The following is a 68,935-nucleotide window of genomic DNA, read 5'->3' on the forward strand; positions in this document are numbered from 1 at the left end:
CACTAAGCCATCCCACCCTTCCCTGGGTGAGCCTAGCGAGTTACTCATTCCTGCTGTCCTTCCATTTGTTTGTTTATTTTCATTCTTAATAGAAAAACTAATTAGCAAGCATGGACACCCTGCTCGGAGCTGCTAAGTGCTGCGCTGTCGCCTCTGCGCCCTGCGCCAGACCCACTGCTGTGTCTGGGCATCCTTCCCGCGTCACAAAGAGGGTCAGTGTCGAGGCACGGGGCAGAAGTGCCGAGAAGCACAGGGCAATGAGAAAGAAGTGCAAGAGAGGAGCCCCGCTGACCCATTGCAATGAATAGCCCAGAAGAGCGTGCTGCGAGGCAGCGCTTCGGGAGCGAGGTGCTCCGGGGCGGGATGCAGGAGGCGGCCGAGCGGGTTCAGCCCCGCCGCGCGGGAAGGTCCCGGCCTTGCCGGCGTCCGCGGCGCGTGCTTGGCATTCCAGCCGCGGCCGAGCCTCCCCGCCCTCTATCTCAGGTATTTATCTAGCATCGGTCCCCGCGTAGCGAGGCGCCTCGGAGCGAGGGCGCAGGTCAGGCCTTATTCCTTCTGGACTGGTCGGGCAGGTCGGGGCTGAGTGGCGTCTCGGAGCGCGGCCCGCGTGGAGCTGGCGCGTCCTCGCTCGCTCGCGCGGTCCGGAGCTCGAGCAAGACATCCACGGTAGCAGCGCTGGGAACATTCCTCCAAGTAGCTGCACATGAGAATCAGTAGGTGCCCTTTGCTGCAGTCGCAGTGACCCATGCGAGGTGGTGACCACCGCGGAGGCCGCTCCGAACAGCTCTGGTACAAAGAGCTGCCCGTGCTGGTCCTTCCCTCCCCGAGGTTCCTCCTTGGCACCTCGCGGGTCCGCTGCAGCGCGGAGGGGACTCTGCAGCGGCCGCTCCCACGCTGCACGTCCTGCAGCTGCTCCAGGAAGCGCATTCCCGGTCGGAGCGCAGCAGTGACCGGAGCACAGGAGGTCCAGGGTTGTCCGCGACCCCTTGCCCAAGGCCAGGCCTTAGGACACCACGGCAGCTCTCCCTGGGACCATAGCGGGCGAGCGGAGTCGTTCCCCTGTGTTGGTGACTCCAGCGTGGCAGGTGAACCGAGGTATTTACATTGCTGTGGTTTGAATCTCAAATTGAAACCCTCCCCAAACGCTCTGCGGATTGGCAGCAAGTTCCATATGAAGAGAAGTATTTTGCTATTATTACTCACGTCTAATCTTTGCTGAAGGGTCTTTTGCCCTTCAATAATCTAAATACATTTTAACAAATTGATGCTAACATTACCCTGGCTTACACAGGATCCGCAGCCCTTGCTGAAAGACACTGCGCCTTTGTTCTCCCTTGCGAGATTATGTAGATCCAAGCCGCACAAATTCAGGCCTTTCTATAGGCAACGCAGGGAAAAAACCTCTCAAGCATGTTACTGCAAAATGGATTATACTGTTTAAACACATAAAGATCCCGTACACGGCTGGCCAAAACGTAACGGGAGTTTGTGCTGCTGAACGAACAAACCTGCGACGCTCGAATCGAAGCCGCGGGGCAGAGCGGGCAGCGCTCGCGGCCGCCCCGCGCGCCGGGCCGCTGCGGTGGCACCGAGGACAAACCCTCCTTGTGGCCGGCACCCAGCGGGGCCACCCCCGACCTCGGGGGCTCTCCGGGCTCCCCTTCCCTCTTTTTTTTTGCTTTCCCCCTTCCTGCATGTTTTCTGTGCTGTGAAACGCGCTCGTTCTGCACAGAGGTAGAATTCCCTCCTCCCCGAGCAGGGAACAACTGCGTTTTAATCAGTTGCTAGCATTTTTCTAACGTGGGGGTGAAAGGGTCTAGCTGCAAACTCAGAAGGAAAAAGCGCTGTGTTAGGGGTGGGGAAGGGAAATCACCTGAATTACTGCACTGAACAGTAACGTGTCAAATAAAGTTGCAAAGGTAGAAAAGTTACAGTATTCGTCACAAAGGAAGATAGATGAAATACCATTTTCCGAGCAGTTCTTTCGGCAAATAGTAGGGGAAAAAAAAACAGTAAATACTTGTAAAATTTTCAAAAGTGGAATCCAAATCTTTTTAAATTTATTTTCTGTGAAAGTTTAGGTACTTGAGCCTTGCTAGTGAGAAGGACCTTTTCATCTTAAATATTTGCAGGTTCCCAGGGAGCATTTCCCCATTCACCGTTCAGGCTGCTACATCAATATTGAGAACAGCTTCCCCAAATCCACAAGAGAGTCTGACCAACAAGCACATTGGAGGATGGGTTGTTGCTAAACTGCAAAGGAGGCAAATCCATTAACTGAAATTATTAATTGCAAATTGCTTACTAACCCCCCATCATTCCTAGTCCTGAAGGAATACAAGGCACTTTTGCAAAGGGTAATTTTTGTTATTATATTGATTGGACGATGCCTTTAAAGACACAATATAATAAGCAGGTTCTGCCCTTAAGTGAGACTACCTGTCCTCCAGTCCCAAGGAAACTGAACGTTAATATCTCAGCAGTGAAACTCCCCAGAAACAGGGAATTCCACAGGTACTTCCCTGCATTCACCGGCAACACATTATAAATGCAGTTAATATCACATGACAACACCTTAAAATTCAGTTCATAATCTAATGTATTGATTTGCATTGGAAACCAAGTGTAAGCACAGGAGCTTTGCATAGGCATGGGACCTCTCCTGATTAGTGTTCTCATGGGAATAATTGGAGGCTGCTGACTCGGACCCTCGGAAGAAAAGAGGGAGCAGGAGCACAAGATCCATTTGCCTATCGGAGCTCAGCAATCTGGAAAGCTCGGAGATAAAACAACAAGATTCTTTCCATCCCTCCATTTGAAAAGGCCTTCGAGCCCATTACAGCATTTCCTAGAGAGGCTCTTTGACATGGAGACTTGATTCAGGCTGGGCATCAAGATAAAGAGAATACCTGTATAATGCCCTCTGGGGAGAAAGGATAATTACAGACTGCCGGGTTGAAATATAGCTGATGGCCCTGACCTCCTTCCCTGGCCCATCAATAAATACCTGCCTGCTGAAGCACCAGGAAATTGAAGGAGCTGAACTCCGCAGCACCTCCTCGATGGAAAAGGGCTTTCAAAGCTCCGGTAGGAGCAGTTGCCTCTGGCTCCCACCCACATGCACATACTGCTTTATGTATGTATCTCCATCTCACAATTTACATCAGAGACATTCAAACTAAGGCTGGATGAGCTCACTGAGGGCCCTTCCCGAAGGCTGGCGCTGACCCCGTGCCTCCCACGGCCCCTTTCACCAGGGCTGCTCACGACCAGGAGCCGGCCGCAGCTCCTCGACGCCGCAGACCTGCGGGAGCCGCCGGAGCGACGGGCACCGGAGCGGCCCCGGCCACCGCTCGCTGCCACCGCAGGGACATCCAGGGAGCGGCGGGAACATCCAGGGATGCGGGTAGCGCACGATGGGATCTGCACGATGGGATCTGCACTGGCCGAGCGGAGCAGGCGACGTGGCCCCTTGGGCTCCGTGGACCTGCAGCAACCAGAACCATCAGAGCCAAGGAACAGACCCCGTGCATCTTCATTCCTACAGGGGTAGATGCCAGACTGCTCCATAACAGGTGGTCTCCTAAGAGGATTAGCTGCTACCTCTTCAAAACGTAATCTAAGCTTTAGCACGCTCTGGCTTCTTAAAAGAGATGTTGCAACAAAAGCCTCAATATCCAGGGATTCAATGTTGCTGAGGTGGAGGATTTACCTGTAATGCATCTAAGGAAAGAAGAAAACAGACTTGTAGGACAGGCAGCGATTTGCAAGTTCCCTCTGGACTTGTTTTTCCCCTTGCAGCAGCCCAGGCTTCGGCTGGAAATGAAACCGAACAAAAACACGATAAGCAACTTAACATCCAAGGAGCACCAGCTTTCCCGCTTAGAAATTATTCACAAGCAAGCAGCACATTTCGCACATGGGAATGAGTTTGCATTTCATCTTTTCCTTTTCGTAGGTAAAAGTCTCGTTTCCCTAAAAACTGCTGATGGGGGACGGGCAGCACGCGAGCGCCCAGGAGGCCGGGACGCCGCAGCCCGTGGAGCCGGCGTTACGGCCGGCTCATGGTGTACATTCCTACACCAAAGGGGCCCTTCTCAGCGATCCTAGCGGTGGATTCAGACAGCTCCATGAACAAACAGTTGCAAGGGCTGCCAAGCCCAGCAGATCCGAAACCTGCGTTTGCATCCAGAGGGATATTCGCAGGGTTTTATCCTGACACATACCTGTCTTGTTTGATTTCTTCTAGTGGGGTTCCCGCCAAAGTCATTTGATAGGAGGAAAAAGACAAATCTGGAAAAAGCAGGAAAATGTTCAAGGCTTTCTAGTTTCTGAGGTAGAAGTATTTGAGCCTTTGTACCTGGAACCTAAAAGCCAAGGGACCCGCCATGGTGCATATAGGACTGTCAACTGCAAACTAGACAAAAAGTCACAGAAAAAAATTACACTTTATTTTGAAATACCTTCTCTGGCATGAAAGACACTAAGGCTCCTTACTCCGTCCATGTGCCTTGACTCACAGGCTGATGTCAGGCTGATTAGTCCCGTGGTGCTTCTCCTCTTTTACTCTTCTGGACAGTGTAGGGGAAATAAATATTCAGAGAATTCAGGGTTTGGGATGCTCCTTTCCCCTTCGTCTTTGCAGGCTGCTGCTTCTGCAAAGCTCCGCACAGAAATGAGCCCTGACAGCCCATCTGCAGCATCACTGCAGGTCAGAGGACCTTGTCGTTCAGGGTCTGCCTTTCCAAGATGCATCATTAAGTCCTGTGCTTAGGTATCAAACCGACTCCTCCTGGCTATGTTTCTCATCCAGGGATTTTTCACCTGGGGAAATTTCTCATCCAGGCATCGCTTGGCAAGTTTTAGTTATGTATCACAATATCCCCCCCGGGCAGGGTTTATTATCTCTATTTTGTTGATGGAGATTCTTGAGCCCAAACTGAGGAGATGACCTACCGGAGTCATAAACCAAATCCCTGGCAGAGAAGGGAGCAGATTCCAGCAGTCCCGACCCACATCCTCCCTGCTCACAGCAGCAGCGCTCCGGGATGCGGAGGATCCAGGAGGACAATTATACAGAGGCAGAAGCTTTGCAGCCTTCTTTGAAAGCACTCGGGGAAGTTCTATGACAAACCCTTTGGTGTTCTTAGAAACCAGGACCGATTTTGCAATCTGAATCAGGTGTTTTCACACCACAGCAAACTAACTGAGTTGTGCAAGTTTCATCATCCCTGGCAGCTACACCCAAACTGAGTTTAAAAAACAAACTAGATCTGATTCAGCACAAAAAAAAAAAAAAAAAAAAAACCTCTGGTCAGAGCTCATAAAATTCTCCTGCTCAAAGGAGAGGAGAGTTGCATGGGATTTTGTGTGGCCCTTTACATTGAGCTGTTGCTTAATGCACATGGGAAATGTATATTATACTACAAGCAGTACCTCAATTGCAATACTGAGGGAGGTAGCAAGGTGCTAAGCGTCATAGAAATATATTTTGTGGCAGCATGCAGGAGAAATAAGGATATAGTTTTCCTTTTGATGTTCAACAGAAGGATTTTGAGGTCTTGGGGAAGAGGACCATGTCAGCTCTATTTCAAAATCGCAGGTTTCCTTTGCAAATTGGCTTCTTCTGACACTTTTGCTGTGCAGCCCTGCAGGATCTTTTTGCAGCCATCAATCCCGTTGCCCATCAGCAGCTCCCTAACCCAGAAACAGCATCCCCCAGGGCAAAGTGTTTCACTATGATTTTAATGGGGGAAAACAGCAGCCAAGCTCACCTCCATGCAAGTAGCACAAATCAAGACCGTTTGGATCTGTTGAATCAAAAATAATAGGATGAATCTGAACTAAACAAGACCCGGACTAAAACACCCTCTTCCTCAGGAATGAGGTACTTCAGCCAGGTAAAAAGCTCTCAGGAGAGCCTGACAGCTGAGGGCAAGAACAAAGATTTAGGGAACATAGTGCCCTCCATTCACCCATTTACCACAGTTTTAAGATCACATACAAAACTGGTAAGACCCCATTCCCAAAGGTTTGATAAATAATAATGATAGCAGATAGTAAAGAGAGTCTCAAGAAGAAAAAAAAAATACTTACACTTCCCAGCAGATTTCAGAGCAGCAAATAGGTATCTAAAATTCCCTCCTTCCTCTTCCTCAGTACATCTCCTTGCGAGAACTGACCTTAAAGCTTTACCTGCACCCAAAGGAAATCTGATCCCCTGCCTCCTGCCTAGACTAAACCAAACACAGCCAAGGCCAAGGCAAAGCAGCCTCTGTCCTACCCTTTAGAGCCTTCCTGGGCCTGGGGTGTTCAGCCCAGCTGAGCCCCATTGAATTCATCAGGCCGGGCCTGGCGGGAACAACAACCAGTTAGACCCCGCTCCTGGCTGGTCTCTGTGCTGTGTGTGCATGAACAGCCTGGGGTGCCTTCCTGCTGGCAGTGCTGCACGGGAGCGGAGCCTCCTCCAAAGTGTCTCTGCAGCCCCTGTCCTGTCATATCCGTATCCCACATATCGGACCTTGCCTGCAGCCCCTCCATTGAGACCAGGAGCGGAGAGCAGGCTATGGAGAGAAAGGTAATGTCCTTCCCTGGGGCTGAGCAAAGGTATCTCCTGTAGCTTAACCCCAGGAAACCTCAAAAAAGAAAAAAAACACCCAGGACAGTGATGCCGCTGTAATATTTCCATTCCCAGCCTTAAGTCTGCACTGCTTCCAAACTGTTGGAGTGGGGTCCAGGTTTGTGTCTTTGCTGGGGGACTTGGGGTTGCCTCTGCTCGGCATACAGAGGACCCGAGTGCTCCCAGGGAGAAGGAGAGAGGGGATTTGTGCTGTGCCTGTTCAACACCCTGGCGCCCAATAACGTGGTCACGAAGCCCTGTCTCTGCTCCAGCTGTTTATTCTTCTGCGCGGTAACTTAGACGAAACCTTGGCAGGATCTGTGCCGGGCACCGTGTAGCGTTCCCGGAGGGGTCAGTCGCCTGCATGCACGCGTCTGGTTTGGAGATGTCCCCCTGCTCCTGCCCGTGGCCCCAGGACTCCGGGGACGTGCGTGCTGGGCGCCAGGGCACTGCGCTGTCTGCCGGGCACCGCGCAAACCTGCAAGAGTCTCATGCTTCCTTCTTGTCTGCAGGCTGGCTCAGGTGCTCCGATCACCTGCTGCTTGCGGGAACAGGAAAGCAGCAGCTGAAGATCGAGGGGGACTTTTGGTTTGCTCAGATGACAAGAGACAATTTTGGGCCCCCCAAAGCCAAGGAAACAAAGCTGTCAGGCTTTAATGGTAGCTTGTCTCCCTCCTGCAGCATGTTTATGGGCAAACAAGCTGCAGATCAGACCAGGCAAACAGCAGGTGAGGCCAAATATCAATAATTAATAATTAATGGCAAATGTGGCTGTGTTTATTCTTGTTGTATCGAGGCAACCCTGTCTAATGCCTGAAGCACTGTTACAGGACTCAAGAGACGTGGGCTCCGTTTCCAGCGCTGCCGCTAAGGTCCGTGTGATGCTGGGCCAGCCACCCCTCCTGTTTCTCCTTTTGCAGTCTGCGTGCTTTGCTCTTGACGGTGCAAGCTCTCCATGACGGGGCTGCCGTGTTCCATGGGTGCCCAGTTCTCGATGCCATGGGGCCCCGAGGCAGAAGAGTGATAACTGACCATCATTTTCTGCTAGGGGTTCCTCCGTGCCGATGCCTGCATGGTTTGGTCGTGGCACATACAGATAGCCTGACTCTATGGGGCATTCATTTTCAGAGCAATAGGGTCTGCTTTACAGTTCTCCAGGGGGGGCTGGATGGCAGGAACATTCCTAAAATTAGCGGTATGTGTTTGAAGTGTGGTGGCTTTCCAGGCTTGCACAAATGTCCGAATATAGTCGATACGCAGAGCTCTTTGGAGACAAACTACAAACGGGGATCCCCAGCAGTTAACTAAAGATACGGCACAAGAAGCAACCCCTTCTCCCGAGGGGTGCCTGGCTACGTGGCGGCCCTTGCTCACGTCTGCTGTGCTGCCTCTGCGGCAATGCATGGGTATTTGTAAAACGTGCTCTGACTTCTTCTTTTAAGGGTGTGCCTCGGAGACAAATATTCGTTGTTTTAGGGTTCTGAAAGCAAGCCCTGAAATTGCTGCTGCCTGGAAATAGCTCTGGTTTCCTAGGTCCCGTGGATTTCTTACTTGTATCTGTTCTTTCCTTAATAACCAGCTACGGTTGTGGTAAACACCAGTAATTCAGTTCTCGACTCTAGCAGGGAATCGGTGTGTCTTGCCCTTCGGAGCCCTGACTTCATCCCAGTTTCATGCTGAGCAGGAACATAATATTCCTTAGCTCATTTCCATTCATCTTTCAGTCTTAAAACATCAACCATTTTTATATAACATGTGCTCCTTTTTACTGCCACACTAACAAGTTGTTGAGCTGTATTTATGACATGCCAACTGTAAGGCTCCATTAATAGGCCCACTCTATTTATCCCTCCCATTAATTTTCAGCTTTTCCGTTTCATTCGGGGCATGTGTATTTCCTTTATAAAACCTGCATCTCGCCCTGCTATTTGTTGCTGTATTCCTTGTATGACCCATTTGAATGTGCTTTATGGAACAGTCATTACCATGCAACCACAGAGCGCGCCAGGCCTGAAAGGAGCTGCAGCAATAGCACTTGCAGTCCGCTTTGCATTCTTTGGAAGCATGCTTTTTCTTTTCCTCTAGAGTTAAACTGGCTATTAATTTCAAAACAGAAAAGCCAAAGAGGTTGGGCACAAGTGGCAGCCATAGCTTTAACCCATAAATCCTTATTGTGTCTAAAAATGTTTCTTACTGAAGTGACGTATGGGAAAAACGTACTCGTTTCATCCTGGATGTGACGCCCTGGGTCTGGTGCGATGCCGCATTCACCGCTGCTGGCTTCTTGTGTTAACTGACTTTTTGTTCATTAAGTAAAAGGAAGTTTGTGCTGGATTAATTTGGTTTGATCTTCTCAAGCTTCCTTTAAACCAGGGATGATCAAAGTTTAGTGCTGTGGCTTGTTGTGGGGCTAATCCCAAAGCTGAAGCCAAGGGAAGGCTTTCCACTGGTTCTCATGGACTGCATTATTGGCAAAGATGGCTCTTGGCCACCCCAGCATTTCCCAAATTTTATGAAAGGCACGAAGGGCTCAGCCTTGTTGATCCTTCCAGGGGTATGTCGCCCTGTGCTTGTCTGGATGGGACCCCTAGCAGTGGGAAGGGTTATTTCTCATACTCTGTTCTTGAGGAAAATATGAAGCAAGCAGACCCCCCGAGCAGGCTTGTCCCCGTCGGCGGGGAGCAGTGCACGTGTGCTCTGTGTCCAGAACGCTGCCATGAGAATCAGCAAGCTGCTCCCCAGCTCCGGGGTCTCTCCGTGACAGTCCCCTCTTCTCTCTCCCCCTCGCCTTTCTCCTAGTGCCCATTCCCTCCAAGGCCAACGGCACCATTTCCACGCTGGCAATGAACAAGGACGGTCTGATCGGAGGGGTGACGAATCCCAACGAGGTCTTCTGCTCCGTGCCTGGCCGCCTCTCTCTCCTCAGCTCCACCTCCAAGTACAAGGTGACGGTCGGGGAGGTGCAGAGGCGCCTTTCTCCCCCCGAGTGTCTCAACGCCTCTCTGCTCGGCGGGGTCCTCCGGAGGTAATAGTGACCACCAGAAATTAGTTCTTTACAGTAACATTTGGGTTGCTTTTTCTTCTTTCTCTTAAAATTCAGAAACTTAAACTGTTTTATTTTCGTTCCTCCTTGTTTTCGTTTTTCAGAGCAAAGTCAAAAAACGGGGGCCGATGTTTAAGGGAAAGGCTAGAGAAAATCGGACTCAATCTACCTGCAGGAAGGCGCAAAGCCGCAAACGTCACCTTGCTGACATCCCTAGTGGAAGGTAGGAGCCTTTCTTTCCTCCCATGTACGGCGGGAGGGCCGATACTTGGCCCGTTCAATACCTTTCGTTTGTAGCTTTCCACAAACGAGAGCAATTAAAGCAAAGAATGCAGCAGCCTCGAACCGAGACTAGAAATCCCTCGGTGTCAGCGGCCGTGCTAAGGCAGAGCCAGCTGCCTTCCGAAACCTCGACGTTTCTGCTGGACTAGTCCTACTAGTCTTGGAACTGAACGAGCGCGAGCTCCAGAGGGGCCAGCTCCCTTATGGCAATAGGCACGTGTGCCTCCAGTTGGGATGTCTCCATTGGGACAAGGAAGACATAGAGGAGACACTACCCAGCTTGAAGGTGGTGCAGGTGGGCACAGAGTTTCTAAGAGCTGGTCTTTGGGCATTAAGTAAAGCCTAACAGAGCTAAGAGGCTAAGTAGAGCCATGGCAAACGTGCTATGAGCAGCCCAGCCGCCCCGTAAAGGATGAAGCGCTGCTGCTTAAAGCTGCTTGTTTAGTTGCTCCCCTCCCACTTTTTGCACTATGGAAATGATGATGTCGCCACTGCATCCTTGGAGAAAAGGCCACGGGTCGCAAACACATGAGATGACAGCTCTGCCTCCCTCCTAGCCCTGGAATCCATTGTATTCGTGCCCAGCAAACTGGAGGCAGCTGCCTGCAGCCCCTGAATAGAAAATCATCTCCATTGTTGCCAGCAAATTAAATGACCCGCTTCATTAGGCGGAGGTTGTTACTGAGGGCAGTTGGTTTGTGCTGAATGAAAGGCTGATTTCCATTAAAAGAAAAGAAAGAATGAAAGAAAGAAAGGAAGGAAGAAATGTACATTTTGATTTCATGTGGCTGCTGATGTTTTGGTTACTGCTTACACGCTCATAGTAAATAAGAGTGGTGCCATATGTGCTGGATGGATAGAATTTCCTCCTGCAAATAAGTATTACGGTACTTGGAGATGCTGCACACAGAGGAAGGTGCTACTGCTCGGTCATTATTCAGTCCTCTCTCTTGGTTGTTTGCTCTTAAGTTTAATTTTTCTCCCCTCTGCATTCCCAATGTCTGCCCATTTAAAGAAAGAAAATGGGCACTTTTGGGGTGCCAGTGCTATTTTTGTCTTACATTATTCCATAGCTGTTCCTATAGATGGGGGAGAAAGTCTGCAGAGAATGATGCACAGAAATGAAAGGCATCACCTGCACTGGCGCGAGTAGGACAGCTGGAGCTGGGCAGTCTCCATCAGACGGATGTCTCCAGGACTTAGCAAGGTTTTTGCCTGGTTTCTGGAGTTCTGCCACAGTCTGAGCTCACATCCATCACTCTGCTGCTGAGCATCAGTCATTTTTGCATCTCACAGCTGTCTGTTTAAATCATCTTTAAGGGACATCAAGCTTTTCCAGGGAAAAGGAAGTGAGTCCTGTTAGAAGTGAAGAGCAGAACAGGTTAGAAGTGAAGAGCAGAACAGTTCACTGTGGTGAACATCCTTTTCTTTGCTGCCGTAATTGTTTTTCTGCAGCCAATATATCTTGGTTGGTTTTTTAACCACACAAACTACCCCTGTTCTGATTCTCTAAGTTTGCCCCGTATTTCCCTTTTTAGAGGAGGAGACACAGTGAAAAGCATAATTTTTACGTGGGAATTAACTCTACTGATAACGTGACTTCCCGGGCTCGGCTCGCCGAGCTGGGGGATCTAGGTTAATGTTATCGGGATGGATGGCCTAATAGGGATGAGCAGCAGGGGGCAAGTCACATCAGCTCCGCCTGCCCAAGCAGGATTTCGGGTGCCGGGCAGGATCAATTGCCATCAGCTCGGATTATTTCCATGGGGATGCCTAAAGACGGATCAATTGCATCAGGCAGGGGGCATTTCCACGGGGTGATGGCTCTGGTGCCTGGGTGTCCACCCCGAGGCCTTCCCACTCCGTGTGCAAGGATATAACCACCTTCCTCCTGCACTCTTCTCATAACCCACGACTGCTAGGCGAAAAGGGAACAAGATCGATCGCTTAGCCCTCAGCCCCTGTCTAAAACTGAGACTAGCCTATGACTTCCTTAATTTGGAGAGCCAAGCGAGGAAGAGAGCGGGCAGAGAAAGCCTTGCTGGTGCCACTGCACCAAGCCCGAAGCCCGAGGGGGCAGCCGAGGAAGGGGAGCGTGTCCTGGCCGCCGCAGCCAGGGCTCACGCCGCGCGGCGCCGCAGTCGCTCCCTTTCCCACCCCGCGTTCCTGTCTCCTCGCAGGCGAAGCCGTTCACCTCGCTCGGGATTTCGGCTATGTGTGCGAGACGGAGTTCCCGGCCAAGGCGGCAGCCGAGTACGTGTGCCGGCAGCACGCGGACCCCGCCGAGCTGCATGCCAGGAAGAACATGCTGCTGGCCACCAAGTGAGTACGGGGCCCGGCGGGCAGCCCCTCGCACAACGGCAGCTTTGGCCCCAAAGCTTATTCCCGCGCTGGTAAAATCGGGCCTCAGATGTTGCATGTAGACAAACCCAAAAAGATGTGAAGAATTAGTAAGGAAGCAAAAAGCAGCTTGAATCTCCAGGCAAAGCTGCATCCCTGCAGCTTTCCAAGGCTGTCTAAAGTAACACGATGGTTTCTCTTTCAGGCAAATTTGTAAAGAGTTTGCGGATTTGATAGCCCAGGACCGCTCGCCCCTCGGAAACAGCCGCCCCTCACTCATCTTAGAGCCTGGCGTCCAGAGCTGTTTGACTCATTTCAGCTTGATAACCCACGGCTTTGGGGGCCCAGCCATCTGCGCCGCGCTCACAGCCTTCCAGAACTACCTGGTGGAGTCCCTGAAAGGGCTGGATAAAATGTTCATGAACAGCACGGGGAACGGGCACGCGGCCGGAGACTCCAAAGGCTCGGAAAAGGAAGCGAAGCATCGGAAATAACCAGCTGCATCCCTCCCGCTCCCTCGGGAGCGCCATGCCCAGCGCCGGGGGAAGGCTGCGCGGCCCCGGGGGAAGAAAGACAACCCGGGGCCCTGTTCTCTGAAGTGCTGCATTTGGACGTGGGAGGAAACTCGCAACGAGGGGCGGGGAAAAAGACTTGGGGAAAAAAAATATGTAAACAACTCTAAAGGATATAGTGAGATTCAGAGAGAGAGAAAAAAAAAAAAAAAAAAAAAAAGGTTCATGGCTTTGGGGCTTTGCCTTTTTGTTTTTTTTTTTTTTTAAACATGGATGCAGGAAGATAAGTTACGTGCAATTTTTATTTTGTTTTTGATTTTTTTTCTCCCCTTAATGAAATCCTGCTGTACTCCAGGAATTTGTTCCAACTGAAAAGCTGAGAAGAAAGGAAAGGCCTCGGCAACAGCAGAACCTGAGACCCGAGCAGCAGAGCAGGAGGGAGCCGGAGCACTGGCTGTACCTGGTAGCATCATGTGTTGGTGACAGGCAAACACCTTGGAAATGTCCCCGTTTCACCACGGGCAGCCCAGGCCTAGAGCCAGGCCAAGAAAACTCCTGCCGGAATGGCCTTGGACGTCATGCACTAGCAGGACTTGGTCTGCAACCTTCAACAAACTGAGCCTCGCTGTGGATTTTCCCCAGGGCTGCGGAGCCTGGAGCTGTATCCTGAGGGAAGGAGCAAACCTCGTGCCTGGATCGTTCCCAAGGCGTGAAGGCATCCAGGGGAATCCTCCCAACTTCGATGGCCACAGCAGGAGGGATGAAGCAAGTCAGGAGGGCCCTTGCTTAGGGCCATGATTAAAACTCCATGACCTATAAGTGACAGCACAGAAGTTTCTAAAAAATAATAATAATAAAGCACAAGGAGCAGAACTTGAACCAGGCCAAACTGAACTGTTCTAAATCTGTATATATTTATTTATGTGTAATTAAATCTAAAAGTTTTAAAATGTCCTGTGCAAGTTATTTATATTGAATTGAGTTGGGTCTTTTTTTTTTTTTTTTCCTTTTTTGAGAGATGAAATTCTTTGGATTTTCTGCCATTAGAAATGGGAATGAAGTTTTGGATACACCAAACTGTAGCATGGACAAGATAGGCTGTGATGATGATGACTATAGAAGTTCTGCAGGATTTTGTACTTGCTGTTGTTCCTCTTAATGCTGCAATAGATGTACAACACCCACTCCACAATGTCATTCTCATTATCTTAATAAACCTCTTTCTATTTGGAAAAAAAAAACCCAAATCACCTTCATTGTCTTTGTGAACTGGGATCCTTCTGTTTCGGTGGTTACATCGTGAAATAGTCTACAGATTTAAGATAAAGTGTCTTCCAGCTTCACAGGCGCCCTAAATGTCACACACTGATGTGCCCAGTCAAACTGGTAGCACCATGGAAGCTATAAGGGTGAGGAAAGACATAAACTGACTGCACGAGGAAAGACCAAAAGGACCAGAGCTGCTCTGCCCGAGAAGGACACTAGCAGTACAGGATAAAGAAACAGAAAGCAATAGTATAAAACACAAACAGGGAACGATTACATTAATTTCACCTGGCAGCCAGGCTCTGGTTTTCTCGGGCAGCAGATCTGCAGTGTGTGAATGTGAAGACCTAACTGGCAGGCTCTGCAGATCCGGTGTCTCCGTGGGCCTTCCAGAAAGAAGAGTTAGGCAACAAGGAGAAGCCGAGGAGCAGGATGGAAATAGAGACACATTAGAGGCTTGTTTACACTTCAAAGCTGAAAGCACAAAAGCTACTCCTAAATAAAATTATTCCAAAATAGGACTGCCCTGTTCTGCATTAGCATAATCCATGTTTAAAATGGATTATGATAAAGGAGAACAAGGTGCTTTTGTGCTAGAATACAGGTTTTCCTACATGGAGTTATTTAGGAATAATTATCCCGATATAATTCAATTTGTAGACACGTTCTGGTGCGTAGCATCAGAGAAGCACAAACTCCATGCCAATGCACGATGAAAGCACGCATGTCCACACTATAACATGCAGTGAAATGTCATTTCATCACACAATCATATTATGAAATCTGACTTGATTATGGTACTCCTGAGTATCAAAAAATTCTTAGACATAGCAATGATGAGCAAGACAATCAAAGCAACAGGATATACCTACAGTAATTACATACTGCGTTCACCAGCCAGAGAAATTACTTCCTTTCTCATTTTCCGTCTTGGATTGCTGCAAGTCTTTTGAATGTTTCATGAGGTAGAGTCTGGTGCCTAAAAGGCGAGGAGGACATTACATCAATTGCCTTTTAACTGGGACGAAGTTTGATGACTTGGATTCAGATGCTGATGTTGGGTATGTCACATAGGATCAAATTTTGTAAAGTATTAAGATTCTCATCTCCCAAAGAAACTAGAAAGCTTGCAAAACTCCACTTCTATGTGCCTGCATCAATACTTTAAAAGATCATAGATTTTAGAGGTTGCATCAAGTCATTTCTTGCTCGCAAGTAAGTTAGTGCTGGAGGTCCCTTTCCAAGGTCACTGTCAAACAAGACCATCCCCTGGTGGGTTCTCTGCCTTTCCATCCTAAGAGAGAGAAAGGCTTTTTGCACAATTCAGTGCCCAACCCTGGTATAAATTCCCACACTGATTGCAAATATCATCATGGGAAAATACATCAGATTGTGACAAAGAATAAAAATAGATTCAGACTCATGGTTCCTACTCTTGTTATAGAACACTTTGGAATTTCAACCCTAAAGGGGAATTGAATTTTTTTTGAATTAATTTTGAATGAATAACAAGTCCAGGGAAGCCACATGACAATTCTTGATAAGTAAAAAAAGAACATTGCTAAAAATTCTTAATTCCCTAACAGTCGGCTAATTCCAAGGGTAAACCGAGGTTCACGTTGAACTGGGACTCTATATTGTATCATTAACATAAAGAAGCAGAGGTTGTGTGTTGGCATCTTGCATTACTCTGGCAAGCTAAATAATTATGTTTAAACAGCCTATGTTAAAAATGACAGCATAATAATAACTCTCTGTGCTGAAACCTGACAATAAGCAGACTTCAGTAGCCTGTAGTTAACACATTCTTTCATGTATGAGATAGTCCCTTAAATTCCAGACTTTACATATAGAGCCCAGGGAACCACACAGTCAGTGAGCAAGGAAAATTTTTTCCTGTTGGTGCAATTGAGGCAAAACACTAAAAACCAAGCTCTTTGCAAATAAGACAGTAAAACAAATGCTATTTGCAAGAGAGAAAAGGCTTGCTTTGGAGATTATTGTGGCAAGCTAGGCAGACAGCACGGTTGTCACATGCAGCACACCACTATAACCTTAATTACATTAAACTTGGTCAGAAATACCCTGAAATTCATCACACAGAACCTGAACATGCTGAGCCAAAAGGTATTGTTTTGGTCTCCACTGTACTGCAAAGAAATCCCACTGCAGCCACCCAAGCATCAGTGCACTTTCAAGAGTAATATAAACAGCAGTAGTAACTCGGCTGCACAGGGGCTGATATATTAGATATATTAGATATATTAGATAGGCTAGATATAGGCTAATTATATTCCAGCATTTGACCCCCTAATCACAGTACTGAAGGCACCACAGTTACCTTTTACCTAGGCACTGCGGAGGGCTCCTTTATGTGTTGTTTTATATTGACACCTTCAAATGCTTATTCTGCTTAATTCTCCCCAAGAAATAAGATATTAAAACTATAGCAAAAGCATTTCCCATAAAGATGAGCCCAATTTTAGTGACAAGCTCCTCATTAAAGAAGGGTTGTTAAATGCAGACCACTCCAGTTTCTAGGGTTGTGGGATTAGTTTGGAGAAAGATCAAGGTATTGCTCCAAGTCAAGTCATTCCCAGCTGCAGCAGGTCGAGACGTGTCTGGATGCTAGGAGCCTCTCACCTTGTGATGGGCTGTCCCTGCAGAACTGCCTCGGGCTCATCTCCTGAATTCCTTCACTGCACCAAGTCTGAAACTGGTTAAAAATCCCCAAAGGCAGCATTTTCCTAGTTGACCTGCACTCGACAAACAGAAAGAGATTCGTCCATCACCTTTCCTTGCTCAGTTTCTGATGACGTGATTCTATTCATCACCTCAGACAGAGACATTTCAGTTAAAGCCATAATAGCATCTTAGTTTCGTTCTCAAGTATATGTTCTCACCTACATGAGGTGAAGCACATTTGTTCCATCGGCTACTCTAGACCTCCACAGGTACAACCCACCCCGTGTTACAGACACAGAGTGGACCCACCAAGCCTTTTATTAGAGGAATTTTAGATTATCGGACCATTTATAAGCCGTGCCCTACCAAGCATAAAGGAAACTCATCTGTAAAACTCTGCTGCAGGCACCTGCTGTGGAAAGACAGCTGTGTTCCCAAAGCGGGAAGAGGGAAGACCATTGAGGTAGCTCTCTGAGTAGCAGGAGCAAAGGGCCAGGGGACTCATTCCTGTTATAAATGTACATCATAGCACTTTTGAGATGAGTATGTGGCAGTTTTCAAACCTTCTCTGGGTAGGAAGAGAAAGAGTAGAAAATAGTTTGGTGGCTGGTGCTTGAACATTGGGATGAGAGGTAGAAATCCAGGCGTTCTGCACCTCTCTGCACCCAGCAGACTGCAGGCAACACTCCCTCCTGAGCAAGCGAGGCAAAACCAGGAGCTTCACTTCTCAGGCGCTCAGGGGCACTCGCAGGGTCCAAGTAGCTCTGAAAATCGCGCCAGGAAAAGGGGGCTCTTCATCCACAGCAGCCCTCAAGTGCTAAGCAGCGAGGAACAGGAGCCAGCGAGCCCCAGAAGGAGGCACACCCTACTCTCTCCTTTAAATAGCATTTGTTTGTGTTTCCCAAATGCCATTTTGAGCCCCTTGTGCTGTTTTGGCTGTTTCTCCTGGTTATTGCAAGGCGGATGGTGCCAGCAGCTCCTCACAGAAGGAGGAGCTGCTACCAGAAACCTCGGAGCCCTTATTCATCAGAAAGCTCAGCAGAAGCTGAGCTCCTCTAAAGACTGCATCATGGGGGGATGTTTCTTTTCCACCAGGCTTACATTTCAGCACGAAGCAAATAATTAACATTTTCACAAAGAGCCATTTTGCTGGAGTCAGTAATCCTGACAGTAGTTAAGTTTCATTGTGACTCTTTGTGAAAATAAGGGAAAATTCAAACTAGGAGGGCAACGCGTCAAAGGTTCCTGGGCTGGAGGTGTTACAGACACCGCTAAGGAGGAGACTAGTGGAAGGGCTAGTTTGCTTAGTCTGGACAAGAACAGCCTCTCACATCCCCTTTGTGATCTGCTCTTTGGAGTCTTAAATGGACCCTGGCACCACAGAGAATTGCTTCAGTCCAGACCTCCCACTCCTGACCCATTTTCATTTAATTTTCTCTCCCCAGCCTTGTCATGTCAGGAGTACATTACAGGAGTGTATTATACCTTCCAGAGTTTCCTGCTAATTTGGCCCTCATAGTAAGCACAGTAATTACCGTGCTAAATCAGGCTGCAGCCTTTAGTACAAATTACTCCTTTTTTCCCCCCCCCTCTCTGGAAGAAAGACCCAATTCTGCACAGTTCTCTGGAGCCCAACAAGGAGCAAGGGACATCCGTGTCTGTGCGGGATGTTGCTCCTCACAGCAGCAAACAGAAAGAAGAACAGATTTTCTGCAGATTTTGGAACCAATGCAGAAGCCAAACCCAAAAACCTATGGCTTTGCAGCTCCTAAATACATCAGCAGAGGTTAACCTCAAATCCTTACCCAGCCTATATAAACAGCTCCGTGCTGGAGGCAGGCTGACCTCTGGCAATGTTCACACAGCAGCCTTCCCCAGGTTTCATCAAAGCACAGGCAATAAACACGAAGGTAAATACAAATTCACAAGCTAAAGAATATCAGATGCACCAGCCCAAAGCCTTAAATTAGATGATTTGGTTTGGTTTCTCATGTATTTCGGGTGGATACTGGAAACAAATGGAATCTAGGACCCAGTTTCAATTGTTTTCTTTTTAAAGAAGCCCACTCGGGATTGTAATATTTTAAAGATTATTTATAAGGCAAAATAAAACAAGTTTGAATTTTCCTCTCAGCTAAAAAGAGTGATAAAGCAGAAGTTAGTGAGCTCAGGAGACCTTAGTCCAGTGGAGAAACAACCAGTATCGTTGCTGGGCAGTGTGTCAGTAGCAACTACGCGTTCCCCATAAGGCAGGACTCCCGTGCCCGTTGGATCCGTGCGGAGATGAAGCAGCCGGACACGTTCGTGTGCAGGATCAGTGCCCTCTGCCGAACGCCGAGGCCGCGCGGCCTCTGCCCAGCCTCGCCAGGCAGGGCCATCCCTTGCATTAAGGGCAACATTTAGCCGTGGAGACCAAGCAGCACTTAAGCCCCGAGGCTCTTTGGTGGGACTGTAATAGGGCACCGTCAACAGTCCCACAGAAACCCACACGAATTAGGATGGAGCCAGCTTTAGCTTTGTCTTTGGGAAATTAAACAGATAAGATGCATTATTTTCCATGTTTGTACATAAACACCAAAACTACCCCGTGACCTCAACGCAGCCACTCCTAAGCACCGTGTGCTGCACCCAAGTGATCTTCTCAGCTTGAAGGCAACCACAGCTCAGTCCTTTCCCATGTCCAAGGCTCAAGGGAAATTTAATTAAAAATGAAAGGTTTCCCCCTCCCCACCGCTGAACAAAAGCTACTGAAATTGGTAAAAAAAAAAAAAAAAAAAACCACCACCTGTATAAAGCAAAAATCTGCCTCACTACCATTATTATCCTATGCTAGCATATATATAGTTACTACATATATGGATACTAAACACCATTTAATCAACGGAGTGCTAGGACAGTAGCACTGTATTTGCAAAGGACAAGGTCTATTAACCGTGGAAATGTGCAAAACGTTGTACACCACCAATGAAGCAAGGAGTAAAACAACCAGGATTTGGGAAAATAAGCACCCCAACCTGCTTTCATTAAGTGCCAGACCCAGCCTGAAGAAGGTTAAGAAGAATTTCACCAAAACACACTCACCCAGGTCACCATCTCAGACAACAGGGATATTTGGTCGGCCCCATCTTGCGGCCTTCAGGCGGTTTGGATTATTGCCTTTCAGAATCAAGTTAGCCATAGATCACAAACGGACCCTGCTTTTGCTCGTATTCAGATGTTGGCCTATGCTTTACTTCTACTTCTGTATAGATTTGATTAGCAGGGTTTAATTTTCTTTAAAAAGAACTTGCTAATCTTTAATGCTTTCCTACTTTACATTGAGAACGTCCTGGTAATTCTGAAACAGATCCCTTTAAACATCCTTTCCCTCCTCACTATTCATAAACAGAAGGGTTTTCTCTACCCCTTCCACAGCTGGCTCGAGTTAGGCGACATGAACAAGCTTATTGGATAACTACCTAATTGCACGTTAACACAGAACCAAAACGCTTAAAATGTCACTTTACATTTTCAAGACAACTAACTTTTATTTAACATAGTCCTCGGCAGATCACAGGCGCACAGGGGTTCAAACTTGTCAAGGGCATGGAAAATGCGATGAGTATTAATTTCAACATTTTCATTTTTCTATTTTAATCCACTAAAGCAACTTCTTCCCCTTTAGCTTGATCAGTGCTCACATGAAAATTTCCTGCACTTTGTTACTCTTGATGGCAGACTGATAACACACTGAACCTCAGCATAGGGTTAAACCTTTGAAGACAAGAATTTTAAAAGGATTGAAGGATAAATCTGTTTTTATGAGCAGGATAAACGTATTCTCTTTACATACAGGCAATGTGTACTGTGCTACACAGGCAGTAAATTTCTAGGAAAGCACAGGCATTGCTGAATGAGCCGGGGTGCTCTCCTCATGAGCAGCCCTATGCAACAGCCGAGTACAGCAGGAGAGGGAGGTGTTTTCGTCTTTCATTAATTGTCTTTCATTAGTTTCATTACTGAAATTAATTTCATTAATTTTCTTCCATCTTTCATTTCAATAATCTTTCATTAATTTTGGAAAACAAAAGCCTTTTCCTCCAGAACCAATCCCTTAACAGGGCAAACCACCAACGTGCAGTTTACACAGCAGCTAATTCATATTTCAACTTTTGTTAAAGTCTTTTTTTATCTTGAGCTGCTGCCCATGTTCAACTGTCACTGCGATCCCATGTCCACAAAGCTCTACTACCCAGGGAGGTTTCTAGCCACCCTTGTCATTTTTAAGGCTGCAGGACACCCCACTACGTTACACGTTGTCACTGTGTGCAGTTACACCAGGCAGCTGACCACAGACACTGACAACCTTCTGTGTTATTATGCTTCTAATAGGCATAAAGTTACACAAGGAAATGTAGCTTTTCTTGCACAAAAAGATAAGTCAACACCAAGGAAAGAGCTTCTCCCTGTATAAAGGCATTTCTAAGGTTTACCAACACAAGCCCAGTGCTTGTGCAAGCGGCATAAGCCACTTCTTGTAGTTTAGGCCAGGCCTCCGAGGGCTGCACCTATGTGAGATGCTTCTTTCAGCAAAGCTCCTAATGTCGACATGGCCTAAGGCTCACGGGCTCTGTTCCCTTGTAAACCGATCTTACAGCAACCCCTGAGCTCGAGGAGATGAGCTGGTGCAACGATCTGTTACACACGCGCAGCGCTCAGGAAAAGACCATCTTTAAACAGGAAACCTGAAAGGAGAAAAAGTGCCTTGTTAACTCTTTAGGCCCTGAGGCTTTGGTAGTAAAACATATGGTCAGCATTACCAGCCAGAGCAAAGCAGCATAGCTCACTGTGGATGAAACAATAACCACAAATACTTTACCTTTGTTAAAGCATGCTCTTTTAAAGTAGATACGTGAAGATCCAAAAGTAGTATTAGACAGAACTATTCTTTGCAGGAATTATGCTTACAGAGAAGAGAAGGTAGATGTTTTTGGAAAGGAATGCTTTTAAAAGGTATTCTTGGATTCTAGGTAAAACACAGCTTCCAAATGCTTCAAGGCTAAAACTAAAGCAGTTACTGTAAATAAGAGGTTCCTCTTCCCCCCAAGGACCCGAAATAGGAAATCTCAAGCACTTATCAAACAGATCATATACTACACTTAGGAAATCACAATTTAAGTTTCTGTGAATCTCAACGTCAGTACTATGGATCTTTAAAACAATGCACAAAGTTGCACTGAGAATATTATTTCTCTCTGTAAAAAGTGTAAATAGTAGAAAAAGTCCCCCAAAGACAAACTACTTAGAAAGAACATCCTGATGTTTTGGACCAGTTCTTTTGTTCTGCTTCACAATAAGCGTCCGTATTTATTCATTTCTAGACGTTGCTGCTCTGTTGGTTTCTCATGCAACCCCTTCCATCTTTCAGTCAATGGCAGATTCGGAGCCTGGCTCTTGCCCTCGGGCAGAACATATGTTCCACTCCAACCTGAATCCAACACGGGTGTTTGCAATAGAATATCCATTTTATGTTTATTAATCACCTGCATGCAAATTGCTGTCAATAAAAACTCCAGACAGCTCCTCTGCCAAACTAACATGATCTAATAGCAGCACATCCCAGTTCTGGGGTCTGTGGAACAAAGAGTATCTCCAATAAGACGACATTTCTGCTTTGATATGCAGTGACAAAAATATCACATCAACTTAGTCACTCTGCAATGACTTTGAAAAGAGAGACAAGAAACCTGCAAAAACATTCAAGATCAGTGGTAAAATAAATTAGAGATGCTGCATATCAAACTAAACAAAAAAATACATTAATGCAACATGAAAGGGTGAGATTTCAATTACAGAAGAACTAGGAGATTCTTAAGATTTTACTTATGTTAAATGAGGCCTGCCAAGAAGAAATACTTGGGATTTCCTCTCTTATAGTTGAAGAGTTGAAAGAGTTTTTCAAAGATGATCCATTTTAGTAAAATGTTATATGTCACTGGTTTTAAATAAAAGCCATTGCAGCCATGACTACAATAAAAACAGCTGATAATTAAATTCACTCTGGAAAGAATTAAAAACTACAAAGCCTGATGGAGCTTGAGTTCAAAATTAGATTTAAGGGCAGTCTTAAGGAGCAGGATCGGTTAAAGCACTGGAGACAAGTTTCTTTGGTGACACTGAGCAAGTCTCAATCTCTTAATCCAGTTCACACACCCTGTAAAATAAGAATACAGGGAAAGATCAAAAAAGCCTCGACAAGCCAGGACAGCTTGTCTCAGTTACTCACCTTTCCCAATCATGAGACCTTAGATATTGAAACATGCAGCACAAATTGTCTACATAAAATCATACACAACCATCTTCATTTTCAGATTGGAAACTAGGTTTCTATAAAGCAAATGGTGGATATATTTGGAAGTATTCAACAGATGCTGGTACTTTTACTATGAAATATTTCTGTCCTGTTTGTTGTACTTTAATACAGAATTGTGAAAGTGGGTAACATCGCATCATCTAGAAAACACAGTATCAGTTTCCCCATATATAAGGGAGCTTTAGGCAGAAAGATTTTAATGAGGAAAATAAACTTTACACAATGTCGCAGCATAGTAGAGAAAGAATATGCAACCTGAATGTGCAGCCATCAACAATGCATCAAGTTTCATGCTCATTGTGAATGATTTACTTAAATACTTTGGGGAGGGATCAGTGGAATAAAAAGATAAGACTGGCTATATAAATGTCAATCTTTATTCGATATCCCAGTACATGACTTGTGTGCCTCGAATGAATAGAAAAATCTGAAAGTGAACAGGGAAAGAAAAGAAAAAAAACAGATCATGGAAGAAAGACCTTAGGGGTTAGGATACCACTTTTGGAAGGGGTATATTGTCCACTTCATGGATGCCATCTTTGTCAATGAACCGGACATTGAAAGAAGGCAGATTCAGGATGAAGCGTTTCTGAAGCTGTTCAACAAAAGACAATAGAGATGAGATACATTTAGATACATTTAATGCTTAAATAAAAGCACAATTTAAGGGATGTGCTAGTGCACATCAAGAAAATTCTGCCTTATAACTTTTCATCCTGGCTGTTCCTAGTATCTCAGGTCACAAAAGCTAGTGCTTTTTACTGCTTAGGAATCTAACAGTACAAGAAGGTGGGGTTTTTTTTGTGTTATAAGATTGTCCTTGTTAGACCAGCCTGACTAGGCTAGAGGTGCAAAATACACCAATCCTGCTAACATGGAAGGCATTTAAGGATCAGGAAGGTGAGAGTGGCTACAGTTTCGATCACAAAGTGTGTATTTCAAAAAGATGTCAAATAGAATTTCTCATTAATACTATTCCCAAGATTTTCCTAGTTGTTTCCTATCATTTTTGATTCAGTTCTGTCTCTTGAAGACAGACAAGATTTTTTTTTTCCCCTCTACAATGAAAGGCTTGCAGTCTGAGAGGATATATTTATGCTAAAGTGGATCAGCTTCCTAAGATCAAATTTTTATCTCAGATATTCCTCATAAGCTGGAAGAGAAATGTGCTTAAAAGTATGGACTGGTTATTTTCATGTAATCCAAACAAAAGAAGGATACTTGCATTATGTTCAGAAACAACATAAAAGGAAAAGTCAAAGGCTGTCTGTATCAATATTATGCTAAGCTTGGAAGAAGCAGAAGTAAAGAAAAGCAATTAAGCTTAAAGTTTACATTCTGGAGGACATGAACCATACTAAGACAACGCAAGTGCCCACAAATCCTTTTCCTCAGTAGCTACTCCACATCTGGTCAATGTGTATTTATTACCCCTTCTGGCAAAAGCAAGGAAAAATGCAACAGGAGGAACAGGAAAAATACCAGCAAATGAATGCAAACAAACATTCCTTTCTCAAGATCACACAGGCTTAAGTTTGGCAACTCACCTCCTCTAGACATTTCTTTAGGAGCTCTATAGCTTCCTCACGTGTCATACCTGAAAAAGAAAACATCCCCAGGTTGCTTTAATTAGAGGCCATCTCTCCCAACAGAAACTTTATTAAATTTAAACAACTCCTCAGCTGAGCACCAAAACCTCTCCTTCTCAGCTCACAGAAAACACTTTCCAGATGTACTGAGGATGCCCTGCGCTGAAGCGCTCCCGCTGCAACAAGCCATTGAGAATCGATTTGTTACACTGAATGGGAAGCATGACGGAATTTCGCCTCCCATAGCCAGGGCCTGGGCTCCGGAGAAGTCCAGCCGTCTCTCTCTCTCCTCGAGTTTATTACAGTTTTAAATCAGCTCCATCTGTCCACAGCCGGCTGCAAGTCAGTGAGAGGAGGCGGAGATTGGTTTTAGTGCTACATTCCCTGCTGGGTATTAGCTTTAATAATGGGAAAGGCACGTGTGTGATGCCCCTGCTATTCTCACACATTAGGATAAAACCCGGCACTCTAAAGAGATGGCAAGCCATGACAACATATTGCAATTCATTAATTTTCTCCTTTCACAAAGGATAAGGAAAACAGAGCAGCATCATTTTCAAAGGACATGAGAAATTGGGGGGGGAGGGAGGGAAACACACAAAAAAGCACGAAGGTCTGTGGATCACATGCAAGTTGTTTCTAGAGGTTTTGTTTTTGGCTTTTTTTTTTTTTTTTTGGTTCTACACCTGCACTCATTGTTTAGGCAGAACTCCCATTAGAATAAAACTGCCAGCTTAGGGCTGGATTTGTTGCAGGAGAAAAAGTATTACTAACTGAATAGCTATGCTACCAGCTCCACACACAAGGAGTGAGCTAGTTTCATGGCTAAATGCAAAGATGACAGATGAACCATATCCCCATCTTTGTACATTTTCTCATCTGTGTATATGGATGTTATTCTTTGACAATATAAGAACTGAATTATGCTTCAAAAGATAAGACTTTAGACAGGTTTTGGCACATAGACAAATTATGATGAACAGTTACCATGTGCATAAAACTAAAACAAATCAACGAATCTCAGTCACATTTCAGAGGACCAAGATAATCTTGCTAGGAAAGAACATACTTTCACTTTGTTTTTTTCTCTAATATAACAAAAATCAAGTCAGTCCAAGATACAAATCTGAGACTACACTGAAGATTGATACTTTGGAAAAATGTATGTTGCACAACCAAAAGACAAGCAAAGAAGAACATAAAGGTATCAAACTGCTCTTTATTAAACACAAACTAGCAGCTAATAGCCCAAGGAAGCCTAGCCATGTTTTAGAATAAATGAAACTTTAGTCTGTTGTGCTTTAAATGAGAAAACACTTTAAAAGGTTGTCTAGTTTCACATTACCAATTACAGCAAAAACAGAAGGCAATTTTTAAAGTTACATTTTTAGCCTAGCAAAAAGTTCAAGTCTGTAATACTGCAGTAATTGTACTGGACTGGCTGGCTCAAACATCAAACTCCAATTTTTAACCCTTTAATTTACCAATCAGGAGGAGAAATCCTTTCCTCTCCACAGGCTTTGCTTACCTGGCTTGTAATAGCGGTCCAGGATGGTGAGGGTAAGGAATGCACCGTATCCATGTGCTGCAAAAGGAGCTTTCGCCAGAGCCGCAAGATAATCCATGTAATAAAGGGTAGGACCTTCATGGTCATCGTAGCCGGCCAAGAGCAGGTTGACATGGTAAGGGGTCTGCAAAGAGAACCACGTTCGTTAGGACAGCCACACCCAAACCCTTCAATCTTAATTCCCTGTTATGCACACAATATCAACAGAGCTGATTTATATATTTATGAGCATAATAAAAACATTTTACAGAAAACTTTAACTTTGCTGTTGCCTCAGTTGCATTGCAGGCAACTATAGACCATTTTAACAAATAAAAACACTTACATACAGTGTGAACAATTGTAACATTATGCTGTCTTTTTAATTGGCAGCTAGACTCATTGCACGAACCACCTTTAGTTTTTAATATTGGGCTAACATGATCATATGAGTAAGGAAAAGTTAGGAAATCTGTTTATTTCCATTCAAAACAGACAACTACTTAGATACGGCAATATTTTTCAAAAATTTTCACTGCAACTTAATACAGGACTAACTCCTCTATGCTGGGACTTGGGATCTTCTTTACACTTCAATCCTTTCAGTCTTGTTTACTCAACATGACCCAAACTGTCACGCACTGACCTACCAACCCCAGAGTCGATGAGGATGCAAATGTTAGCTTAGTATTACCTATACTTAATAAATGCACAGCCCTCCATTTAAGATGCAGCTTTGGATTTTAAGTAAACCCAGACCAAGGGTTTAAAGCTCTTTTAAAGAGTGCTATGATCTCAAAGATCTACCAAAGAAGTTGGCAGGCTAACACTTCAGGAGAAATTCAAAACAGCATCTTTTTGCTAATTTAACCTCAGTGTTGTAGGCAATATTTCTCATCCAAAGCAGCTTTACACTTCATGCTGTTTGATTTAAAATAACTCCAGTGATTAAGAGATGTGTGAAGTTCTGCAGAATTTACAGCTGAGGAGAAGAGCTGTGATAAATACACTAAAACACCCAGATCAGCAACGGGAGGCTGGGCGGTGACAAGCAGCGGTGTGACATCTGGCGGAAGCCAAAGTCACAGCAAGGGGGAGAGGTGGGCGTGAGGAAGCATCCTGCCAGGCGTGGACAGGCAGAGAGAACTGACAACCTTTGGATTGGGGCCAGACCCTGTCACCTATAATTAAACATAGCATCACAACAAGAAGCTGCACGATAGCGGCTTTGGGGGAAGAAGCAGTTATTTTGGTTCCCTCCAAGCACCCCAATAATGTGCTGCAACTTAATGCAGTATGTGCACCGAGCCCGGCGCTTGCACAACTGGCAGGGGAGCCGGCTGGGGGGCTGAAGAAGGTAGCTGTGCAAGTGCAGCATCACCACCTCACACAGAAGCCAGCTGGCACCAAAGCAGTTTCCAGGTTAGCCTCAATTGCAACAAAAGTGGAAACCAATACAGACTTTTTTTAAACACTGGACAGAAATGCAAGATAGAAAAAAAAAAAACTTTTAAAAACACACACTGCCTACTTACTCATCGAAAAAGAGCATGGTAATGCAACGAGTTCAAAGTTACAAGCCCAAGGTCACTACACTTTATGCTTTGCACCACAAGAAACTGAGGGATACACTTACAAGCTCATCAAGTCACTCCTAAAATAACATAGCACCATTTAATTCACTTCTTATAGTACAGCTGCTCCTTCCTGACCTTGCATGTTTAACATAACCATTTAACTATTGAAACTGTCCTGGGAGCCATGTAAGTTGTAAGGCCCCCTTTCTGTACTCTAGAACATGATTGTATTTTTCCAAGACTAATTTTTTAGGTAGTCCTATCAGAGAAACACGGATGCCATGATACACTCAACCCAGAAGCCAGACAGTGGTTAATAGTAAAGAACAAGCTCTCTTCTGGGCTGAGCTGTGACAGCTGTTTAGTGCCCCAAATCATCTTATTTCAGAGCTTTTTAGTGTCCCAAATCATCTTATTTCAGTACCAGTCTCTCCCAGATTTTCCTAAGCCCTCCATAACAGAATAAGAGTTTTACATGGTAAAATGTCAATATACCAACAAGCTAAGCATCTTTTCCCCATCAAATTCTCTACTTCTAAACTATTTCCTCCTCCTAGCAGAGATTATCACCTTGCTGTTCTATTATCAGGCACATAATTAACAGGCTCCTGGAATACGATATGCAATTTAAATAAAGTTAGTTCATGGCATCAAATTCAAAATGCTGCACACAAATCATGAAGTTATCTTTAAAGGAGCAGGAGGGGAAACAAAAAGGAAAAAGAAAAAAAGAAAGAGTTCTCCCTGCAGTACAGGGATCGCTCTAGTGTGACAGTAGTGTCAAAGTGCACCATTTGCTCTAGGCATTGCCATCTGCAACAGCACAACATTTTGTCTCCGGTAAATAAACACATCTGCCTTTGCCAGTGTCCTCCCCACTGTGCTGCCCATCTGGAGCAGGTGAGCTGGAAGACAAGCATGGGCTCAGGAAGCAGGGGAGGTGCCAGAGAAGATCCGGGCTCGAGGGACATGGCACATAGAGGAAAACGACAGTGCCCCATCATGTCACATCCTGCCAGCCAGGTTTGCAAAAGAGCTTGTTATTGATTATGACCCTCGTTAGTGGGATTTTCAGTCTTACATAATGACTGCCTGACTGTGCACAAGTGGGCAGAGCCAAGTCAGCTTCACCTATGGCACACGGGGGGGTTACAGGAGAAGGTGTCGCTGCCAGGCAGCTGAGGGCCACCCAGGCACCGCATGGGCACCCAGCACGACTGCTCCTGCAGCACCAAAGAGCTCTACTCTCCTCTCCCTTTGCACTGCATCTGCTTTGTTTGAAATAAGACAGAAATATAAGTAACACTTAGAGCATCAAAGAAGCCACCTGAAGAAATAGTCAGACCTCAGTATAGCTGATCAAGTAAAATAAACAAAACAAAATTGACAAGTCATTTTTAAAGGGTTTTTTTACAGACAAAACTGCAGAGAGCTTTAGGCTAACTGCCCTTATTTGTTAAAAACAAACAAACAAAAAGAAAATCATACTATTAAAGAACTGGAAAATTGGAAAGGCAGATGCTTCAAAATGTCAAATTCTTTCAGATGCTACTCACTCGACTCCGTAGATAATCAGCTAGGTTTCTGCGTGTAAAGTTTGCAGCAGCAGTAGGAGATAATTCATAACCTGGTGAAGAAACGCATATACATTTGGTCAGAGTGCAAGTCTACAGGCATGTTTCACTTCAACGTGCCATTCCTGTTTTGAAACAACAATATATTAATGACAGCATGGTATTTAGTCTAATTCACATTTATTTCAGAAATTACAGTTATAATAACGCACATGAAAATGGCACTCAAAAATCAGGTAGCTCATGTCTATACAGACCATTAAAATGGACAGTAACAGTAAAATACTACACCTGTAGCCTGAATTTTCCATGCAAGTGTGAGGAAACACTGGCACCAGTTGTTATGCAATGGATATATTACCTATTATCATATTGTTCATTCATATTACACAAGGTTATCCTGCCTTCCTTAACACCTTTCCTTCACAACCTAAAATGCAGAAATTCTTAAAACTAGATACGCTTTAAAAAAACAAAGCGGTTTCTGCTAACATACAATTGTAAATTACACTAATTCTGCATCTCCAAACACTCATTTACACTTCTCATTCTTCACTCACCATTCCTCATTTTGTAGAGTTGAACGTTCTTTTGGATGTATTCTGCAAACTGTACAGTGTCTCCAGCCTCCCCAACACACAGGAGTAAGATCTTTTCACTCATTTTAAACATCTTGTCATGGTCTGCGTAAAGGAAAAAAAGAAGATCAAAAGTTACAATTATGAAAAGAACAAATTATTTCACCAATACCATTAACACATTACAACTTCTTGTGGAAATATTAAAATAATTGAAGAGACCTGTTGCATCATGGAATTACACCCAAAACATCTTCCAGAGCTTCTCTTTTCAAAGAAAAGCAAAGACGAAATATGTTGAGGGCTTTTCTCAAGAAAAGAGGAATTCCAGGAATACATGATTTTGTCTATACTGACATGACAACAAACATTTCAGAGACAACCATTCTAAGAGATGAATCTTAACCAGTTACAGCCAACTATTGCTCAGGTGAGACACATAAACAAGAATTCAAACAGGTTTGGTGAAAAGGAAGACTGCTCCTCAAAACTGAAGTCAGGTCTAGATGACAAATGCTAAATCTCCACATGTGAACCTCACTTCCATCTACTAAATGCTGCTGAATAACCTTCCTTGCAAGCTCTATGGCATTTCACAATCCTTTGATGGGATTTAAAGAGTTAAAACATCTGAAAAGTGTATAAAAAAATCAACATCTGGACAGTTCTCCATTTCTGTTGAGCCTGATCCGTTTTTGCATCCTACTTATAGCTGGGAGTAAACATCAGTAATACCTATATTCTCTTCAAACACCCAAAGGTTTTCCTTGATTATTCTTCAAAATAAAGACAAATAAACTATATTTTCCTGAAAGATATTCAACAAATCGTTTTACAGCAGTCCTATTATTTTGCAGAATATTTTGCCCAAAGAGGTCACATACGCATTGTGGATATGCTGAAGGGTTTCACAGTCATTTTTCTAACAAGACTCCCATTGATTGGGGCAGACTTGAAAAAAAAATGCATTACTCAGGGAGTAGCACTGCTGTAACATTAACGGTTTTGTGGAAAGTTAGCAAGAGTGCAGTGTATTTTAAGAAGAGAAGAGCAGCTAGACACACTGTGTTAAAATCTGAAAGGTCATTTTACCTTACATAATGCTGTATCATATATACAAAGCTTCTAGTCCACAGCATTGCCACGGAATGTAGAAAAAAACTGATTTTTGATTAATCTGAAAGCAGGAGAAGCCCCTTTTCCCTCACGAAAATAGATCTCAGGGCCCCGGTGGGGGCGAACCGCGAAGGGGCGACCGCGCCGCAGGCTCCCGCTGCGGCCCCCCGCCCGCCGCGCCCCTCACCGTGCTTCATCTGCAGGATGCTGGTGGCCGCCACCGAGTCGGCGGCCACCAGGACGTAGTCGGGGCCCTGGATGCCGATGAGATACTCCATGGCGGGCCGCGCCGCCGGGCCTGCCCGTGCGTGACACAGCGAACCGCCGCCGCGCGCGCATGCGCGGGGCGCGCCGCGATGACGCCGCCAGGCGCTGCTCTCGCGAGAGCTGCTGAGGCGGGAGTGACCGTTACCGTTACCGTTACCGTTACCGTTACCGTTACCGTTACCGTTACCGTTACCGTTACCGTTACCGTTACCGTTACCGTTACCGTTACCGTGAGGCGGCTCGGCCCCGCTTCCCGCCTTTTTATAGCGCTCTGGGCCCGGCCGGCTCCCGGCGGTGCCGTGGGGGTGACGGAGCCCTCGGGCTCGGGGTGTTCGGCACCGTTCCTGGTTGCAGCATGCTTGGCTTGCTGCTCGGGAGCACAGTCCCGAGGAAAAGCCTTAAGGGAGATGCATAAGGAACTGGAACGGGGGTCACCGCAAAGGCCCTTCCCGCCCCAGGCGCCTTGCGAAGCAGCGGCGAGGCGGCCCGGCGGGCCCCGCTGCGGCGGGCGACCGGGTCTGCTTTGTGTGCGAGCTCTGCAGGCGTCCCCGAGGAAAGAAAAATAAAATCCCTGCTTGCAAGGCGACGTTTCCTTAGGCACAAATTCCGCCGCCTCTGATCGGTGCAAAGGGAACTGAACTGTGAAGGGAGGCAGCAAAACCCTTCCAGGAACAGCGCGGGGGGATTATCCACTGTCTCCTCCATCGGGAAGGGCCGGCGGAGCCATGCGGAGCAGAGCCCGCGGCCGCTGCACCTACGGGATCCCGAGACCCCCCCAGGCACCATCCCGAGCCGGGATCCCCAAGGGGCAGGCTGGAAAGTTTGGTTCACTGCACCAATAAGTGTTAATAAGGGTATTTATTTCTTCCTGACTTTTAGTTTCCTGTCCGTGGCAGCCCCTGGAGCATCCCAAGCCCCGTGGCAGTGGCCAGGAAGCGCCGCCCCAGGACACCAAACCTTGGATGCTCCAGCACATGGCAAATGCCCAGCTGCACCTATCCCGAGAAAGTCACCATGTAACTATGAGAACTAGGCATAACCTTTGTGCGGTTTCAAAAATACCCAGCGTGCCAAAAAGCAGCAGCAAATTGTCTTCAGGAAACAGTATAAACGAGTGTAAGCAGCAAATTCACCATTTTGACTGTTTTCCAATTGCCCCTAGCTACACTTGTTAAATTGAGTGCTGCGTGCGCAAATCAAAACAGGATGTTTCCTTTTACCTAACAATGTCCCAGCTCCGTGCCAGTTCCTGAGTATAATTTGCTGTGTGGATCCAATCTGAAGTTTTAAACACGTTTTTCCCCGCAGAGCTCTTGTGCTTGTTACACATGTACATACAGCCAGACGAAGCAGTCGTATTTTGAGACCTCTTTTAAGGTTAACAAAAAATCAACAACTACCATCCTCGTTGGTTTTTATTGGGCTCTAGGGTACAATTAAATGTTGAGCTTGTTATTGAATTTTCTTGACAGATGGAATTCCCTTGTTTAGGAAGCACATACATACAACACACGTTACCTCTCTTCCTTACGTGAAGGTATTTCTGACATTATTAAGTTGGTAGAACAAGTGGGTTTTAGTAGGAAGGTGGATTCCTCCTTAATGAAGGCTGATTCTGTAAGGATCAGTGAAATTGAGAAGTTAAAAAAAAAAAAAAGAAAAAGCAACAAGATTGCCCATATGATAGGAAGCAGTGGAAGCAGCTTCCACTTAGTACCTGATTTGCTGGGCCTCGCTGGACAGCAAATTGGTGTAAAGATATATGTAATAAAGAAGACTCTGCAAGGACAGACTAGTTAAGGGGAAAATGGGAAGGTTGGTAAGCAAACAGAAAAGCTGGCAGGCCGGAATAGCTGTCATGTTGCTGGCTGCAGCGCTGCCAGGTCCCGTTGCGGACGCTGGAGCTGCCCTGACTGACACCAGCTGGGAGTCCAGCCTGGGCAGTAATTGCTCATCTCCACCAGTGTCACGGGCTGACCAGTACGCTCTAATTTCAGATGATATTTGCAGCGGAAAACATCACAGGCTTTTTACTAGGTGCTGATTGCTCCGGCAGAGATGCATGAGCAGGAAACCCAGACAGGTCATTACCTCAACAGCTGCAAAGCGGCAGTGTCCGTGAAGACCGCGAACCTCTCAGGAGCTCTTTTTCCTCCCTGTTATTCTTTCACCCCTTCGCACACCGCCTGGGAGACGCCGCAGTTGTTATTCCTACCTTTACACAACACGGTGGCTTTTACTCGAGCGGTACCAACCTGCCGGGCCACCCCGTATGCGATTGCTCGCACACGACGTATGGTTAGGATTTTAATTCTTTTTGGTTAGGATTTTAATTCTTTTTAATTCTTTTTAATTCTTTTTAATTCTTTTTAATTTAAAGGGCCTTTTGCCCTTTGCTGTGATCCCTCTCAACGTGCTCTTAACAGGGCCGTGTTAGACTTAGTCCAATGCGTGGGCGAGGTGTTGGTGCTGCTGGGAGCTGGGTGCTCTCCACAGAAGGAAGGAGCCCCCGTGTTCCAGCCGCCGCGGGTGCAGGAAAGGCAGTGATTTAGCGGAGCCCAGCGGGCAGGTTGGAATGGACGGGAACAGAAGCGTCCCGAGCCGCGAAGCCACGCTCCGTCCGGCTCGCACACTCTAGCGTGAACGTGGCGAGGCTCACGGCGAGCTTGGCTCCTAATCCCTCACCCTGGCTCCACGGATCTCTGCAAACTGACCTTCTGTGGACGTTTTTATGCTATATCCAAACATTCCCCTTTCTGCCGGGCAGGAAGGAGCCTAGCGGTGTTCATCCCGAGGCCCACGGTGGGCAGTCGTGGAGGGAACTTCCCATCCTTGGCCCTGGCCAGCAAAACCATTCCTCGGGAATCGCGCTGAACCCGCTGGGAAACGCAGCACTGGCCGGGACGGCCCCCAGCGTCACCCGCCGCCAGGCAGCGGGTCTGGGGGTGCCCGTCCCGAGCCCCATGCCCGTGCAGGAGCCTTCCCCTCTGCCTGCCGCGGCAGGAATGGGGCATCGATCGCCGGTCGCAGGTGCAAATGGACTGCAACCTGCCGCCGGCCGCGTCAAGAGAGCTGATTAGCGCCCGGGCCCCTCTCTAGCGGGATTGATCTCGCAGGTGAGAATGGGTCGGGGACCAGCTGGGGCCCCGCTCCCCTCCGGGATGCTCCCTCGGGGGCAGTTGTGCTGCTCTCATCCTCATCTCGCTGCTGGGACAGCCCGAAGGCTTTTGCCGTGCCCGGGGACAGCAAACGTTCCCGCCTGATTTCCCATTTCTGGAGCCTCCGCAGGGACCCTGCTTGTCCCGGCTCTCCCCGCCGTGTTCCTGCGGCTCCTCGCTCGGCTCCTCTCCGTTTGAAGTGCAGGTTACACCGTCCCGGAGAGGCCGAGAGGCAACGGGCGCTGCCGGCCGCTCTTGCGGGAGCTCCGTCGCCACAGCCGGCGCGATGATTCCCAAACGATTCCCAGCATTGAGCACTGTCACCAGCACAGGACCGCTCTGCGGGCTCCGCGGAGGACCCCTTTCGTAACCATTTGCTATGGAAACATTAAACCATAGGGAGAAATCTGCTTCCAGATATGGATTTTTTTCCAGAGATGAAGGAATCAAAATCAAACCAAGATTCCTCCAGGATTGTGGGAGCCTTTGGTGGCTTTTAGGCCTCAGCATGGAGCGGGAGCTGCCCACCCCCATCCTGCGTTTCCTCCAGCTCCCTCTTTCTGCTCGAATTCCTGCTGGTCACCGAGTTATTACTTTCCTTACTATTTCCTGTGCTTTAAAAGTGGGCAAAGCACGATCAAATCATCGTCATGCTTATTTGGTTAATTACCCATTGAGTTACTTATTCAGCTCATTAGAAAGGCGCTGGCTGCTGTCAGGCGGAGGGGATGGAGGGAGGCAGGCGGCGGGACGCGGGGCCACGCAGACCCTTCCCGCCAGCGCCAATTCGTGTCCCTGCGCCCCTGCCACGTCCCCTCCGCACCCCGTCTGTTTTGCATTAAAAACCAGCAGCCCCAGAACACCAAAGAAGCGCTGGGGACCCCCATTGCTCCTTAGAATCCCTCTAGATTGAAGCCAAAGATCCGCAGAAACCCAAACCACCTATTTTAGGATTCCTTTCTTTCGGCTGAGGAAAATGTGCTGCCCCACAGGTCATAAGCTGCCTGTAATTATGACCCTGAATAGATAGAAATGTTGCTTCTTGAGACAAATTCTATCTGACAGTTTTTACAGTACGTTCGTTCAGAGCAAAATGCCCCGTCCTCTGTCACCCGGATTGAAATTATTAAGACAGACAGACATTTCACTGACAACTCTAGCCTCAGGGGGGAAAATATTCCTTCTGTTTCCCTCTGAAGGTCAGAGCTTCTATAATGCAAAGCACTTAGAGCACGCGCGCACACGCTCACACACATGCAGAATAAAACCTGGTCTTCGGTGCAGCTTTAGATAGGTTTTATAGCAAACAGGAATGGGTTTCACATGCATCTGGAAGAGTTTGGGCCAGAAAACAAAGATAAACCTTATGCTATTTTAAGTTCTTATCATCTCTCAAATAATTGTTTTCTCCTCTGAGACAGAACATGCAAATCCCGTTGTGTTTGCTCACATGTTAACATTTCCACCCCTGTTTTCTATACCCAAGTGCGGCACAGAATTCCCTGGGAATTCTTGGGACCAGCTGCAGTCCATGAGAAAGTCACACTTTCTTGGTATCCCTTTATTCCTCCCAAGGCCTCCCGAGCTGTCCCGCGTGCCGTGGGGCCCCGCTGGTGGGAGGGACGTGTCCCCCTGCCCCAGGAGCGTCGCTCCAGGGCCTGGCTGCTGCACGGAGCCGGGCTGAGCTGTCCCTGCCGCGTCCTGCGCGCGGATCACGGGCTCGCTTAATCTAGGGCTGAAAATTGGACCAGAGCCAAGGTGAGCAGAGGTGACAGACCCGACGGCGCTTTATTAACCTTCTCCCGTGGCCAAAGGTAAAGCAGCGGCTCCGTCTTCCCGGATTGCAGCAGCCGGGCGCACGCGGTGCCGGCCGGCGTGGCCTCGCGTCCTCGGCGCGGAGCTTCCCCATTCCCTGACACTGCCTTTGCTCCCGCTGCAGCGGGAAGAGGCCCCTGCTCCGCAGCAAACCGCTCTCGCCACGCCAAGGGGCTCCGACACCCCGTGCCCATCCCGCCTCCCTGCTCCGACCGTCACCTCCGCAGGCTCCGGAGGACAGCGGAGCAGCCGCGCGGGAGCTGCCGGAGCTGCCGGCTCTGCCCCGGCGGCTCTGCCCACCGGGGGGTGCAGGAGCTGGGGCAGAGCAGGGGCAGGGGGGACACGTCCCCATCCCGGCCAACATCCCCGGCCGCCCAGCGCCGCGCTCCCTCGCTCAGGTCAGCGCCACGCTTGGAACTTTTCCTCCTTCTTTCTCTCACTCCCTCTTTCCCAAGTTTGATTCTGAACAGCCGGCTGCGTTCAGCCTGACTGGTTTGTTATGGCTTATAATTTGTGTTAGGATTAATTAACTAATTACCGACAAATGTCCGTTGGCAAGATTCTGCTTCTGCTTGTCAACTTGAAGTATTTAATTATTTTAATCATTTACTTTCATCTTCAGAATTTATGCTCTTCCAAGAGCGTTTCTAGGCATCTTTTAATTATTATTCTGATTTTTTTGTTAGTGGGGTGGTGAGCTGGGGGGAGAGCTGGGGGATGCTGTAATTTCTCATTAACTATTTCAGCGAGGCAACCTCCTCTGAAGCTCTCCCTTGGCTGGGGATGCACAGAGAGGCCTGGACATTTCCCAAGCTGGAGAGCTCTCCCTTTCTCCAAAGGGATTTTGGAGATCCCAAGCGGATCATGTAGATGTAGCCCTGCCCCGTTCCAGGCCCGAACGGGCCTTGATCTGCTCGTGCGCTCGGCTCTGCACCCCAGAGCCTGCGGGTGCCCCCCGATGCGCCAAGGGGCTCTGCGGGTCCAAATCCAGGTGGATTCCCAGCACCTGCGCCCGCAAGAAAACAAAACCAAGAGTCACGGCAAAACGTCCATTTATAGAGATTTTTTCATCCAGAAAAGAGCGTGAATTGCTTAAAAGCCACAAACCAAACTCTGCCTTTAGCATCCCGCGGATTTTAAGGGCTCTCCGGAGAAGAGAGCGAGCAGGTGGGTTCGGACGGCGCGTGTTGGAAGCGCAGCCCTCGCACCCGCATCCATGATGGGACGGGGACACCGCAGTCCCCCGGAGCGAGGGCAGGTCCTGCCAAGGCCGAGCCCTTTCGCAGGACGTGTCCCCCGAGCGGCCTGTGCGCCGCCCCCGGCGAGCACCCTTGGGTGCGTGTCCAGGGTGCTGGAGGTCCCGGGGACCCAGGGATCCCTTCCCAGCCCCAGCAGCAGCGCCCCCGGCCCGGGCCCGTCCCCGTGATGCTCGAAGCGAAGGGATCTAATCTCTCTTTCTTTCACACATCAGAACCGGGGCACTTCTATGGGATTAAAACTCGCGAAAAGAAAGCGTGATAAGCTGATAAAAAGCACACTGAGACTCAGAGACTTTCGCTGATACTTCACAGCAGACTTGAGGGCTTTTTTAATTTTTTTTTCTTGCCAAAGGCTTTATCCTGCCAACCAACTAAACTGGGAGGTGCTTGCAGAACTTTTTCCCGTGCTGGCCAGATGCCTGGACGGGGCATCTCAGCGAGACCCACGTCTTCAGCGCTGCACGTGCAGCCCATTGACTTCAGCAGGAGTCTATCTGGGGGAGAGATTAATGAAGGATTTGGCCCCGAGAACATTTCTTTTCTGAAACAAATGAATCCCTTGGACCACAGCACCGAGGAGAACGTGCTATTTAAAAGGTTTCTTGAGGGTACGTAATTATAGTGAAAATAATTAGGGACGAGGCAGCAGTATTATTACCACTTATCATATCATTCTAAACTTAATCCAGAGTGATCTATGGGGAGGCATTGGGAATGCAGAGACGAGCCCTTCTCAAGCAACGTAAGTCCGTAATATTGCCCCTTTACTGGACTAATGCCGGAGACGTGGAGCCAATTTCATGTTAGATGAAGCCTATCGAAGCCCGTAGCTTTGCACGAGAAACGAATCCCCTCCCGGCAGCGCCGGGCAGAGCTGGGGGTGCTCGTGGCTCCGGGGATCCAGATCTCTGTCCCTCCGTGGGACAGGAACCACACTCCTTAGCTGAGCGTGGCAGCGTAATGACTGCTAACGATGTCCTAACGTCGTTATGTTGCGTGCGTTCCCCCGGGAAGGCTGCCGCTGAAAGGCGGAATTTCCGCGGCCGGAGCAGCCGGAGCAGCCGCGGAGCCGGCGTGTCGCTCAGTGCTGGGGTCAGTCCCGCGTCGCCAGCCCCTTGTCCTGAGCCTCGGCACGAGGGCCACCCGAGCTCGCCAGGCGCCCTCCGCAAAGGCCTAAGCAGGATGAGAACGACCGGCTTGCTTAACTAAAGCGTCCTGTTAATTAGAAGCCGCTGCACGTTAAAGATCGCTCCAGTGACCGGCCCAGCCGGTGGCTTCACGGGCGGGCCGAGGCCCAAGCAGGTCGGAGCCGAGTTGCGGCCGCCTCTTGGGACGTGCCACTGAGCAGGGACACGCAGCCCTGGACGGAGCTGGCACCCGCGACCACGGGAGCCCGGGAATGCAGCGGGAGGAGGCTGCAAGAGCCCGGAGAGGAGGGAATACGGGAATCTGCCCGGATGCCACCCTGTGCCGCCTGCCCTGGGTGTCCCTGCGGAGCGCAGGGCCGGACTGGGGGATCCCTGGGGGCCCCTTCCAGCCCCGATTCTGTGGGTCGCGGGACGTGGCGGGCGGCGCTGCCACGGGCACCCCGGGGTGCGGGAGCCGGCGGGTCCCGCGGCGCCCCGGCGCAGCCTCCGCTCGGCGCCCCCGGCGCCCTTCGCAGCCCGGCGGCTCCGCGGCGGCGGCGGGAGGAAGCGCGGGTCGCTTCACTGACCAGCCGTGACATCCCGCCAGTGCATTAGCTGCCCTGCTGCCCTCAGCCGACGTGGTTTTACAGACAATAGCCACTGGCTATTTAGGCAATGTATAAATTAACATATTCTGCACAAACGAGAAGCATATTTAATTTAAAGGAGAGTGCCCTTTATTTGTCAATCATTCATCGTGCACGTTTTTACATTCCTTTAAAGAGGCCATTTCAGGCGCCCCAATCCCCCTCTCCCAGCGCTGGGGAAAGGCGCGTCCCCGGCCTCCCCGCTGCCCTCGGAGGCCCGGCCTCCGCTCCCCTGCGGTCCTTCTCGATGGCTGGTGACCCTGGAGCCCGGACACGGCAGCAGATGCAGAGAAAAGGGGGTCACCGGCAAAGCTCCTGCCTCCCCGCGCGCTCCCCAGTGCAAAGCGGGGTTCAACCCGAGCGGCTCCGAGCAGGGCGTCCCGGGATCCTCCTGGAATAAAGAGCTGGGCCGGGGCGGCGGGACGCGGTAATGGACCCACGCTCCGATGAGCTTGCTGTTTGGCGCAGCGCCCCGAGGCTGCACTTCTTTCTGTGGCTGTTTCGAAAATAAACATTCTGTTTGGAAAGGAGCTGTGTTTAGGGGCTGAAGGGAGCTCTCCTTAGCACCGCAGGGCCCCTCGGTGACCCCCGTCGCTGCGCGGCTTCGCAGGGGACGTGGTGCAAGTGGATGGGACTGGGGAGCCGGCGGGGTGCAGTGGAGATGTGGATGCTGCAGTGAAAGCATGGAGAGTAGGGAAGCATGGAGAGCATGGGAAGCAAGGGAAGCATGGAGAACAAAGGAAGCATGGAGAGGAAGGGAAGGGAGGGAAGCAAGGGAAGCAAGCTGGGGCCAAGCTCTTTTCCCACCTTCCCGCTTCCCAGGAGGTGTCTGTGGAGATGTGGTCCCCAGCAAGCTCCCAATCTGTCACCTCATGCCCGCCTGGCACCAGCAGAGCTGGGATCCACTGGGAAGGAAGGGGATGGGGACACCGGGAGCCCCTTGTCTGGGAACACATAGCTCCGTTTCACAGCCACGGACGGCTCCGTTTCACAGCTCTGTGCCCGGCGGATCCCAGCTCTGCATCCCGTGGATCCCAGCTCCACACCCAGCGGATCCCGGCTCCTCGCCACCTCCCGGTGCTCGGCCATGTGTGGGACTCGGGGGAGCAGGAGCGGGGTCTGCGGATGGGCTGAACCCCTGGGAAGAGAGACCAGAAAGGTAGGGAAAAGGAGGAATACACGGCCCCCCTCTGGGACAGAGAAATACCCCAAAAGGGCACCCAGAGTAGACAGCCCCGTGCTACAAAGCACATGGATCCTTCTTCCCTCTGGAAACACAGCAATCTGGTGGCCTGGAGCACCCGTTGCGGCACGGAGGCGGACGGGCCGCGCGCCTCGCTCAGCATCGCGCCTCTCCCAGCCGTGCCTAGAGCGGCCCAGGGAGCCGGAGCCGCTTCAGCTCTTTGCTGCAGAAGACGGACCAGTTGGCAAATTGTTTTATTGACCCGCAGCCCCGCTCAAGGTCGCTTGTTTCAGCGGACACGGCGACATGCCCGGCGTGCAAACAGGCTGCGGCGGCACCTCCGGATGGGAGCGGCGGCTCCGAGGCCGGCCCCGGGATGCCCGCAGCACCGGGCCCGTACGCCGCGAGCTTGGGCTCGACTGCTGCGGCTTCCTCGGGCTTTTGTGCCTTGCTGCTGCTGGGCATCCTCCTCCTCCCCCGCTGAAATGGAGTTTGGAGGCTTGGGGCTTTGCCTTTAAATGGGCGCTGGAAATAATTTCTGGGCAGGAAGTGGGGGGAAATAAAATAAGGCAGCTCAGTCCGCATGGAATCTGCCCATGCTTTGGGGGAGAAAGACACCACAGAGAAACGTTTTGCAGAAATGCTGTGTCCCCCCGGAGCTGCGGATCTGATCCCAGCACGGGAGGCGCCGCGGGAGCGCCCCGGAGCTCTGCGACCCCCGGCGCCCACACAGCTTGAGCCGGAGCGTTTCGGGGTCCCTGTGGGGTCCGGGGGGAGGCGAGGCCCACGAGTGTCCTCGCGTGACCCCGCAGCCGCCCTTGCTTGGTACCCTCTTTTAAGCGGGGACACGGGGGTGCCGGAGCGGGGCTGGGGCCGGGAAGCACCGTCCGCTCTCCCATGGCAGCCAAGCGGGAGGCTGCCCGGGACCTGGAGCCGCTGGAGCCGCTGGAGCCGCTCCGGCCTCTGCATTCCCACAGGGAACGGGATCCGCTCCGCATCCCTGTGCCGGGCGACCCCTCCATCGCCCACCCCTGTCCTCACACTTCGTTTTTCCAACTTCACCAACGGGCCAGATTCAGGGAAATTAAAAAAAAAAAAAAGAAAGAAACCCCACTGCGGAGCCGTGGCCGAGCAGGCAGCCCCTCGCCTCGCTTCCCGGAGCTCCCGGTAAGTTCCTGCACACGCTGACAGTTTTCCCATTTCCATGACAGCTGGCTCGCTCGGAGGAGAGCTCCGTTAATTAAAACAGCACAAAGGGAGCGGAGCGGAATCGTGTCAGCGGATAATGAATGCGGCGCAGGGCCGCGGCCGCGCCGGGCGCGCTAACGAAGCTCCGCAGGAATTCGCGGCTCCGCGGCCGGGCGCGGAGGCTCCCGCGGTGCCGGTGCCGGAGCCGGCGCGTGCCGGTGCCATGGGGGCCTGTCCTGTGTCCCTGTGCCCGCACCGGCTGCCATCCTCAGCCTGCCCTTTGCCGCTCCAAAACGCTTTCTGCTCCGGCTTTCCCAGGCCCACAAGCAGCGGGCGGGACCCAGCCAAGGCCTACGGAGCCGCGTGGCCGGGGCGGGATGAGTCGCACGGGTCACAGCCCCTCATCCCATCGCCCTGTGTCCCCTGCTCCAGCGGCTCCGGCGGCTCCGGCGGCTCCGGCGGCTCCGGTGCAGGAGCAGGGACAAGGAACGAGCAGCCCGGGGTGCCGCAGACACAGACTTAATGACGGCGCCTGGGGTTCACCTGAACAGATGAGCGCGGCCGCGAGGAGAGCAGCAAGAAAATGGAAAACGGAGAGGATCATTTTTCAGCGTGGCAGCTCCCCTCGCAGACATCTTTTAGCAAGACGGGAAGAAAGAAAGAAGAGGCTTCGGCGGCCGCGAAAGGGCCAGGGCGCCGGCGCTGGGCCCCGTTCCCGCCACCGCCGCTCCCGGCGCTCCCTCGGGACCACCGCGGGCCGGGAGCGCTCGGCCCGGGACGGGAATCATTCTCTGCCCTTTAGCAAAGGGAGACCTTCTCCCTCCGCGGCGCCGGGCTGCTCCTTTCCCTTGGGCTTTGCAACCATTTCCAATGGACAAACTTCTCTAATCACTTCCACGTCCAAAAAATGGGTCTTTTTTTTTCTTTTTTTTTCCATTTCTCTTTTTTCAGATGTCCAAAGGAAACTCTTCATAATCCTCTATCTAACCCAGTGTGTCCAGGCTGGCAGCTTCCCCGTGCTCCACTGCCCAGCAGGGAACAGGACGCAAGGAAAGAGCCCGACCCTCGTGCAGGGCGGCGCATGGGGGGACCCCCCGAGGCCCCCAAAAGCCTCCTTGGGCGTCACACGGGGGAGAGTTTCCCTCCGCTTCCCTTCCGAGCGGGAATTCCAACCCAACGCCGGCAGCGAGCGAGTTGTGATCCTCGTCACCTCGGGGGGACATCACCTCGCAGATATATCCATTTTATCCATTAAAACCTGTTTTCTCCAAATAAAACAAAATAGAAGCAGAGATAACAAAATTCATTTCTTTTTCGTATATACACACACACACACACACACACACATATATATATATAAAAAAAACAAGAAACATTTTGCATTCAGGGGAAAAAAGTTAATAAATGGCCGAGCCCCAACAGATGGGGGTGTGTGCGGAATTTGCATTTTTCAGATTAACATGCACGAGCGAAGATAGCAAACGCGCTTGCCCCGGGGAAATAATTTGAGAAATCTTTGCATATTTTATTTAAAAGCATGCCGCGTTAGGCAGGGTAATAATGCAGAGCGGTGGTGATTAGGTTGGGCCTGGAGGGATCGCAGCCCGGGACCTCCCTCCCTCCTGCCTCTCGCTCTCGGCCTCCCTCTGGTTTTGTCCCCTCGGTGGCCTGGTTGGAGAATATCCCCCACAGGGGTTATCCCTGTCCCCAGGGGCTTCCCGGTTATGTCGGCAGCCCTGGGATGCTCTGGAAACGCTGGGAGCTCCGGGCTGGTGACCCTTGGATGGAGCTGGGCTGCAATTCCTCCCCCTCCGAGGGGTAAATGCACGGAAAAGGGGGCTGCAACAGTCCTCCAGGCTGGAAACATGCCACTCTTTCCTCAAACGGGCTGCTTGATCCCGATGTCTGCAGCTGAAGGGCTGCTTTCCAGGCTTTCCCAGGCCGGCTGTCTGGAATTCCTCGCCGGGACGGAGGGGCTGCAAGGAGAGCGGCTCTGCACGGGGCAGCGCCGCGGGCCTGGGCACCCGTCTCCATCGCTGTCCCCATGGGCTCCCTGTGGCCGCGGCCTTGAGGGGAAACGGGGCGCCCTGCACGGCGCAGCCCCCCACACCCCCACGGCTGGATCCCGCGTCCTTCCCACGCGCCCTGTCGGAAAATCCCCCTCCAGCCTCCCCGGGGCTCTGCAGCGGCCCCAGAGCCACTCCTGCCGGCCCCAAAACCCAGAGCAGGAGAGCGCTCGTGCTCCGCGCCGGAGCCCGGCCGGCATTCCCGGCCATCCCGCGATGCTCCATGACAGAGCCCGGCCAGCATTCCCGGCCATCCCGCGATGCTCCATGACGGAGCCCGGCCGGCATTCCCGGCCGTCCCGCGATGCTCCCTGGCCGCGGGCACCGCGGGGTGCAGAGCGGGCGGGCGCCGCGCGGCCCCGGGGCTAAACCCTCCCCTGGGCAGGGTTTAATCCCCGCAGGTCCCGCTGCCTCTGCCCGGATTAGGGCCGTCCCCGAGCGCTCCTTTGTCCTCCCCTTTGTGGAGCGTTTTGCTGCCTCCCCGCTAAACCTTGTAACCGTTTTGCTGCCTTTTAAACGGAGCCTGAATGGGGGCCGGGCTGGGGCCGCGCGGAGCCGCCGCTTTGAGGTTAAAACGCCGCATTCAGGGGCTGCAGCTGCCCCGTCTCGGCGCGTCCCGGTGACCCCCGCGGCAGCGCGGCCGCCGCGAGCGGCGCTGGCACCGCGGCCGCCCCGCGCACCCACCTGCCCGCCGCGCACAGCCACTTTCATGCCTGTTGGGATTAGGGACTTTAAGTGTCGTTCCAAATTGCGCGGATAAACAGTCCTGTGAAAACTTGTTATCGTGGCGGAAAGGCCCCCGCCCCCGCCCCCCGCCCCCGGCCTTTTGTTCGGGCAATTTTTATTGCCGGATTGGATTTGATGAGGTTTAGGGTTTATTCTGCGGAGTCCATTGAGGGGCTGCGCCTTTGTCTCCCGCCACCGAGCGTGACGCCTGTGAAACGCCGGCGAAAACAAATCTGCTTTTGAGGCGCGTCAGCCCCCGCGATGCTCGGGGACCACCAAGCGCCAGCTGAGCGCCCCGGTCCCAGGGCACCGTCCCGAGCTGCTCCCGGCCCTTCCGAGCAGCAGGAGCGAGGAGAGGGGCAGGAACGGCACGGCCGGGGCCTTGGGAGGCCCGGAGAGCTTTCCCCTCTCAGCCCTTCCTAGAAATGCAGCCCCGCTGGCGGGTTCATCCCATCTCGCTCCTTCCATCCCCGTGAGAGGGAAGAACTGGCAGATCCCAGGGGAATTCGGGCGCGGGGCTGCTGCTAGCCTGCCCCAGGCTCCTCGTGGGCTGCGCGGGGTCGGAGCGTGCGCACAGGCCTGGATCGCGCTCCTGGAGCCAAAGCAAGCGGGACAAACCGCAGCGGATCGAGTCGGGTCCCAGCACAAACTCCCGTGCATCAGATTGGGTCCCGCTGCAAAGCAGGGCCCGAAAACCGGCACGAAAACGACGTGCGGAGCGGGAGCAAGCACCTCGGCAAGGCAGCGGCCCTTCCTCTCTCCCTGCGTGTTTTCAGCCAAGCGCCCTTAAATGATACACAGGGAGCTAAATAATTAATGACAAAGTTAGTGGGAGAGAGGCACAAGCGGGGAGGGCTGCACGGAGGAAGAGCCGGGACGCGGCTGGAGGGGCGCGAGCGACGGTGGGATGCGGCCGGCGCGGCCGAGCCGGATGCGGGATGTGGGATGCGGGATGCAGGATGCAGTATGCGGGATGCAGCAGCCGGAGCTCCCTGGCCAGGACCCCGTGGTCGGCTCTAGCCCCGGCACTTGCTGCTTGGTTAAATAAGAGGTGACAAAGGAACTTTTGCCCGCAGGCCTGGCCGTCCCTGCAGGGCTGTCCTGTGCCGCTCACTTCCCGGGAGCTGCCGCCCTTCCCGCGGGAGCAGCGCGTCGCTCCCGTGGGATCCGCTCTCCTGATGCAGGATGTTCTTGCTCCTCCCGTCGCGGAGATGGCTCTCACTGCACACGTGTCTAATCTGAATGATTTCCACGGCACCGTCGTGGGGCTGGGGACTCCACGGAGCTCTGTGGTGCTGGGATCCCACCGGGAAGGAGGATGCTGGGGGGGGGCACTGCTTTGCTCCTCGGCTGGAGCAGTGACGGACGGGAGCATCGGCCTCCTCATTCCGAAGGGCAGGAACGCGCTGCTCCTAGGACGGCAGGACCCATCCCTGCTCCCAGGCGGGTTCCCGGAGCTGCCTGGAGGATGTCCCTTCGTGAAAACCGCCCGCTTCCCTCCCGGCCGGCATCGGCAGAGCAGCCCCGCGCGGGGCCGCCGCTGCAGCGGGATCGGGGACGGGGCGGGAATCCCAGCGCGTTCCCGCTCCCCGGCAGCGGCCTGGGGGCCGCGCTGCCCCCCCACCCCCTCAGCTGCCTGTGACCCCCGGAGCGGCTTTAAGCCGTTTTTGCCCCCAAGGCGCGCGGCTCCGGCTCGGCTGCTATCGCGGGGATAAGCGCCGGCTTTCCCGCCCGGAGCGGCATCCCCCCCCGCGCCGGGTTATCAATCCCGGCTCAGCGGCGGCGGCGCGGGCCGCTCCGTCCCCTCCGGCCACGAGCGAGCCCGCCGCGGCTTAGCGCAGTATCAACACGGAACAGACCCGGCCCGGCGCTACCGGCTCCGCTTAATTCGGCTTTGTGCCCGCGCCCCGCATGAATTTTTATAAAGAGGCCCCGCTCGGCGGCGCGCCGGGCTCCTCTCGGCGCTTGCGTCCCGCTCCAGCCGCCCACGGGAGCGGGAAGCCGGAGCGGCTCCGCGGGAAGGGGCTGGAGGCCCGGGCGGGCATCAGGCTTCTGCTGCTGAGACCCGGCAACTCGTGACACCCTGCACTGGCCTAGCTGCATCGGGGTTTTCCCCCTTCCCTTTGGAGGGGCCGTGCGGCAAACAGGCTGATTTAGAAGATTTCTCTATCATTAAAATGTAAATGAAAACAGACACGAAAACAATCTGAATTTCCAGCCGAGTTGCTCTTGCTTAATATTCTCCCCCGAAGGGGGATGTGCGGAAGCAGCCACATTTCAAAGGGAATCATTAAAGCGGGCCGACTCAAGCCGCGTTTCCATCAGATAGCCGGGCCCAGGCGAGCCCGGCGCGGCGCTGCTGGAGAGACGGGAAGCGGCTCCGGAGCAAGGAGCGCCCGGCTCGCGGAGGAGCGGTGCAGGAGCTGCAGCAAGCGCCTGCTTGTTTTCACCCTTAGAATCCATAGAACTGCCCTGGAAGCGCCACCGAGTTTTGCAATGTGTGCAGAAACACTTGTGCTTCTCGCTGTGTGTTGGGAGGCAGCCGAGCTTCTCCCTGCGCCGCAGCGCGGCCGGCAGCCCCGGAGCAGCTCCCAGTGCCAGGGAGCAGGGTGGCCGTGACAGAGCACGGACAGAGCATGGATGGAGCATGGATGGAGCGTGGACAGAGCATGGATAGGGCGTGGATGGAGCGCAGTACGGAGCGGCAGCAGCGCCGGGACGCCCAGCTGCCGCCGGAGCTGCCCGCGCTTTCCTGCGCTCCTGCGGTTATCCTTTCATTCCTTGAGCAAATAACCTGGGTTTTCACAATGTTTACCTTGGAAACAATTACCCGGGTGAAGCGTTTGACCAAGATAAACAGCGAACGGCTCTACGGTGGAAACGTGTTGTCCTCGCTCGGGACACGCACATGGGGCTGCAGTGGGTGGGGGCAAAATTCCCCGCAGTCCCCTCGTACAAGAGGATGGAAAATCCCAGGGGTTTCTCCTTCATGAACCGCTAACGTGGCCAGGGGTGTTCAGAGAGGGGCTGCCGTGTCTCCAAATTCCCACCTACCCGCAGGCTGCGAAGGAGAAGCGGGAAAGGGGGAGAGCAAAGGAAGCCGAAGGTGCCGGGGGGGTCCCGGCCCTGCAGCTCCGCCGGCCTCGGCGAGGCCCCGGGGCAGCCTCGGTGCTTGTGCCCCCGGGCTCCGCGCGCTGGGAGAGGCAAAGCGGGCACGGGGACGCTCAAGGACACGTCCAGCGCGGCGCAGCCGTTCCACTGCAGGCTTTATTAGCGCGCGGGACATGCCGTGGGCACGGGGCTGGGACACGAAGCGAGCGCGAGGACGGGAGCTTGGGTCGGCAAAGCCCTCCTGCCGAGCGGCGGCTCCGAGGGGCAGGCTCCCCGCGGGCGGACGCAGCCGCTGCCGCCGGAACGTCCCTCCGGAGCGGGGCTTGCGGAGGTCCCTGCTTGCCGGGGATTTCTCTGCACGGCAGGAGCATCTGGTGGTCGCGGCGGGCTGAGATCTGGCCCTGCTCGCTACGCCAGGCGATGGCCCCAGCAGCCAGAATAGATGTTCTCCAAAAAAAAAAAAAAAAATCCTTTTTCCTTTAAATGATAAATAAATGCAGACACTGAGAGCACAAGTCCCGGCCATGCAGCACGTGGAAGCGGAGCCTGCAACGCTCAGGCCTGGCTGCGAGCAAAGGAAAACGCACAACACACCCACTGACACCGAAGCTGCAAATATGCACTGGCCTGGAATCCGCTGCTGCTCCGAGGTGCTGTGTGTGCAAGAGGGGGCCCCAGGAACAGCACAGGGCCCCTGAGCGGAGTAAAACACATGCAAGGTGCACGCGGCCGCGGGCGCTGCACCGTCCCTGCACCCGCAGCCTTCGGGGACGGGCGCCGGGAAGGGTCTGCGGGGCCTCTGGCTCACGTTCCCGGTCGGTGCTTGGGGGAATAACTGGTACCACGGGAGAGAAGGGCGAGAAGGACTTCGTTAAAGGGCCCTAATGAAGCTGGTGGCCTCGGCAACGCCCTGGCCGTGTCCGACCGCCGCCCAGGGCAGCTGGGGATGCTCCAGGCCTTCCCAGTCTGAGGGGACGTGTTTTCCTAGACAGTCCTTCCCGGCGCCCCAGAGCTGCCAGGAAGCGATGGGCTCCTGCTCTGAGGTGCTCAGACAAAGGGCCCTGCAGCAGATTAAAAAGCTGAGTCTCAGCATCACCGCACAGCAAATCCCAGTGTGCCGAGGTCCCCAGCTCCGCGCGGCACAGAGCCCGGATCACGGCTCTGGCGCAGGAGCCAAACTGCCGGGTGGAAAAGGAAGTGTTGGAGCAGCAGTCGTTAAAAGGGTCCTGTAACACGGGAAGGAGCCGGAGCCGCCGGGGAGACTCCAGCGGCAGCCGCTGCACGGAGCTTTCCCGGCCCCGGGGCGTGCAGAGCCCCGCGGAGCTGCAGCCCGTGCCCTTCAGAAGCCTCCGGAGCAAAACCGGGCGCCGGCCCCGCGTGGAGGGCGAGCGCCGGGAGCGGCTCCGTGCGGCCGGGCGTCGGGAGCGCGGGCATCCCGGCAGGAGCAGCGGGCCGGGGCTCAGCGCGCGGCGCCCGCCAGGCCCTGCTGCATGCAGCGGATGAGCTCCTTGCGGTTGTCCAGGATGGTGTCGAAGCTCTCCTGCAGCCGGTTCTGCTGCTCCACCACCTTCTGCTGGAGGCCGTGGATCCAGCGCAGCAGCGCCAGGCGCCGGTACATCACCAGCTGCACGTGGTGCTTCTCCTTCTCCCGCTCCTTGAACCGCTCCTTGTCCTGGATGTGCTGGAAGGCCTCGGCCAGCGCCGGGAGGAGGGTGTCCGCGTCGGGACACGGCTCGGGCTCCGGCTCGGCCGGGCTCTTGCGGCCGCGGGCGGCGGCGGGAGGCTCCCGGGCGCCGGCGCCGCCGCTCTCGGGGCTCTCGATGCTCAGGGAGCTGCTGCCGTAGCCGTTGTCCTCCGCGGGGGAGCCGGGCGGCTTGGCGGCCTCCGTCCCGCCGGCTCCCGTCCCGCCGGCCTCCGCGCCCTCGGGGGGGCTCCGCACGGCGGCACGGAGGCGCTCCGGGTCTCCGCTCTGCGCGGCGCCCCTAAGCCCGCCCGGGCCCAGCTGTCTCGGCATTAATAACAGCAGATTATCGGAGGGATTTGTGGCGTCGCCGCTGCGGGCGCCCGGCGCGGGCCGGCTCCAGTTCTCGTTGCGGTCGTAGCCCCCCGCCACAAAGTTGGAGTTGGCGTCGGCGGCCGGGCCCGCGAAGGCCGTGCCCAGCACGGCGCCCTCGCGGAACGGGCCGTGCCCGGCGCCCTCGGGCTGGCACACTGCAAACATCCTCCCGGGCTGCAAGAGAGACGGCGAGCGGTGACGGCGGGCACGATTCCCGGGGGCCGGCCGCGCTTGTGCGGGACGCGATTCCGTCCCTGCCTGGACGGCTCGTTGGGGAGCAGCTGCCTCTCCAAGAGCAGGATAATTTGCTGTGATTCATGGGCCCTGCCGGGTTAAACAGGGCCGGGCAGCGGTGTCAGACACGGCTGGTAGATCATGGCCCTGGGATGTGCCAGATCTGACAGCGCCCGTGAATGTGCCCGCGCTGGCACCAGCGCTGCGCTTGGCTCCGTCACGGGACGGAGGGAGCGTGAGGCTGGGAGTGAAGGGGCTGGGGGCTGCAGGGGGCACGCCGGGCGGGAGGGAAGGGGCTGGGGGCTCCGGGGGGCAGGCCGGGCGGGAGGGAGCTGCAGCAACGGGCACAGAGAGACCTGCGACTCCTGGTGCCGCGTGTGCAGCTGGAGCGAGCCTGGCCGTGCACACAGCGTGCTGCGGCCCCACAGGGACCCAGGCAGAGCGTGGGGTAAACACACGCACATGCAAGCGCACGCACATGCAAGCACACGCAAGCACATACACATGCAAGCACATGCAAAAGCAGGAACACATAAGCACACAGATGCACATACAAGCACATAAGCACACATAAGCACAAGCACACACAAGCACACAGATGCACATACAAGCACATGCAAGCACATAAGCACACACAAGCGCAAGCACATGTAAGAACACAAGCACACACATGCACACGCAAGCACACACATGCACACACAAGCACAAGCACATGCAAGCACACAGATGCACATGCAAGAACATGCAAGCATATAAGCACACACAAGCGCAAGCACACACATGCACATACAAGCACATGCAAGCACACACATGCACACACAAGCACAAGCACACACAAGCACATGCAAGCACACAGATGCACATGCAAGCACATGCAAGCACACACAAGCACAGGCACACACAGGCACACACAAGCACACACGCACACGGAGGGCGGGCAGGCGTCCCGGCCAGGCGAGCAGGGCGCCGGCAGCGCCTCTCTCCTCGCGAGGCCGCGGGCGAGCGGAGCAGCAGCCTCCATGAGAGGCAGCCCGGCCCTGCACGGCCGCCCCGGCCGCGCGGCCGGCCTCGCTCCGCGCCGCCGCCACTCACCGTGGAGCCGGGCGCGCACAGCGCCGGGGCCGCCGCTCCTGCCGCCGCCGCCCGCGACGGAAACGCTCCCCGCGCGGGGAGCAGGAAAGCGTCACTGCCGCTCACTTCCCTGCGCCGCGGCCGCAGGCCCAGGCCGCCCGCCGCCGCCCCGGCTCCCTGCGGCCGCCCGAGCAGCCCGCGCCGGAGGAGGGGCCCGGATGCGGCGCCAGGATGCCCGGCGGGAGCGGGGGCATCGGCGGGCAGGAGGGGGATCTGCGGCTGCCGGGAGCCCCAGCATCCCGCGGCTCGTGAGCCGGGACAAGCCAGGCTGGGAACATGCCTCCCGTGGTCGCCCGGGATGCAGGATGGGGGAAGCCGCAGCGCTGCGGGATGGGGAAGCAGCTGCGGGCGGGAGGAGGCGGCAGGGACACTGCGCCCTCGGTGCGGGGAAAGGCTCTGCGGGGCCCCGGCGTCCTGCAGCGTGCAGCCCCGTGGGGACCCTGCATAGCCCTGGGGGACCCTGCACAGCCCCATAGGGACCCTGAACAGCCCTGGAGGACCCTGCACAACCCCATAGGGACCCTGTACAGCCCCATGGGGACCCTGCACAACCCCATAGGGACCCTGCAGCCCCAGACAGGATGGTCCCACAGCTCCCCTGCTGCCAGGACTCTCATCTTTCCCCACTGGCTCCCACGGGCACAGCGGCCTCCTGCTCTCAAAGGGACCTTTGTTCCCCCACGGAGCCCAGGGTGCCTGCGAGCTCGGAAAGCAAAGGGGGCAGCAACATCAGAGGGTTCCCAGGCCCGCGGCGCCGGCAGCCGGGGTCACGCGCGGCACCACGAGCGCACACCGGACAAAGCGGCGCTGTGGGCACAGGATGGGGACACGGACATGGAGCGGAATGGGGAACACGGGCATGGAGCAGACGATGGGGACATGGGGTGTAGGACAGGGACACGGGCACAGTGCACAGGACAGGAACACAGGCATGGAGCAGAAGCAGGAGCACAGGCATGGAGCAGAGAACGGGGACATGGGCACAGCAGGAACACTGGCCGGGGCTCCTCGCTCCATCACCCCATTCCCTCCTCCCCGCATTCCCTGCACTTTGGAGGAGTGCGGGAGCAGTTGCAGGGAGCCATAAAGGAGTCCTTTTACCTTTCCATATGCCCTGCAGGCTGCAGCCAAGCTCGCTGGCCCTGCGGCGCAGCACGGGCCGCAGCCCTGGGCGTGGGATTAAAGGAAGCAAAAATGACGCTTGTCAGGGACGCGAGGATCCAACTTGGCCACTTCTGTGCGAGGGCAGTGAAGGGAAACAGCTTGGGCCAAAAACGGGCTTGGCTTTGCTGTGCTGCAGAGCCTGGAGCCTGCCCGTGCTCACCCGTGTTTGCTCTGCTCGCTCAGAGCTAGCTGCAAAGCCACAAGCTCCTCACAGAGAGCAGGGGCGAAAGCGTCCCCGGTTTGGGGCCTCCTGCGCGGCAGCACTTTGGACAGTGCCGGGTTCTGCTCCGAGGTCTGGATCGCGGCAGATGCCGGCACAGGAGAGCGGGCGGGAGAGCGGCTCCTTGCTCCCTGCCGCAGGGATCGCGCTCGGCTCCGGGGACGGCTCCGCGCAGGGGGCCGGGCGGGAAGTTTGCAGCAATCTGCTCGGTCTGGGCTGGTTGCAAACGGAGCGGCCCTGGGCCAGCCGAGTGCCTGCTTCTCATACGCGGCGTCCCCCCGGACAGATGCAGCGTGCCCCGCGCTTTGAACAGAACTGGTCGCAGAAGAGCGCGACCCGGTGCCCGCTGACGTGCGGCCGGTGTCGCGAGAGGGGGCTGCCCCACAGGAGCCCTCGGGAGCTCAAAGCCACACGCGGGATCAGTTTAGGGGCCATGGGAAGAGGGGCCGTGGAGCCACCTCGGGAATCACCCCTGTGGCTCCTGCACCTGCCCTTCGCACAGATGGAGCCCTGCCCCAAAAGAGTTAAAAGTGCAATATTGCAAAAAAAAATAATAACAGGAGAAAAAAGAGCCCTGAACCACATGCGACCCAACCTCCCCAGCGGCTCATCTGAGTTTAATAACCGAGGGGGGAAATCTCCCCAAAAGCTCTCCGAGAAATTAAAGTAAACAGCGCGCTGCCCTGCAGCCCGGCTGCCCCGCGCCTGACTTGAGCGGCATCCACGGCCACGGAGCCGCGCCGCCGTCTGGGGGCAAACGCCGCCGTTTGGGGGCAAACGCCGCCGTCTGGGGGCAAACGCCGCCGTTTGGGGGCAAACGCTGCCACGAGAGGGGCGGAGGGACGAGCGGCGGGTGCGTGCCGGGCGCCCGGGGCTGTTGGGCCGGGGGCGGCGGCCGCCCGACCCGCAGAGCAAACCGCCTCGCGGCGGGAATCAAAGGCCGCGGCAGATGCTGTGTTTGATGAAAAATGCCAGGAATCTGCGGGCCGATTGGATCGCAGGGACGCCAGGAATGCCCCGGCGGGCGCGGGGTCGGGGCGCGGGGAGCCGGGGCTGACGGGGACGGGGCCCTGTGTCCGTCCCTGACCCACGCGCAGCACGGCCGGGAAGGGACCCCCCTTCCTGGAGCGACTTGTCCAGGGAGAGGAGCCGCCTTCATCTCGCTCCCAGCCGCTCTTTGCTTTCATAACTCACAAAAAAGGGATTTATCTCGGCTCAAGGAGACTCTCGGTGCCAAGAGAGCAAAGCTGGTGTCCTTTAGACGCTTCCTCTGCGGTTTATCTGCTGCTTAGCTACAAAAGGGGAATATTGATACCAGCTCCACCCCTTCCATCAGACCAGGGCCCAAAAATCACCATTTCCTCTTGGCCTGTGAATCACTAATAAAACCCAGACAGAAAGGTCTGATTAGGAAATTGTTTGGGAAATTGAAAGGAAGTGGGAGGAACGGCGCTCGCCCGCTCGGCTCTGCGCCGCTGTCTGGCTGGGGACGGGCCCGCGACGGCCTCGGAGGGCAGGGAGAAGCTAAATGCCCTCGGAGATGCTCCACATGGCCCCGCACCGAGCCCTGCTCCGTGTCCGGCACGCGCGGTCAAGTAGAGGTTTTCTCTCCTTGCTGAGCCGAGGCCGCGGGACCCGGCCACGTCCTTCCGCGCTTGCTCTCTGGGGCCGCGCATTTGCTGGGATCCAAGCGGGAATCCCTTGTCCATTCCCTGGGGAGCCGGAGCCGCTACCCGGCCCATGACACCAGTATGACTTAGGGGCTGACCTGCTGGAGAGCAGCTCCGTGGAGAGGGATCTGGGAGTGCTGGTGGACACTGAGCTGACCATGGTGCCCTCGTGGCCAGGAAGGCCCCTGGGATCCCGGCTGCATCAGGAGGATGTTGCAGGACAGGGGGGGATCCTGCTCCTGCCCCTCTGCCCGGCTCCGGGGAGGCCAAATCTGGAGCACTGGGGGCACCTCTGGGCTCCCCAGGACAAGGGGGACATGGAGCTTCTAGAGGGACCAGTGGGCACGCAGGAGGTCTCACCAGGAGCAGCCTCCAGCATGGGACCTGGAATCACCCCTTGTCTTGAAAACAAACCCGATGCCTCCCTGAAACGCGTTAATTCAGCCCCGTGTCGCGACGTTTGCTGGTTTCAGCCGCGCTGCTTTGTTAATAACTGCAATCGCCCCCAAGAGAAAGGCTCGCCCTCGGTGGCAGGCACCGAGGTGAAACGTTCGGGCTGCGGTCAGGGCTTTCCGAGCTCTCCATAAAGAGCTTTGAACTGGCCCAAATTAAAACCCATTCAGTGTTTTGGGGTTTCTTTCGCAGCTTCCTCTGCACCTGTAACAAGTCAAGACATGCGTGGAAATTCAAGCAGAGCAAAACGGACTGAGAAAACTCAAATTGCCAGGGCGAGATGAGACGGCGAGGCGCACTGCAGCCGGGTGGGAGGGAGGGCAGAGGCCTGGAGATACGGCCGGAGGGTCCTGGGAGGCGCTGGGATCCGCGGGATCCGAGCGAGGATGTGGAAGCAGAGCTTTGGAGAGGCAGCGAATGTGCTTCCCTGTGGGAAACGTGGCCTTTTAGCAATGATTGCGGCATTCCCAGATAAAGTCTCGCTTCCTGGCGGGAGCATTTCCACTGACTTGGTTGGGTCCCAGGAGAGCAGATCCCGGCACGAGTGCGGCAGAGCCCCGGCTCCCGCAGCGGGAAGGGCGCAGCAAGGCTCGCCATGGCGCAGCCTCCCCGTGCTCCGGAGCTGATTATCCCTGCGCAGGAACCAGCAATATCCTTTCATTTAACGCTAATTTGAACAATGTGCGCGGGCCGGCAGCGCCGCGCTTGCTGCTCGGGAGCCTCTGGAAAGGCCGGGCCGGAGCCCAGCGGGAGGGAGACGGGCCCGGACCGGCCCCGGGAGCATCTGCAGGGCGCCTGGCGGGGAAAGCTCCTCTGCTGCTTGACCTGAGCCCCAAAATGACGCCTTCCATACGGCCGCGGGCCCAGCACATAAAGTGCTCCTATCATAAAGTTTGCAGCAGGCATCGAGGAAGCCGGCGTGTGTAAGTGCTGAGTGCAAAAGCAGCCGGATTCCCGTTTTCCCGGAGAGATGTGGCGGGAGGAGGCAGCCCGGGCACCGCGCTGCCATTGCTGCTCGTTCCGGGGAAATTGTCGGGGAAAGGATGAACGGCCGGCGTTCGCCAGCACCCAGGCACGGCTTTGCCTTGGCACGAGCACCCTGGCGGGTCTAGTGAGAGGGGAGAGCAGCCAAGATCCCCCCAGGCTCCCGTGCCTCCCGTGGGTGACGGGCCAGCCCCAGGGACCCGCTTTCGGCCCATTCCCACTGGTGTCACTGGTGGCCGGTGCTCTCCCTTGCAGCGATTCCCCCATCTCCTTCTTGGGGAAGCCGGGAGACGGAGGGAATTCCTGATTTATTCACTTGAGTTGCGACGAATATTCCCCGGCAGAGGCGGCCCGCTCCCCCACGGCGGGATAGCAGTAGGAACACGGGGTAATTGATTCCCGGGAAATTGCTCTCGGTGGCGAGGGCAGCCCGCGCCACAAATTAATCTACCCCGCGCTGCTCAATTAATCGCGTTAAAGGGTCATGATTCCACCCAGCTCCGTCGTTCCCGGGGCCGAGGGGGCTCGGTGCCCGGGCGCGGGGCTCCGGCTGCCCTGGCACGGCGGGATTGTCCCCCTTTGCGGGACACAAAGAGCGGCGGCAGCGCGGCCCCCCCACGGCAGCTGGCTTGGTGGGATGTAATCCGGGCGCGGGGCTCCGCCAGCCTCCCCTTTTCTCTACCCGCTATTGACTGGCTAAAGAGTTCTTTGGTGATTACAATGTAAATATAGCTTTTCATGGAGTTAAAGCCTTTCATGGCATCGCCACACACTTAACCACTTAACCCCGGCGACAAAAAGAGCAGTGAATGAGCTGTTTAGAGGCTGCTCGTGCAGAAAAGCGGGCGCTGAATAGGATTTGGGGATCTCTGTGTATCAATTGCTATGCTCCGGAGCGTCTCCGTGGGGGCCCCGGCGTTCAAGCATGTGCCAGCGGGGCCACGCGGGGACCGGGGCTGCCTCCCGAAAGAGGGGAAGAAAGCAGCTGCTTCTCTTTAATGCACCCATGATTTATTCATGGTGCCTCGCGGAGCGGCCGGGGCGCGCGGGACGGGCCGGGGCTGCCGCCGGGGAGCCCTCGTGGAGATTTCCTGGGATGAATCCCGGGCACCGGCCAGACGGGAGCCTCCGGAGCAATCCGCACGGCTCCCGGCCGGGTACGTCCTGGCACCGCAGCACCTGAGCCCGACCGCTCGGCAGCGCAGGGCCATGGAATCACATCCTAACATCCCTGCCGGCAAACATTGGGATTTTCCCTCGGCCATAGAACTGCATCCTAACATCCTGGCCTGCAAGTGCTGGGATTTTGCGGCGGGCTCCGCCACAGGGTTGGCACCGTGCTGGCCCTGCGCCCGGCCCCAGGACGTGCAGCAAGGGCAGAGCCGAGGCCGCCTTTCCTCGCACGGGAAGCAACAACCCCGTGCTGCCGCCGGGAAGCAGATTCCCGGGATCACCCCGTCCTCACCGGGGGCCTTCCGCTCCGTCCCTGCACACACACATGGAGCCTGGCATCTCCATGGGATGCAGCCCTGCTTCCCACGCTGCTCCCAGCGCCTCCCCTGCGGATGGATGAGCATCCCGCATCCCGCATCCCACGTGCGGCCATGGGGCCGGTGGCCTCGGGCCACGAGAGCCGCGCTGCAGGATGGAAAGGCGCCGCTGGCTTGGCCAGCACAGACCCACCAGCTCCTTCCCCTGCCTGGGAGAGGACGGGCTGCGACGGGCCTTTCATTGAAGCCTCGGGCAGCTTACGCGGAGCAGATCAAGTCAGGCTGCAGCCCTATTTTTAGGCTCGTGCAGATGGAAGGATAAAAGAAAGGGGGAGGAAGGGGACGGATGGAAACGAAAGACAAGCAAACGCCAAGCAGATGTTGGGAGCGGCGCTTTCTCCCCGCGGGCCGTGGGTGACGATTCCCAGGCTGGCGGCTCCGGGGCTCCGCGGGACCCGCCAGGCATCGTTCAGCCCGCGCCCGAGCTGTGCTCGAGGCCATTCCCAGCAGATCCAAGGCTCCTTCCGAGCGTTTTGTACAGGAAGGAGCTTTGGGAATTCAGAGGCTGCCACGGGGATGGCCAAGCAATGCAAAGGGGGTCCAAGGAATCTGGTATGGATCTCGCTTTGAGCCCTGCTTTGAATTAGACGGACCCTGCGGGCCAAGGGGCAGATCTGCGGGATAAAGCGAGAGCTGTGCGGGTCAAGCCAGGCCCAGCTCGCTCCGGCCTCGACCACGCATCCCCGGGAATCGCTGTGTGTCCTTCCTTGAACATCCGACCATTCCTCAAGGCCTGGCGGTGCCGGGGTCAGCGCTGGCCTCACTCACAGTCCCCGTGGTTGGTTTTGGCCTCTGCGGTTCCCGCTGCAATCAGAGACAGCAGCCACAGGGCTTTGTTCACAGACGAGACCCCGACAGCACCCAAACCGTGCAAGGAAAAGCCCCAAGCACGCGTGGAAAAGGCCCAAAGGCGCGTGGAAAAGGCCCAAGCGCCCGCGGAAGGGCAGCCCGGCCGCTCCAGACTCCCACGAGGACGGGGCTCAGGGGTGGCTGACGAGGACCTAGCGCAGCTCCCGCAGCCCTGCTTTGGCCCGCTGCAGCTGTGCGGGGTCTCTGCCAGCTCCGCCGATCCCTCTGATCTCTCCCTCCTTTCTCCCTCTCTCTCTTCTCTGGGAGGGAAGCAGCGTGGCCGGGGAGGCCCTCGGAGCTGGCCCTGCGCCTCGTGTCACCCCTTCGCAGCAGGACACAGGCGCTCCGGGACACGGAGCGAAGGTGACACCGTCCCGCGCCGGGAGCCTGGTTGGAGCGGGTCGCAGAGCGCTGCCCTCGCGGCAGGCGGCACAGGGAACCCGCCACACCGGCTGCCTGTTGCTTCCGTCGTCATCTTTGCGTGATCTGGCTCTGCTTATACGGTGCCTTGGGCTCGGGCGTCTGCTCCCAGGCTGGGGAAGGAGCCCCCGCTGCCCGCGCAACCCGGAGCAGCCCCTGTCCTCATGCCAGGCAACGCGTTTGCTTTGGAGCCGACCCTTTCCTCGTGCTGCTGCAAGGGCAGCTTCTCACAAGGCCAACGGGGAGGCAGGCGCTGGCGCTGCAGAGCTCCGAGCGCTGCATCCCGAGGCGCCCGCCCGGCTGGGAAGCGTATCCGGATCCTGGTACGTGGTGGTGGCGAGGGCGGCCGCCACACAGGGCTCCTGCTCTGCCCCTCTTCCTCCCCACAAAGCCACCGAGGACTCGTGAACCTCACGCGGGTGCAATTTGTTCCTTCTGCACTTCGGTACAAGGGGAAAACGGGAAAAGCTGCCGTTTTCCCCGGCCTGGGGATCACCCTCGGCCAGCGAGGGGCTACGTGCGAATGCTGCCGGTTGCCTGTAATTGAAAGCGGCTGCAGGAGCCCGCAGCCAGGAGCGAGCCGGGGCTGCACGGCACGGGCGCTCGCAGCTTAACGCTGCAGTTGGGCTAAGGTTATTGCCGAAGCTGCTGCTGCCTTGTCGCATTTATCTCTCCCCTCCGCAGCTGCTGCACCCCGCGGTGCTGGGACCGGCGCCGGGCCCCAAGGGGATGGCCAGGACCTCCAAGCCATGATGAAGGTGGTGGCGGTGCCAGCCTGAGCCCCTGCCACACGCACAGGGGATTGGGGGAAGGCGCCAGGGCCGGGGGCTCTGCAGCCCCCTGCAAAATGCTTCGCTCTGGCAGAAGGCCTCGGCCGTGGTTGACAGGGAAGCAACTACCTCCCTGGGATGGCAGGGAGAAAGAAGGATGGAAAAAATATTTTTCTAATCTGGTATTTAATTATGAAAGGTACGGATTTTTTCAAAGGCTCCCTTCAGGCTTAAGGTAAAATAGGAATGTGGAAATACCCCCTATTAATATCTTGAGCAGCCGGGGATGTGGCGTTAGCACCACAGTGATTAATTGCACAGAATGCGCAGAAATGCCCTTAACTGTGGCCAGAGGAAATCAGGGGATGCAGAAAGACACCAGCACAGACTGGCCCCGCTGTTCTCCAGCCATGACCTGCCTGCCAAGCAGGGCCGAGGCTCCGCATCGCATCCCATCCCATCCCATCCCACCCCATCCCCTGGGTGGCTGGCCCAGGGCTGGTGGGAGCAGGCACGCGAGGAGGCTGCAGCGCTGGTGCTGGCGGGCAGAGCGGTGCAGAGGGAGCAGGCGCGAGCGCCGCGATGCAGCAGAGCACGGAGCCGCAGGGAGCAAAGAGGCTGCCCGAGGAAGCCAGGCACCAGGGCAGAGCTCCTTTCCAGAACCCGGGCCATTTACCTTGCGTCTCCAAGCTTCTCCTAGCTCTCCTCGTAAACCAGAGGCTGGGATGGCCCATCAGGGCCCGTCCCCTAGGTCGGGGTGCTCTGTGGCTCTGGGCGCGTGCGGGGACCCACGTGAAGCAGCACGACTCGTCCTCCCAAGGCAGGCAGCCCTTCTGATGCGAGGAGCCTTCATCACCACGTGCACGAGCGTCATGAAATATTGAAAATCACTGGGACCCTGTAAGGGAAGCGGCGCAGAGCATGTTGCATAAATACAGCCTTAAGGAGCAGAGAAAAAAAAATGCTAGCTAAAAATAAAATGAATCTCTGGCAAGGCTGTAAGATTATTTTTCACCCCTCCCCTCTGCACTGCAATCTTTTATATTATTTTCTTTAATTAGAGCTGGTTTGGATCGCTGCAGTTTGGAGAAGCATAGCTGGAGCTTGCAATAAACTGGGCTTCTGGATGATACAGGAGAAACTAATAAACCCCGAGGACTGAACATCTGTCCACAAAGAGCACACGTAACGTTGTAATTAATATTAATGACTAATAGTTAATAAAGAACTAAACTTTTGCTTCTCAGGTCATCTAACAAGCCCGGCTCTGCTGCAAGTTTCAGAGAGCATTATTTTGCTCAATTTAGCTGTATCCATTTTCCCCCATCCCCTATTCCTTCAGCTTTATACTTTTCATGTTTTCTGATAATAAAGAACCTGAAAGAAGAGAGACAGATGCTGATAATGTCACCAGCTCAGTTCCAGAAACAAACACATGCTAAAGACACATTTCATGGGTCCAAAAATATGCCCCATTCATCACTCCCAGAGAAAGGATGCACCAGCTAATGAGAGGGCTGAAAGCCAGGGAGGCTAAATAATTGTGACATGGCTGTTTTAGAAGATACTGTCCCCAATCGCACTTGCCTGGATGCCCTGGGGCTCTTCTTGTCCTTTAACCCTCATCTTGGGGCTGGGACAACTGATTAAAGATCCAGGACAGATGAGGTTCAGAAGCGCATGTGATAAACACACACAAAACATACAGCACCCTCCTTTTCATGTGTCCACTCTGACATAATTTTTCACATGCTGGAAATACAGATGATTTTAGCCTGGGTCCATCTGGTTTCCCAAATAACCTGTCTGTTTGATAAATAACATAAATTAAATTAGACAAGACAAACAAATAGTTTTTTTTCTCTCCCCCTTTCAGTCTCTTGGCAAAATGGGAAAAAAAAAAAAAAAGAAAAAGAAAACATAATTCAGTGGCTGCCTTGAACCCCTGAGGAGCTGTGTGCTCGAGAAAGCTATGATTATAAACGTGTCTGCAATGTTAACCTTTAACATCGACCAAAGACCATCCCTTCTTTTTGCTTAGGAGTTCTTTTTAGATTTCTCCCCTACAATTTATGTTCCTAAGAGCTGATTCTGGCAGCGAGGGAATAGTCTGTACTTAAGAGCATGCCGCTCATTAAGGCTCCCGTGGTGCAGACTCCAAGCAGACCCGGAAAGCATCAGTCCCTGTCCCTTCTGAAGTGGGGAAACTGAGGCACGGGGACATGCACTATTTATACTGTGTTAAAGCTGCAGAACTGGGATTAAAACCCGGGCTTTACGTCCTGGGCCTCGCTTCTCATGCAAAGCTAGAAGCGAACACAAAAAGGGCTCTCCGAGCTCTAACTACCAGGCGTCTGATTAGCAGGGAAAGGCACCAAGGGTGGAAGGAGCTCTCGGATTTCTGGCAAAGGCTGAAATGCCCCATTGCCCCCTGCCCTGGGGCTGCCAGCCGCGCTCTCATTCCCACCCCTTCGCCCCTCTCTCTGCAACTATCAGTCATTCTTTCCCTGCTCAGCCGGATTGGCCAGCCCGAGACAACTCCTGGCACTTGCTGCAGCGCGAGGGGGAGAGATTTTTCTCCCTTTTAGCAAAACTGCTTCATCTCAGTGCCGGGAGGGGCGAACGGGATCGATACTCGAGAATGGGAAGTGGAAGCGGAGTTAATGTGCCAGACGGGAGCGGTGCGGAGCCGGCGCGCGGAGGCGGACGGGAGCAGCTTACCGAGAGCCAGGGGAGCATCGAGAAGGACGAGCACCAAAACTGCAGCTCTTTGGGCCCCGGTGGCACCGCGACGGCCGGCACGAGCAGCAGCAGCATCTCCGAGGATGGTAGAAGCCCTCCTGAAAACGAGATTTTAGGTGCTGTAAGAGACCCGAAGTGCTGCATGGAACACACTTCACGGGAGCAGGGTGTAACATGCAATGGGGTGGCTGAGCAGCAGGATTTTGCGTGCTCTGAGCTCCAGGAAGCCTTTTGGTTTTGTTGTAAGCGGAGGTGGGTGGTTAAGTGGAGCAATAACATCCTGAAATCTTCCCATTCCCTTCACTTCAAATTCCAAGCTCTTCAGGCCTGAGACTATTTTTCTGCTTAGGGCAATTAGCTCTGGAACAAGCAAACCATCTTTTTCCTGGGTAAAAGCTCCATTCTGAGGGAAGGCAGAACAAATGCCACCTTCCTATGAGGCTACCACAGCCTGTGCTTGGGCCAATAAGAGCCCCATGGCCTTACTCCATATGGACTATATACAGGTATTCTCTACTGGACACCTCCTAAAGCCATTGCCTTTGCATGCAAAAAATATGTCTAATTAGGCTGATCTGCATCTAATCCTTCCCAGTTCTGCAGAGCATAGAAAACTATAACCGTCTCCGTCTGCATCAGAGGGAATTTCAAGCTTTAATTGCACTTCCTTGTCTTTTTCCTATGGGAAGTACATTCTAATGCTGCTCTCTAGTGGTAGGAGTGCCCAGCAAAATAGACATGCTGAATTTTGCAGCTTTTGATTTTCTTGTAAATCTGTACTGAATTCGTGTAATTTACAAATCAGTATAAACATGTGTTTAGATACAAAATTAACCGGATATTCAGTAATTTACTGAAGTTGCCCTTTAAGAGATGGCTGATAAAAGACCTTTCCTCCTGCATTCACTAAACAAAACCTCCAAACAAGGAAACAATTTTACAAATGCCCCAAAGCAGATATGCTCATTATTAGAATTACTAGAAGGAATTAAGAATAGGTTTGCATTGCCAAATCACTGTATTTTGCGAATACTTACAGGGTGGAGTGCAATGCCACAGCTGCGAGGTACTGAGTGCACTTGTGCGCAGCAGGTTCTCAGCAAGCTGTCTCCACAGAGGCACTTGTACATTTAAGGCAGCCAGCGAGACTTAATTATACATTACCTGCACATTACCTCTGCTTATGCAGAGGATGAGGGTGGCCACGCTAGTCTGCATGCATAGCCAGGAGCAGCATGGCCAAGTTGACTCTATATGCAAAGGAAAATAAGGATTTTCAGCTATTCGAAAAACAATATGCCAAAGGAGCGAGATGCCACATCTAGGCTACCAGTTCAGATGCAATAAAGAGCAGCAAGCAGAGCACAAGTCAATGCTAAAGGCTGTTTTGTCTAGGAACTAGCAAACCCAAAACCTACAGAAGCAGTAAACTGAAATATATTCTTAGGGCCAATAATTTTATGCAAATGTAACCAAAGTGGAAGACTTGAGAACTTGAGAATTTACACTCCAATAAACATGGGGAGGTAGTTTGTGTTGTGTTTTATTCCCATATTATTGCAGCAGCTGTTCCTACCAAAGGGTTCTGTTGTTATTACCAAAAAAGAAAAAAGCCACAGGAAAAAAAAAAAAAAAAAACAGGAAGATGAACATTTTGAAGACCCATATGTACACAACTTGAATGAAATCCTGTAAATTAATTCCAACTGCCCCAAAATTAAAAACAGGTTTTATTGTAAAATTGCACTCCAGTTAGTACCATATTTCTTTATAAACATAATATACAATAAAATATTTTACATGTAGCACACCAGACGTGCTTATGATGTTACAAAATTTACACTTCAAGATTCTTCCCTGACAGTGTCAGCAACATAAGTATTTGAAATAAAGTCTTAGGAGATATTTAGTCCTACAGAACAGGCCACTGTATTACCATAATGAAGTCTCTACTTTTATACATTGTTTATGATCAGAGATGCTGTGTATTCTAATTACATCCTAAGTTTCTTTCACACAATCTAGCATAGTTGTGAATAATGGTTCCTTATTATCTCATTTCCTCATTCTAGGGAAGGCCTTTCATTTCTAGCTGTGCAGAAACGGATGATTTGTCATGGAGAACCACAGCTTAAAAGAAAACAAGGGGATAGATAATTTAAGGGTCTTCAGTTGTTCAAAATACCTCCAAAACCAAAATAAACAAAAAAACCCTGCACGTCTCCTTTTCCTCTCCTACATCTGCTGTTCACATTCTTCCCTCTCCCCACACGTTCATACATGTGCCTAGATAAAAAGTAATAAAAACTTGGAAAGAAGCCTATCATTGTGCCTCATAAAAGACTTTTTTTTTTCTTAAACTATGTATTTCAAATGTACACTGGAACGTCCCAAGACACCAAACTAGTAAATGCTTAATTATTTAAAAGAAACAGGACATTGAAGGGAATACACATGTGTCCTGCTGTATTTAGCATGGCTTCTTTCTTATTCAGAACTGCAGGTCTATCTCCTTCATCTGTGCTTTAAACTTACTGCAGCATCTCTGCATCATACCTATCCCAGGAATGGCATTTTCTGTAACACAAGGATATTCTTGTGGCATTCGAGGTTGTGAGGATGGTATACAGTAGTGTAAATTTCCTTAATGCTTGGGCTCAGACCAAGTTAGCATTTCATTCCAATCCAAGCATGGATCTTGTGGTCCCCTGCTCGCCATGGAACATTGAGAAAGACTAAAGGGAGTTATCACGACCATTGCCTGGAAATTACTTCAACTTGCTAAGTGGAAACAGAAGAATGTGTAGCAATAGCTTTACCCCCCTGGACGATCGGTGGTAGAGATCTGCAAACCAAACTGCAGCTGGCAAAGAGACAAGATAAAACTTCTGGCCCTAAACAAAACCATTCAGCTCTCCAAATACTGGAATATGCTCCGACTTTTACTCATTTGTGCTGTGCTGTCAGACCTGGACCGCTTGGCCAGGGATGTTATTACTGTAGTAGAACCTCTTTTCTTCACCTATAAAGAAAAAGGATGCATTAGTAAATACAAAATCTCCGAACAGTTTAAAGTCCGAGTTATGAATGTACATATTCGATGTGAGAACACATACTTGTACAACTGAACATAACTGAAAATATTTAAAATACCAACGCTAACTGTTTGGCATTGTCGAACATCAATAGACTTAAATAATTTAGTAAGAACTGCATAATCAGCCATCAGTGTAGAATATAGCAGAACAATACACAACTGACAACATATTCCCACATAAACCTTTACCTGAAGTTTTGATTTCTCCTTTGCCTCTTCACTCTTGTCTGGAGAAAGTGTGTGAAAGACAAAATTCCTTGAATTTCGAGGAGCATTTGGATTAAGTTCGGACATCGCTGCTAGTTTCTGAAGCATAGCTTTAGGTCTATTCAAGAGAGACCCATTTTTCAGCTGAAGAACAAAGAAATACTGCGTTAGGCCACACAACCAACCGTGACAACTCTTTTAGCAGGATATTCTATAGAAAAGACTACCTCCTACCCACATTTTACTGGGTATTTTATCACTACTATAACAAAGCACTGATGTCCAGAACCTAGAATGAGCTTAGACACATTCTATAGGTGCACTATAGGTGTATTCTTCAAAACTGCTACCAACCTGGACATCACTGGCAGGTCTGAATGCTTCAAATGGGCTCCTGGGCAACAATTTGGTTTCTTGCACTACTACTAGAGGGCTTGGGCTTGCTAGCAGAGATAAAGAGGAGAATGTCAGTTTTTGAACTTCATGAGAAAGAACATAATTTTCTAATCAAAGTAATTTTTCTATCAAACCAAAGATTTCAGAATTGACAACTGACAACAAACACTACACACAAAAACAACCCACATCAAATTATGCTACTGATAGATGCTGGAGAGTAGGTAGCAACAACTGAAAGTTAAGCTCTCTCTCACTTGGTTTCTACTTCAATAAGAAAATCAACTCACCTTTCTTCTGTAGGGACTTGGCAGTTACTTTTTTTGCTAGTTTCATAAATTGGCTATCTTCACCAACTTCCTCCTCCTCCTCTTTATTTTTTTCCTTCTGTAGCAGAGAAGGTACTTTGTTAAACTGAAAAAGCTTACACTACCAATGAACTTTTCATTCAGCAACTCAAATACACCAAGCCCTTTCATAACATTAATTTTTATATATATATATATATATTTATATATATATACTCATTTTTATTTTCTACTGAAAAAGTTGGTTATAATTTACTAGATACTTCATCATCCCCATTCTGTCTATCAATGAACAACAACATCACATCCATCTGATAAAGCTGGATGTTGAACCTAATGTTGAACTTCTAAAACATGGAGTTACGTTGTCAGGACAAGAAACCCATCCCAGCTTTCATAGTAACTTTAAAAGTATTAAACATATCTTTGCTCATGTTTTCAACACAAATTTATGAACTTTTTTTTTTCCAGATCTTAATTTGACACGCTAGCAATAGCACATCTGATAATGGTATTGAGAGGGGTGAAACAAAACACCTTACTGGAAACGAACCAATACCTGCTCACGAAGCCACTGTTCTCGCTCAAATCGCTCTTTCCTCCACTTTGCCTCTGTCTCATCAAGCTCTTCATTTTCATCATCATTATCTGAATCTCTCTGAAACAAGTCGATCTGTGAAGCATCATCTAGACAAGAAGAGAAAATAATTAATTATGTTTTCCAAAATAGTTTAGAAAAGATATCTCAGAAGGGGACTACATACAGAATGCTTTCTTTCATTTAGATGAATGACAGAGAACCAAAACATTTAGCAAAATAAGAGACAAAAGACTCAGTGGAAATGCACCAACAGAAAGCACTGGGGAGCACCATAAGATTAGAACCATTTGTCCAGATATAAACACACAGAAGTACCCTTCTTATGGAAAAACACAGGAACACTTATTTCCAAAGGAAACATTCAGTCCCTACTATGTGGGTTTCCACCTTGTATACCATGACACTTTCCAAACTTTCACCCCCGTTCACTGCCTACAGAGCAGAAAGGCACCTATGTTCTTCCATCTGAATCGTCTCATTCTGCCAGGGCCATCGCTGTGCAGGTCCCCATCAAGGAGATACCTCTCTTGGTACAAGCGCAGCTGACGCTTGTCATCATCAAGCATAGCCTTCCTATTAAAACAAAGGAAAATTTGCTGGGTCAGTCCAAGTTATATCTGAGAGTCCCTTCTCACACATAAACATAATACTGTCACTAACATGTGTAATTTCTGGACTTGATTTTCTAATTCCGCATCAGTAGGGAGTTCCTCATCAATAATGTCTTCTTCATATTCGTTCAGGTCTTCGCCATCATATTCATCCTCACTTCCCACATCACTCCCTGACAGCTCTGCCTCATCTTCCATGAAATCCTGTAGTTTTCTATAAAAGAATGTTAAAGGAGTTTACTTTGGCAGACTTGTAATCATCGCACAAATCTTCTGAAAGCAACACCACTGAAGCATAAAACCAAAAACTAAAGCAAAAGACAGTCACATAAGCAGCACCTGTGCTTGAGCCGCTAAGGCTGTGGCAGGGAGAATTACAGATTAAAAATGTCGTGCTATTATTCTTTTCAAGATAAAAGACGTACAGCTTTTTCTTCAAGCCCTGTCTACGTCTCAACAGTTGTTCTTCTTCATCACTCATTTCGGCTTCTTCAGCATCTTCCTCGCTCCTTTCTGCTTCTTCAGCATCTTCATCACTCATTTCTGCTTCTTCAGCATCTTCATCACTCATTTCTGCTTCTTCAGCATCACCATCCTCATTTCTGCCATCCTGTCAAAAAAAAAGAAAAAAATGTTTCCGTTTTCAGAACATTCAGAAACACAGGAATTCCTGCCAGTAGATTGCTGTGAAACGTCAGCCTCCTTTGTCCTTCAATCAATAAACATGGTCTAAAACACCACAGGCTTTGCAAAGGACTTGCTAAGCAAAGATGTTTCATCCAGGATGCTGGAATATCAAGTAGACATTTTAAGTGATCTATGCATTTAACATAGCTTGAATGCTGCAGCAACCACTGTGTTCCATCAGCTCATACCTCTTCACTATCAAAGGCATTGTCATCCGTTACAAGCTGGAATTCACCCAGTTCCTCTTGCTCTCCCTCTTCTTCTTCCCTATGGAAAGAAATAACAAAAGAAATATCTGCTTTCATTTGAGGAATGACAATAGTTTTGCAAGAATTCAGAGCAAGACCATGACTGTCATGTCAATTAGTCTCTGGTAGCTATCTAAGAGATGGTCTGAAGACCTACGGTCTCCCAACAGCAGCACTTTTATAGCTTTAATGCTCAGGGGGATTTTAATAATCTATGTTTCAAGTCCTGTCCTGCAGAAACCATGAAGCAAATACAAATTTCTGCATTCACTGCTCTCCAATAAATGCAGAAGGATTCCTCCTAGATACCTTTAATATTCCCCATTTGTTAAACCTCTCCATCCCTTTGTCAAACACCCCTGTGCCTTTGCAGTTTAACCGGCGGAGACTAACCTGTCTGTTGGGAAGGAGCCCGAGCAAAGCGCCAGAGCTTCTGTCATTGGATCTTCTACGTCACTGTCTTTTCCAGCCTTAGAAGATGCTGAAGATGCCCATGTTGGAGAACCTGCTACAAAAAAGGAATAAGATGGCAACTTTTTATACAGAGGTGTTTGAATTCCTAGAACATCTGAAAGCATCTCAGAAATGACAGGTTAGCATGCACCTATGAAGGTGACAAATTGTTAAAAGCTCTCAGAACTCTCGGAAGTTCCAAATTCTGCATTAGTGCCCAGAACTAAAAGCATATGTTAGTGTAAAGCTTAAAGCTCAGGTGATCAGCAAGGGTAGGAAAAGAATTTCAGGACGTACTCCGAGATACAAATTTTCCTGAACAAAGATTGAGCAATTCTTCCATGTTCTGCTTTTTGTTGCTGTTTGTATCTGGCACGTCTTCAGTTTGACTGCTAAACTGACCAGAACACAAATCCAATAATTCATCCATGTTGGCATCCATTGCATTCTCATCCATG

General features: G+C 51.9%; 4 protein-coding genes and 1 long non-coding RNA gene across 6 annotated transcripts in view; 1 reads left to right on the top strand and 4 right to left on the bottom strand.

The window, feature by feature from the left end:
• The window catches only part of TFAP2E (transcription factor AP-2 epsilon), a gene marked incomplete at its 5' end in the record, with an annotated part of 19,757 nt that extends 6,817 nt beyond the window's left edge, over positions 1–12,940 (top strand). The window contains 5 exons of the mRNA XM_026043464.1: positions 7,132–7,347; positions 9,419–9,644; positions 9,767–9,885; positions 12,125–12,266; positions 12,490–12,940. Coding sequence (XP_025899249.1) covers positions 7,132–7,347; positions 9,419–9,644; positions 9,767–9,885; positions 12,125–12,266; positions 12,490–12,778 — 992 coding nt within the window. The remainder of the gene's footprint in view (positions 1–7,131; positions 7,348–9,418; positions 9,645–9,766; positions 9,886–12,124; positions 12,267–12,489) is intronic.
• On the bottom strand, positions 3,740–6,235 carry LOC112950773. The gene is made up of 3 exons (XR_003250072.1): positions 6,097–6,235; positions 4,227–4,293; positions 3,740–3,816 (listed from the first exon to the last, which is right to left on the bottom strand). It is a non-coding gene; the product is annotated as an uncharacterized LOC112950773 (long non-coding RNA).
• An 8,193-nt stretch (positions 12,941–21,133) lies between the features above and the next one.
• PSMB2 (proteasome subunit beta 2) lies at positions 21,134–31,404 on the bottom strand. 2 transcript variants are annotated; one of them, XM_026043431.1, is made up of 7 exons: positions 31,267–31,404; positions 29,946–30,068; positions 29,368–29,438; positions 26,217–26,379; positions 24,647–24,696; positions 23,579–23,694; positions 21,134–22,940 (listed from the first exon to the last, which is right to left on the bottom strand). In XM_026043431.1, the coding sequence occupies exons 1-6, from the start codon at positions 31,355–31,357 to the stop codon at positions 23,587–23,589; spliced, it is 606 nt and encodes a 201-aa protein (XP_025899216.1). In that variant the 5' UTR covers positions 31,358–31,404; the 3' UTR covers positions 21,134–22,940; positions 23,579–23,586. The 2 variants fall into 2 exon arrangements, with proteins under 2 accessions (XP_025899216.1, XP_025899215.1); XM_026043430.1 differs by lacking the exon at positions 21,134–22,940 and having other exon boundaries at positions 23,453–23,694.
• A 17,671-nt stretch (positions 31,405–49,075) lies between these two features.
• On the bottom strand, positions 49,076–49,847 carry CUNH1orf216 (chromosome unknown C1orf216 homolog). Its single transcript, XM_026043465.1, has one exon. The coding sequence runs from the start codon at positions 49,845–49,847 to the stop codon at positions 49,086–49,088; it is 762 nt and encodes a 253-aa protein (XP_025899250.1). The 3' UTR covers positions 49,076–49,085.
• A 13,845-nt stretch (positions 49,848–63,692) lies between these two features.
• Positions 63,693–68,935, bottom strand: part of CLSPN (claspin) — a 13,724-nt gene continuing 8,481 nt past the window's right edge. Inside the window, exons 15-25 of the mRNA XM_026043354.1 lie at positions 68,775–68,935; positions 68,418–68,532; positions 67,973–68,043; positions 67,515–67,617; positions 67,139–67,303; positions 66,930–67,051; positions 66,437–66,564; positions 65,860–65,956; positions 65,528–65,616; positions 65,156–65,317; positions 63,693–64,891 (exon numbers count right to left, since the gene is read on the bottom strand). The exon at positions 68,775–68,935 is cut by the window's right edge and continues 66 nt beyond it. Coding sequence (XP_025899139.1) covers positions 64,778–64,891; positions 65,156–65,317; positions 65,528–65,616; positions 65,860–65,956; positions 66,437–66,564; positions 66,930–67,051; positions 67,139–67,303; positions 67,515–67,617; positions 67,973–68,043; positions 68,418–68,532; positions 68,775–68,935 — 1,327 coding nt within the window. The 3' untranslated portion in view covers positions 63,693–64,777. The remainder of the gene's footprint in view (positions 64,892–65,155; positions 65,318–65,527; positions 65,617–65,859; positions 65,957–66,436; positions 66,565–66,929; positions 67,052–67,138; positions 67,304–67,514; positions 67,618–67,972; positions 68,044–68,417; positions 68,533–68,774) is intronic.

Source organism: Nothoprocta perdicaria, unplaced genomic scaffold (assembly GCF_003342845.1).
Source record: "Nothoprocta perdicaria isolate Ctin4 unplaced genomic scaffold, notPer1 scaffold_33, whole genome shotgun sequence".
Taxonomy (NCBI): domain Eukaryota; kingdom Metazoa; phylum Chordata; class Aves; order Tinamiformes; family Tinamidae; genus Nothoprocta; species Nothoprocta perdicaria.

What these genes read in the sequence shown, in the direction of transcription:
- PSMB2 (XM_026043431.1), bottom strand. Translation starts at nt 31,357, where the DNA reads ATGGAGTATCTCATCGGCATCCAGGGCCCCGACTACGTCCTGGTGGCC. An exon ending in CATCCTGCAGATGAAGCACG is followed by an intron (nt 30,069 to 31,266) that starts GTGAGGGGCGCG and finishes TCCTTTACGCAG; the next exon opens with ACCATGACAAGATGTTTAAA. An exon ending in GGACCGCTATTACAAGCCAG is followed by an intron (nt 24,697 to 26,216) that starts GTAAGCAAAGCC and finishes TTTCTTTTTCAG; the next exon opens with GTATGACACGTGAGGAAGCT.
- CUNH1orf216 (XM_026043465.1), bottom strand. Translation starts at nt 49,847, where the DNA reads ATGTTTGCAGTGTGCCAGCCCGAGGGCGCCGGGCACGGCCCGTTCCGC.